The sequence below is a fragment of the Pleurodeles waltl genome, chromosome 7 (assembly GCF_031143425.1).
Source record: "Pleurodeles waltl isolate 20211129_DDA chromosome 7, aPleWal1.hap1.20221129, whole genome shotgun sequence".
In the NCBI taxonomy this organism is placed as follows: domain Eukaryota; kingdom Metazoa; phylum Chordata; class Amphibia; order Caudata; family Salamandridae; genus Pleurodeles; species Pleurodeles waltl.
Window position 1 is genome coordinate 1,419,876,796 of NC_090446.1, and position 72,089 is coordinate 1,419,948,884.

Consider the following 72,089-nt stretch of genomic DNA (forward strand, 5'->3'; position numbering starts at 1 on the left):
TTTTCGCCAGGAAAATCCTAGTAAAATCTTTTAGAGGAAAACAGCAAAATATGCCATAACCTCTGCTATAAACTCTGCCTTCCCATTGTATGGATCATTCTGCATAGCAAACCTTAACCAGAAGGAATTTACCACACTCTGTAATCACCTCACCTTGGCTAATTATATTTACCATGTGCGTACATACTACCCTCTGTTGTGTTCTGTTCATGATCAAGGCTTACCCTTTATGCCTGCAGGCTTTTGTATTAGTGTTTGGAAAAGGCGCAGGAAAATTATGTGGTCCAACGTGTGTCCTGGTGCCCATGCCAAAATCTACATATATACGGCGGCATGTACTGTTGTCCTCAAGCTCTCTAGAAATGGAACTAAGGGACCTGGATTAACACAGCCCATCCCGTTCAAAGGCCTGTCACTCAAAATTTGGGCAGAGCTCTAGCGATTCCAAATATGGCTGTAGTGGTCGGGGCAGCTCTAGGGAGATATATGCACAGAAGAAGTTACTCATTGAACGTTTTAAAACTTAGTGGTCTTGATGGGTAGCGTTGCCTTTGCTTTTCAATAACCAAGCTCTCAGTAGGATTATTGTCTACCACACTCAAAGATATTGAAACACTTATAAAAACAGTACAATCCATTGAGCCAACTTGCTTGTTTTAAGGTGGCTCATTACATAAACTGAGTTTGGTAATACATACATGTCTGGCAAAAGGGGCAAACTACTAGGGCCTTATTGTAACAACTTTTTCTCTGCCCAGTTGTGTTCTGAATTTCCAAGAATATGGAAAAAATATTTCTGAATGAATTCGACTCAGACACTTCAGCTGCTAAATCTCTTCCAAATTAAGGATTAATGGAAACCGAGATGTGCTCTTTTTTGTTATGAATCTATGATCTCATTAGTAATAATAAATAAATGTAGCATATTATGGTACATTGATTTTTTAATTTCTTTGAACCAGGGTCCTTGATGCAATTGAAGAAGAAAATGGATCTTTCTCACAAGCATTTCAGATACATTTGTAGTAAACGACACTAACAACACCAAGTGGGATCAGATTTATTTTATTCACTGAACTCCTCGCATGCCATCCGCCGCTCACAAAACCTCACCAACCAACATTCCAAGGTAAGCTCCCAGCCAGTCCATTCATCCCAGAGTCCTAAGGAGACTTGCGAGTGTACCAGTGGCTAAATATTAACAGCTAGGTTTGATTATTTGTTTTAAGATAACTTCTACTACAATAATAACATTTGTAAACATAAGGTTGCCTATGTACAAAAGGTGGGCTATTAAAAATTGTTTTCAGATCCAAATAATTTCCCATGTCATGTCCTTGTAACTTATCTCCCCTCCTTAATATGGGAAAACAAAGTCTTTGTGCCATGCTGGGCTTTTCCTGGTTCGGTTGTTGCTGCTCCGATGCAGCACGTCCGTTGGATTAGAGCCATCACTTCCTACTCCAGAATTTTCTCCCAGCTTGTTCTTTGTTTCTGGGTGACATACAATACAGTCCATACTCCAGATTTTACCATCCACTAATCTGACAACATTCTTGTAAACTTCTCTAATTCTAAGTGGATTGGAAAATTTGCTGCAACTATTCTGTGTGTGAAACTGAAGTTTGACCCTGACCCACTGCCCTACTTGCCATAGTCTGTCCTTGGTACCATTTTTTTATTGTACCATCTCCTGTATTTTTCCTGTTTTTGTCGGATACATTCAGCAACCGCTTCCCTTTGCTCACACACTTGCTCCCCTCCTTTCAACCAATTAGGGTTCAGCTTGGTTCCCGGTTGCCTTCCTTTTAAGGACTGGAATGGTGATAGCCCTGTAACTGCATTAGGAGTGGTATGGTACAACCATAACATTTGGTTAAGTGCTGATTCCCCTGACATGCCTGAAATCCTTGCCCTTTGAATGCACTCCTTAAACATTCTGTTCATTCTCTCAACTAAACCATTAGCCCGGGGGTTATACAAAGCAGTTCTGAAATGTTGAACACCCCAATTCTTGAGGAATTCCTTCATGAGTTCTGAAGTGAACTGCACACCGTTGTCAGTGACAAGTGTACTGGGAACCCCTTCCCTCATGAATGCTTCTGATAAAAAGTTAACAGCATCCATTGTCATTATTTGGTTCACGATCTTGAACATTGTCCAGTGCGAATGATAGTCAACTAGTACAAAGATATAACATCCCCTGCCACCCAGATGATTTACAGGTCCTAATATGTCTAGTCCTAGTTTATCCCAGGGTTTTGCAGGGACACTCATAGGTGACAGCGGAGTTTTGTGTGTTAGCTTAGTTTTATCACTCATGGCACATGCGATACAATCACTTACTGCACATTCCACAAACCAATCCATCTTTGGAAACCAATACCTGGCTCGCAATTTGTTCTTTGTAAGACTTCGTCCTAAACGTCCCTCGTGCGCTAGCCTCACTAATCTATCCCATAACTTACTAGGGGGTACAACTCTCTCACCTCTCATGATCACCTCATCAGAAATGTGAAGTTCTGACCTGATGTCCCAGTATACCTTCAGATCTTCTTCTACATCTTTTAGTTTATTTGGCCATCCTCTGATGATTTTTTTGTGGAGTAATTGTAATATCCGGTCATTCCTGGTCTCTTCCACCCATTCTTCCTTAGTAAGACTCGCTAGTTCCACTAATAACACTGGTTCAGATGTCTGTAATTCCAACCTACCATCCTGCACATTCATTTCTATGGAGCCACTCCTAGTTGACCTAGACAAGTAATCAGCTATAGTATTCTTGTTACCTGGGACATATATCACGTCATAATTGTAACCCTCAAGGCCCATCATCCACTTGGCTATGCGTGGAGTGGCGCGTTCTCTACCATGGGTAGTGAATATGTTAACAAGGGGTTTATGATCAGTCCTGATTGTGAAAGGTAAACCCCATAAAAATAATTTAAAGTGTGTTACGGCCCAAAAACATACTAGGGTTTTCCTTTCAATAGTGGAGTAGTTCCCTTCTGCTCCACTTAACGATCTCGATGCAAAGGCTACAATTCTTTCTTGTCCATTGACGCTTTGAGACAATGTCGTTCCCAACCCTTGGCCACTAGCATCTGTAGTCACCCACGTTTTTAGTTCTGAATCAAAATTCCCTAAATGTGAGGATTGAACAATGGCTTCCTTTACTTTATTGAATGCCGATTGGCACTCAGCATTCCATACAAACAGAACATCTTTTTTTAAGAGTACCCTCATGGGAGCTGTGACAATGGCAAAATTCTGTACACACTTGGCCATGTATTAAGCCAAACCCAAAAATGATTTTAGTTCCTGTTTACAACTGGGTGCAAGTGCTTCCTCCACAGCCTCTACCAAATCATGTTTGGGTTGGATACCTTCCTTTGTGATCTTGTGTCCTAGGTATTCTACCAATTCTGCGCAAATCTGACACTTTTCTCTTATTATCGTTATACCGGCCTGACTCAAAGCTTTGAATACCTCCCTTAAACTATCATCATGTTCATCTTTACTCTCACCATAAATCAACACATCGTCCTTGTTGGACCTGGCTTTTTGACAGAGACATCCCCAAACTTTTTGCCTCCTTCCTCCTATTTTTTCTGACCTGCTGTTGTTGGCTTTTGACCTCTGGGCACTTTACCACTGCTAACCAGTGCTAAAGTGCATATGCTCTCTGTGTAAATTGTACCATTGATTGGTTTATCCATGATTGACTATTTAATTTACTTGTAAGTCCCTAGTAAAGTGCACTACCTGTGCCTAGGGCATGTAGATTAAATGCTACTAGTGGGCCTGCACCACTGGTTGTGCCACCCACTTCAGTAGCCCCTTAACCTTGTCTCAGGCCTGCCATTCCAAGGCCTGTGTGTGCAGTTTCACTGCCACTTCGACTTGGCATTTAAAAGACTTGCCAAGCCTAGAACTCCCCTTTTTCTACATATAAGTCACCCCTAATGTGTGCCCTAGGTAACCCCTAGAGTAGGGTGCTGTGTGGGTAAAAGGCAGGACATGTACCTGGGTGGTTATATGTCCTAGTAGTGTAAAACTCCTAAATTCGTTTTTACACTACTGTGAGGCCTGCTCCCTTCATAGGCTAACATTGGGGCTGCCCTCATACATTGTTGAAGTGGCAGCTGCTGATCTGAAAGGAGCAGGAATGTCATATTTAGTATGGCCAGAATGGTAATATAAACTCCTGCTGACTGGTGAAGTCGGATTTAATATTGCTATTCTAGAAATGCCACTTTTAGAAAGTGGGCATTTCTTGCCCTAAAATCTTGTGCCCTTCAATCCACGTCTGGCTAGGTTTAGTTGACAGCTCCTTGTGCATTCACTCAGACACACCCCAAACACAGGGTTCTCAGCCTCACTTGCATACATCTGCATTTTGAATGGGTCTTCCTGGGTTGGGAGGGTGGAGGGCCTGCCCTCACACAAAGGACTGCCACACCCCCTGCTGGGACTCTGGCAGACAGGATTGAACTGAAAGGGGGCTTGGTGCATTTCTTAGACACTCTTTGAAGTCACCCCCACTTCAAAGTCACAACTTAGTATAAAACAGGGCCTCTGCCCTACCTCATCAGACACTTGCTGGAGAAGAAACCTGAACCAGAAACTACATCCTGCCAAGAAGAACTGCCTGGCTGCTCAAAGGACTCACCTGTCTGCTTTTCTACAAAGGACTGGGCCCATGGTGTTTAACATTTCATTAATCCTGGGCAAAGGAAACCTCTCTACCTAAATATTGGCGTTCAAGTCTCTTAAGTCGATGCACACGCGTATACCCTTACCCCCAGATTTCCTGGCTATCACAATGGGTGCCAGCCATAAGGTGCTCTCGATTGGTTCTATGACCCCCGACTGTTCCAAATTGTTTAGTTCTTGTCTGAAGGGTTCTCGCATAAGGAGTGGAACCGGTCTTACTTTGTGAGCTACTGGGGCTGCCCCTTCCTTTATGACAATTTTATGTTGGTAGTTTTTTAGTCAAACCAATTTATCTTCGAATACTTCGGGAAACTCCTTACATATTGTATATTCGCTACCTAAGGCTTCCAATAGTAGTACTGGTTCCTCCATGCTAGGGTCTAGGCGTATGCCCAGTTCTCGCTGATGTTCCCAGCCTAACAGATTGGATCCCTTGCTGGTAAAATATACTTTGCCTGTGGTTTGTCTGCCCTTAAATGTTATATGCATGCTTAACATCCCCTTCAATGGTATGGGATCGTTATTATACCCCCCCAGGGGAAATGTCCACTGGTTGCAGTTCATATCCTTTCTTCTTAAATTTGTTTTTATAGATGCCAATATTTATAAAAGTGAACAGGAAACATGAGTCTGCAAATACCCTTACACACTCACCATCCAGAGTAATGTCACAGGAAGGATATGCCTCATTTCTACTCTTGGTATCACTACCTCCTTTCACTTGTAGCACAAATTTGCCCTGGAGATCTTGGGAGTCTTCTATTCTATGCACTACTCTCCTTTCATTGTATTCAATCTTGTCACTTTTACATACTCTTGCGTACTGTCCCCTGGCTCCACATTTCCGGCATATACAACTTCTAGCGGGGCATGTCGGGTTGTTGGCTAGATGTCTGCTATTACCACACCTATAGCACTTACTTTTCATGCTCTCAGAAGTATTTTGTTTTTTTGCAAGACCTCATGGACTCTAACTTCCTCGTCAACTGTTGGTTCTCTGCTCTCCTGTCTAGAACTAACTTTAACCTCCCTTACTTCTTCCTCTATGGAAACACCTTTAATTAATTTCATGCACTCTGTAGTGTGCTCAATACTCTTGGCAACTTCAATAGCCTGTTTTAAGGTGGGGTTTAAAACTAATAGTTTTTCCTGTACTTTAATATTGTTGGTGCATCTTACCAATAGATCTCTAATTAAAGAATCCTCAAGATTGCCAAAATCACAGGTTGTAGCTAAACCTTTCAGGCTAGCAATGTAGCTTGAAACCTTTTCATCCTTGCCTTGCGTTCTGCTGAAGAACTTGTGTCTTTCCAGTACGACGTTAACTCTTAAACCAAAATGACATTCCAGTTTCTTGAGTGCTTTTTCATATTCGTCTAGCTCATCTCCCTCCTCCTCCTCTTCCTCAGGTAATGTTAAATTATCATAAACTTTCCGTCCTTGTATGCCCAAGTTATGAAGAAGGATGTGCTGTTTTCTCAGTGGTGAAAATTTTTCCCCTCCTATAGCTATCAGGTACGATTCAAATAACTTAATCCAGTCTTTCCAAAGTAGACTAGGTTCTCCTACCTCATTCAGAAATGGACGAGGTTGGGACATACTAGCAGCAGCCATGTTACACCAATTACTTGTATAGACAGTAGTTCAAGAAGATTACAAAACTATTTTGTCCAGCAATAACGGTTTCCTACTTTGCAGTCAACTGAAATTATGGTTTCCTAGCCTGAATTCCACAATAACGATCGTCTTTACTTGAATTTAAAAGTTTATACGGTACAAGCTTGTATACATGGAAATACTCATCCCTAAAACCTCAAGGTATCTCTTCCGATTCCCCGTTATATCCGCAGCCTAAACGCTGCTCGATGTCCTCACTACACGCAGCAGTCACTCGGCACTCAGCGTAGTATCTGGAAACAAAATAAAGGAAACGCTGTTCGTGTCGCGCTGGTGCTGTGGAAATATGCTTTTTCCACACGCCACGTTACTCTGCCCCTTAACTCCTCCACGTCTTAGCTCACTGACACCCGTCACTCCACCTCTGACTTCGCACGTCCACCACAATTAAGAGGAAAACTCCGGTTGGAGTCTTGTATCTGTAGACAGGTACTAACCAGAGGCAGGTGTTTTTTACAGCACAGACGTGAGCGTGCACCGGTGTCTTCAGGGACACACAAACTCCTTACAGTAGCTCCGTGGTGGTGCAAGGCCAACAACGCGACTCGGAACACCAACTACGGCATGAGGAAACAGGGGCGAGGAGTTCAACTGCCCCCTGCGCAGTATCCCACCCTCGTCACCAATTAGGAGTTGTAGTAAACAACACTAACAACACCAAGTGGGATCAGATTTCTTTTATTCACTGAACTCCTCGCATGCCATCCGCTGCTCACAAAACCTCACCAACCAACATTCCAAGGTAAGCTCCCGGCCAGTTCATTCATCTCAGAGTTCTAAGGAGACTTGGTAGTGTACCATTGGCTAAATATTAACAGCTAGGTTTGAATAGTTGTTTTAAAATAACTTCTCTTACAATAATAACATTTGTAAACATAAGGTTACCTATGTTCAAAAGATGGGCTATTAAAATTTTTTTTCAGATTCACATCATTTCCCATGTCATGTGCTTATAACAGCATTCCCTGAACATGGCGATCTACATCAAAACTGACAATACGTATTTCGTAATTTAAACTATACAGCAGGCCAGATATAAAGGATTTTGTGATGGTAAACCCTCTGATTTGCAAAATCACTTGTTTTTGTAAAATTCATTTTTGGCATTTAAAGTTTTCAAAAAGACAGAAAATGGGTTTTTTGACCCGTAACAAATTTGATAGTGGAGCAAACCAGAATGTAACTCAGCAAAAGTTTGCATGGACTTAACAATCACGGTGACAGCCTCAGGGCTAGCAGACCCTTCCTTTTTCTCCTGATGTTGTATCAAATGGAACTTTTCTTTTGTTTTAAAATAGATCAAGTTCCTAAGGAACATGGGCTGCTTTTATAAAAAATAAAGACTCCTTTGAGAAATGCAAACACTTGGAAGGTGGTTGTATGAATTTGGGTTATTGATGGGGGGGTGAAAACCCTATTCCGTGGAGATGGCAACCACAGCCCCCTCCAGACCAGTGGTGGGCAAAGTGCATGCCCTGGTGGTCTGGTCGAGTGCTGGATGGTGGAAGTGATACCTGAACAGGGGTGGCTCAGCCCAGCTAGTAGATTGTGCACAGTCCCAAGGGGCGACCCGTACCACAGCAGCAAACGGAAAAGGACAAGTAAAAGTCAGGACCCAATAGAAGCAAACAAATGGTAACGATCTCACAGGGAAGCAGGCAGGATAGGGCAGGCAGATCCTAGCTGCCATGATCCTCAGTCCTGTGATAGATGTGGCAGGATCGACTCCCGGGCCCCAGGCTAGACAGTCGACACATGGGGCAATGTCCCCAAAAGCAAACAGGCCCTCAAATGTTCTTCTGGCCTCAGGAATCACACCTGACTGGTGTTGTCTAGTGAGAGCAATTGTGGAGAGGGTGGCTACAGGTGGGGGGGCTGCACCCGTCGCAGCCCCACCAGGGCCCCAATAAAGGTGCCTGAAACATCCACGCCACCAAGGACACAGGATGTACAAGATATTTTGTATTAGTTCGAGTTTTTTCAATAGAACAACAGCAAATGAAAATTGTCAGAGCTAACATTTTATATCTGGTAACTTTTTCATTGGACCTATTTTTCTCACCTTATGTTTTAGCCAATCACTAGAGTTTAGTAACTTTAATATAATGTTGGAGAGAGGTTTGTCATTAGTTCATTACTTTCCAGAGACTTCACTTCGTATACCTGTTGTGATCTGTCATTTTGACATTTCATACTTTACCAGTTAGTCTACTGACATTCTGGTGTTTTATTATATTCTGAAATTACTATGCCTGTTCAATACTGAACTAATGTTACCTTGTTCCTGTTCTAATGCTGATGTTGCTGTCCCCACAGAAGGAGCTATAATCTGATTGCTGATTACCTGAAGGATAGGAAATATATAGATCTGTATATTGCATATAATATTTTTCTTTTGTTTTTCAGGTACCAACTGTTACTGTTATTAAATACTGCTGCGTATTTTTGATAGCGCCATTAGTTTGATGTTTTTCTAAATTTGTGTTGCTAAATCTTTTACATGAAGCCCAACATGTTAATGCTAATTAGTGGTTACTGAGGAGTTACTCTCTAACTCATGAATGATCATTGTGTCAAAAAGCTTAGTGGTGGCTAGCGCAATTTTTGAGCACCCTCAGGGCGTCATATTTATACCATGATGCAAGATGGCTCTAAAAATGGTTAGAGTCAATTTTTTTCACATTAACCATTGCGCCTTGTCGTAAAGCAAAATGACATTAACACAGCAAAAATGACTCTAGCCTGTTTTATGGCACGTACATTTGTCGCATAACGGAAATGTACCATTTTAACTACCTTAGCGTCAACTTTAGACGCTAATGCAGAAAACAGTGCAAAAGAGACCAAAATGGACCCAGAAAGCCAGGAGAGAACCCAGGGTGACCCCAATCAACCAGGAACCAGCCAGGATGACACACACAAGGCCCAGGGGAGGGAGAAGAGAAAGAGAAAGTGTTGTTTCAGTGCGGAGGAGCATGAAATACTGACTAGAGAGGTGATGGAGCATCAACATCAACTCTTTGTCACCTCAAAATTGCCAATTGGCAGATGAGAGGCAATCTGGGAGCAGATAGTAGACAAGATCAACAGTGTGGCAGAAGTGAGGAGAACCGTAACTGAGTGCAATAAATGCTGGCATGATTGCAAGCGAAGGACAAAGGAAATAATGCCAAGGAACAGGAAGGCAGCACTGCAAACTGAAGGTGGTAGTCCAGCACCACAAGAGGACCTGGACGAGACGGAGGAGCTGGTTGCAGCAGCCAACCCGGAGGAACTGGTCAATGGGATCACAGTGTTGAAGTAAGCCTCAGCAAGGCCTACTAGTGCAAGGGGTTCGCCCTTCTCTTCACAAAGTCCTCAGACCATATAGGAAGAAGTTGGCACAGAAACTGAAATAAAAGACAAAGTTTATTAAACCTCATGAGGTGGTACTACAGTTCAAACAGCACCCTTCGGTAATGTTTGAAGTAGCACACTGAACTAAGAGAGCATGGTCCTTTTATACCCACGCAGGGGCTAAAAGAAGGTGGTACAATTATAGAAGCAAGACTTACATACATGTAAGGTCATATGGAAATGCACAGTCGACAGGTAGGAGGGGCTAACAGTTTTAAGGCCTAGTTGACACATTACTGTCTGTTACTGATTACTAACATCTCCAGATCTTACTGGGCATGTGCGAAAGTGGGAGATGCTAAATACAACTTGTCACTAGACAGATTTTCAAGAGTAGTTAACAGAAAGGTAGGACAGAGCACATGGCGAGCACATGGCAGAGAAAATGGCTGCCATGAATACATAATGGATTCCGACAAATGTTCACAATAGGTGCTAAATACAAGATGTCTTTTGCTAATGCTTAATCTAATCGCAATTAAATTACAACAGATGACCCTTTCAGCATTAGCTGAAGACATTCGTCTTCCTGGGATAATCTAAATATTCATCTTGTATATTTATGCTCATCATTTCAGCTATTTCCTTATCTAACATGTGTTGTGCTTTCATTTCTGTAATATTTCTTTTGGTAGGCATACAAGCAGTAATACACATGGAACAGAACATTGGACCACACTGACTACAGATACAACGTGTGAAAAATATTGCAATCATTACACACAGGGTAGTCAGTAGTTTCCAGCCCCAAGCGGAAACAAGAGCCCAAAACCATCCAGAAAAAGTCCAAGTACCAGTCTCTGTGTGGATTTTTGCAGCAATTTTATGCAATTTAGATATTGCAGCATATACTGAAGGTGAGTGATCTGGAATAAAAACATAGCAACTACTACTGATGATGCGACATGCACCACCTCCATCAGCTAATATCACATTTAGTACCATACGATTTTGGAGCGCTACAATCCTTGCAATTTGGAGCTCCTCAGTAATATTCCCAAGTGCCAGAGCTGCCTGATTGGTAACAGCTTCCACAACCCTAGTCAATCGTCTCACTTTCCTACTGTTTAACGCAGCACCCACAAAGGAGAACAACCCTAAATTAAAATCAACATATTGTTGCAGGCTAGTGTCCGTTTGGTCTACCTCATTTGTACTTATTGTCCTTTTACATCTATTTTTAATGATGTCATTGAACAGTTTAAAATCTCGGTGATATGATGCAGGGGCCAAAAACACAGGGGGTAATAGAAAAGATACATAACACACACCTGACCACCCAACAGGTAGTTGGTAATATCCATAGTTACCACAAACAAAATATGTATTATGTGAAGCTGTAAAACTACTATTATTTACACCCTCAATAGTTAAAATCTAGGTACAATCGCTTATCCCTACTGGAATTCGCCCAATGCTACGTATACATAAATCTGCTTTCGTTTTTGTAACAGAAATCACAAATTGTTCTTTCTTGTAAGAGTCTCTTATATTTGTGAAGACATATGGTATTGAAACATTGTCCGGTTGATAATCTTCCCATTCCCATTTAGTTCCTTTGGCTTGGGGATACCCATCTTTGTCTTGGTAGCATACTTCATTAAGGCGAAAAAGAAGTCCGCCCTCTGTACGTTTTCCAGATGCAAACAAAAGCGTATACCAAGCTTGACAAGAACCATTGTATGAAAAAGGAAGAGGAATGAAAGGTGTTCCTCCTTTCTTTTGATGCGCAGGTATCATTCCACATACCCAACAGTTAGTAGTATTTGTAGCATGATGAGTATGATGCAACATCGGAATGAAAGTATTATTGAAGTATGATTGACAGTGCTTCTGCTCCTGATAGGGAAGCGTAAAGTAATAGTGATCCTCTGGTACTGGAGTAGTGGCAACAAAAAACTCACGAGCAGGAGCCTTCTTTTCAACAAACCAGGTGATTATTGCTATAACCACCAAAACAACAACAAACCCCATGGTACTAATGATCAGTTTGTTATTCATTTTAGCAACAGTGATAATCGACCATTTCAGAAATTAATTAAAAACAATAGTTGGAGCTCTTATCCCTGGGCAGCCGCTGATTTCTTCACCACGGGCCAAGACGGGTGTCACTACTCTAATGCATGCTGATCCCCCCCCCCTTGCCACATTGGCTCTCCGTTTCACTAACCCAGGGCGGTAGCTCAACCAGTTTTCTCCAGCACTACGGGGTCTTTCCTCGGTCACAAATTATATTGCGACACTCCAGAAATAGTATGGTCCGGGAAGAACTCCGCAGATTCATCAGGTGATATAGCACGGCCTTTCTCCGTAGTCAAAATCTCTTGATGATCGGTCAGCACAGCAGGTTCCACCAAGGTAGGTAGCACTCTCTTGCAGTGAGTACTATGGACCCAATTCTTTCGGTTCGTCACTCGAACTGCTGTCCTTGTCGCAAGGAGCACCTGTTCCGGGCCTCGCCACCTTGGTTCCAAGCTGCTTGATCTTTCAAAGGACTTAATCATCACCTGGTCACCAGGGCGGAGTTCATGGCCTTCACCTGTAGATCTGTCAGGAAGTGCTTCTCAAACCTGTTGATGAATAGAAACCAAATTGTCGGTTAACTGTGGCAAATAATCATTCATCAGGACACAAGGTACATCATATACAGAATTTGGCTTAGGAACTCCCCAAATGTTCATTGGCCTTCCAAACACTATTTCATAAGGAGTAAGGCTGATTAGAGAGTGTGGCACTGACCTAATAGACAATAATGCCAATGGTAATGCATCCGGCCAAGTTAAGGATGTGGAAGCCTGTATCTTCGCTAACTTCAGCTTCAAAGTAGCATTATACCTTTCCACCAACCCTGCTGATTGTGGGTGGAAAACTGCATGGAACTTCTGTTTGATCCCTAATCCTTTCAGGACATACTTAATAACTTCACCAACAAAATGAGGTCCGTTATCATTCCATAAAAGCCTGCAAACACCAAACCTAGGGAAAAATTCTTTCAAAAGCACCTTCGCTGTGGTAATGGCAGTATTATCCTTTGTGGGGTATGCCTCTATCCATTTACTGAAGGCACATACCACCACCAAGGCATACTTTAAATTTTTGCAGCGTTCAAGCTAAATATAATCCATTTGTAGAACTTCAAAAGGTGCAGTTGGTGTAGCAAACCCTCCCGCAGGAGTACGTGTCCCTTTTCCAGGATTGTATTGTAAACAGATCAAACAAGACTGTACTACTCTCTTAGCTGTACTGGATATTTCTGGATGCTCCCAAACTTGCCTAAGCATCTTCGTTATTGTTGAAGCTCCAACATGTGCCAGCCCATGTGCCATCTGAACTATAGGTTGTACAAAAGCTATAGGCAATTTCCATTTATCCATCTGCTTATTCCCCCAACAGCCCTCATCATCCAATTCTCCTTCTTCAGACCATTGCTCACGTTCTTTCACAGAAGCAGATTTCTGTATATCTAATACGTCTTGTCTAGCATTATGCCAACGTTCAGCTTGTAACTTCACTACATACATAGAAGTAGTACTTCTCTGCATTGCAGTCTCACGTGCTCCGCGGTCTGCAAGGGTATTACATTGCCCTATCTTATCGGTCACTTTCTTGTGTGCACTACATTTCACAATAGCTAGTTTCTTTGGATATGTCAATGCAGTCAAGAGGTTATGCACTAATTCTCCGTGCATTATCTGCATCCCGTGGGATGTGAGAAAGCCTCTCTCCTTCCAAAGCAAACCAAAATCATGAGCCACTCCAAAAGCATAGCGGCTGTCTGTATAAATGTCCACACATAAGTCAGTAGTAAGGTCACATGCTCGTGTCAAAGCTATTAGTTCACCTGCTTGAGCTGACTTCTATGGTATCTGAGCTGTCTCCACTACCTTGTGTATTGTGGTGATTGCATATGCAGCTGAGGTCGTACCGTCTGGCAACTTCAAACAAGACCCATCAACCCACAATTCCCCGTCTACATCTGGAAGGGGCGTATCTTGTAAATCAATACAACCCTTTGTCTGTTCTTCGGTAAGGAATATACAATCATGTGTTTCTTGTGACTGAGGCTGAGTCACCGGATATGGCAACAAAGTGGCTGGATTTAGTGTTGCACATCTCTTCAGTGTAATGTGAGGAGCCGGCAATGTCAATTCATATCCTGTCAGACGAGCGCTAGTTAAATGTTTTCTCTTTGTTTGATTTAAAATAGCATCAACCGCATGGGGTACTTACACCAACAGCTTATGTGACAAAACTATCCCTTCACTCTGATGTATTGACACAGCTGTTGCGGCAACTGAATGAAAACACCCAGGCAACGCTCGAGCGACAGGATCAAGTACTGTTGAAAAATATGCACAGGGACGCTGCTTATCGCCATGTGTCTGTACTAAAACTTACAATGCACATCCATCTTTCTCATGTACGTAAAGTGCAAAAGGCTTCACGTAATCTGGAGTACCTAACACTGGTGCTGAACAAAGGGCTTTTCGTAGTTGCCGGAAAGTAGTCTCACATTCATCTGTCCATGGAAGGGGCATTGGAGTATCTTTAGTCAAAAGTGCTAGCAAAGGTTTGACAATATGTGAAAACCCTAATATCCATTGCCTACAAAAAGAAGTAAGACCAAGGAATGCACAAACATCTTTCTGAGTAGAGGGTACTGGTGTGTCTAAAATTGCTTGAATACGATCTGATGTAAGTGCACGGTACTTCTTAGTCAAAAGGTGACCTAAATAGGTTACCTTTGGTCTACAATATTGCAATTTCTTTCGTGACACTTTATGATGGTGTGAAGCAAGAAAAGAAAGTAAGGACAAAGTGCACTTTTCACATTGCTCAGGGGTATCAGCTGCCAACAAAATATCATCAACATATTGTATGAGAGCCACACCTTCAGGCAAAACAAAAGAATCAAGTTGTCGTTTTAACGCTTGACTATAAATACTAGGACTCTCAGTATAGACTTGAGGAACTCTGCAAAATCTATATGATCATTTATTCAAAGTAAAACCAAACAAATAACGGCTATCAGGATGAATAGGGATCGAAAAGAAAGCATTCTTCAAGTCTATCACAGAGAACGTAGTTGTTGTCGGGGAAACCAAAGTAAGAAGTGTTGTGATGTCAGATACCACAGGATATTGGTATAGGTATGATATAGGTATCACAATATTATTGACTTTTTGTAAATCAATAATGAATCGGTAAATCATAGTATCAGTATCCTTTTTCAGAATAGGAAGAATCGGACTGTTACAAACATTATACAGAACTTCCTCAACAACTCCAACTGCAATGAGATCATGCACAATTCATGTGAGTGCTTCTTCGCCCTCCTGTGAAATTTTGTATTGAGGCAAACGTGGCAATACAGCTTCCTCCTTGACACTAATATGTACCAGTGGAATAATCATTTGTCCCACATTAGTTTCTGAAGTAGCCCACAAAGTACTAGGGAGTGAAGCTAATGCAATATCCTCTTTAACAAGACAAACTCTTTTCATCACAGGATGATTATCATTTAAAATAACACGCACCCCTTCAGGAGAGCATCGTATTGTAGCCCTGAAATACTTGAGCATATCAAGACCCACAATATTGTCTGGTGTATTTGGAGAAAGCAAAAATGGACATGGAGCAGTAAATTTATCAACATGGAATGCAAGTGGTTGTGACAATGGGCTAGGGGAAGGTGTTCCATCGAAACCTATCGATGTAATGGTTAAGCCAGACAGGGGAGCCCTTGTGTTAGACCTGACAGCCTTAGGGTAGTCACCCCTAACGGAACCAGAGCCACCGGTAGGTGACTCTCGCGATTGTCAGCAGAGCAGATAATGCCTAATACATTCCACCAGGTCAGAGTAGCTGACAATCGTGAGAGTCACCTACCGGTGGCTCTGGTTCCCTTTGAGTGGGGGGGGGTCTCTGGTACTCTGAAAGTAGCTGTGAGTCCTGCCATGCCTGTAGATTGTCTGTTAGGCAATGACCTTGAGCACACTGCTTGGAAAGAAGTGGAGCTCAGGTCTCACCTGGAGATGTTAGGGTTACCTGAGTGGGTCTGCATGACCACACGGTCCATGGCTGACCGAGAGGGAAGTCAAGGGCATCTGGAGCCTGGAACGATGGCCCAGAGAGCTGCCAGGAGGAGGGACCAGGGGTGCGGGAAACCGGCCCCCGCTGTTCCCACAGTGGCTGACGGGGCTCCTGAGGAGGAGGCTTCCGAGCCAACTGGGGAAGACATCGCCGCCCTAGGTGACTTACCTGAGCTTGCTGGTTGGCAAGTTGAGGGTGGACCCACCAGGGAGGACTTCTGCAAGGCGCAGAAAGAATGTCCCACTCTAGAAGGTTTGAGGAAACAAGCCTCAAACCAGGCAGCCGGCGACGCCTCTGGCGATCACCACCTATATTGGGAGAATGATCTCCTTTACAGTGAGCCTAAGGTTCCGGGCTTTGGGGCAGCACGTGTGCTGGTGGTCCCCCAATGTTACCGAACCTTCCTACTGGGTCTGGCTCACGACATTCCCCTGGCAGGACATTTGGGGCAGGGCAAGACCTTTAACAGGCTTGTCACCCACTTTTATTGGCCCAAAATGAGGACACACTCAGACAAGTTCTGCAGATCCTGTCCTACCTGCCAGGCCAGTGGTAAAGCAGGAAAAAGGGTTAAAACCCCCTGATTCCACTTCCTGTCGTTGGCACCCCCTTTGAAAGGGTGGGCATCGACATTGTTGGCCCCTTGGACCCCAAAACTGCCTTAGGCAACAGGTTCATCCTGGTTTTGGTGGACCATGCCACCCGTTACCCAGAGGCAATCCCTCTAAGGACAGTAACTGCACCGGTGGTGGCCAGAACCCTGATGGGGATATTTACCCGTGTGGGGTTCCCCAAGGAAATAGTGTCTGACAGAGGCACTAACTTCATGTCCGCATACATGAAGTCGCTGTGGGATGCGTGTGGTGTAACTTACAAGTTCACCACACCCTATCACCCCCAGACGAACGGTCTTGTGGAGAGATTCAACAAGACCCTGAAAGGCATGATTGGTGGCCTTCCTGAGGCCATGAGGCGTAAGTGGGACGTCCTCTTACCATGCCTTCTCTTTGCTTACAGAGAGGTCCCCCAGAGAGGGGTAGGGTTCAGTCCCTTTGAACTTCTCTATGGGTACCCTGTCAGGGGACCCTTAAGCATTGTCCAGGAGGGATTGGAGAAAGCTCCAAAGGCACCCCCTCAGGATGTGGTCAGCTATATGTTGGCCCTCCGCAACCAGATGACCCGCTTCTGGAAAGAAGCCCAAGATAACCTTGAGGCCAGTCAAGAGGTGATGAAACAATGGTATGACCAGAAGGCCACCCTGGTAGAGTTTCAACCTGGAGACAAAGTGTGGGTAATGGAGCCAGTAGAGCCCAGAGCTCTCCAGGACCGCTGGTCTGGCCCATTTGAAATAAAGGAGCGGAAAGGGGAGGCCACTTACCTAGTGGACCTCAAAACCCCTAGGAATCCCCTAAGGGTGCTCCATGTGAACCGACTAAAAGCTCATTGTGAAAGGTCGGAGATCAACATGCTTCTGGTCACAGATGAAGGAACGGAAGAGGAGAGTGAACCTCTCCCCGACCTCCTCTCTGCCCAAGAAGGTGATGGGTCAGTAAGCGGGGTCATTCTGTCTGGCACCCTGACTCTAAATCAGAAAGGAGACTGTTATGAGCTGTTGGAGCAGTTCTCCCCCCTGTTCTCCCTTACTCCTGGGCTGACCCACCTCTGTGTTCATGATATTGACACCGGTGACAGTCTCCCTGTGAAAAACAAAATTTACAGGTTGTCGGATAAGGTGAAGACCAGCATCAAGGAGGAGGTCTCCAAGATGTTGACTCTAGGGGTCATTGAGAAATCCAGTAGTCCCTGGGCCAGCCCAGTGGTATTGGTCCCTAAGGCTACTGCCCCAGGTGCGAAGCCAGAGCTCCGGTTCTGTGTGGACTACCGGGGTCTCAACTCAGTCACCCGGACTGATGCTCACCCCATCCCCCGAGCTGATGAGCTCGTGGACAGGCTAGGCGCTGCCAAGTTCCTGAGTACGTTTGATCTTACTTCAGGGTACTGGCAGATCGCCCTGACTGAGGGGGCTAAGGAAAGGTCCGCCTTTTCCACCCCTGACGGCCATTACCAGTTCCGAGTGATGCCGTTTGGATTAAAAAATGCCCCCGCTACCTTCCAACGGTTGGTTAACGGGGTCCTGGCTGGCAAGGATGCCTTCTGTGCAGCCTACCTGGATGACATAGCTGTCTACAGTTCCAGCTGGGAGGAACACCTGCTCCACCTCAAGGAGGTGCTTCAGGCCCTGCAACAGGCAGGCCTGACCATCAAGGCTAGTAAGTGCCAGATTGGGCAGGGTTCCGTGGTGTACTTGGGACACCTAGTAGGTGGTGGCAAGGTGCAGCCACTCCAGGCCAAGATCGAAACTATCAAGGCCTGGCAACCACCTCGAACCCAGACTGAGGTGAGAGCCTTTTTAGGCCTCACCGGATACTACCGCAGGTTTGTCAAGGGCTATGGTACCATTGTGTCCCCCTTGACAGAACTCACATCCAAGAAGCAACCTAGGTTGGTGAATTGGACAGAGGCTTGTCAGAAAGCCTTTGACGCCCTAAAGGAAGCCATGTGCACGGCCCCCGTGCTCAAGGCCCCTGACTACTCCCAGGAATTTATCGTGCAGACAGACGCTTCAGAGCATGGCATAGGGGCAGTCCTAGCACAGCTAAATGAGGAGGGCCAAGATCAACCGGTAGTCTTTATTAGCAGAAGGCTATTACCACGGGAACAGAGGTGGAGTGCTATTGAAAGAGAAGCTTTTGCTGTGGTCTGGGCCCTGAAGAAGCTGAGGCCCTACCTGTTTGGGACTCACTTCCTAGTTCAGACAGACCACAGACCCCTCAGATGGCTCATGCAGATGAGGGGTGAGAATCCAAAACTTCTGAGGTGGTCCATTTCCCTACAGGGGATGGACTTTACGGTGGAACATCGCCCAGGGGTTGACCACGCCAATGCTGATGGTCTCTCCAGGTACTTCCGCCTTAGCGATGAGAGCTCCCAGGAGGTCGGGTAGCTCTCCCCACTTTCAGCTGGGGGGGACACATGTTAGACCTGACAGCCTTAGGGTAGTCACCCCTAACTTTTTGCCTGCCTCCCTCCTCGTTTTGGATACTGTTTTGCTGGTTTTTAGACTCTGCGCACTTTACCACTGCTAACCAGTGATAAAGTGTATATGCTCTCTCTCTGTAAACATGGTAACTTTGGATCATACCTGATTGAACTATTTAATCTACTTATAAGTCCCCAGTCATGTGCACTCCAGGTGCCTAGGGCATATAGATTAAGTGCTACTAGTGGACCTGCAGCACGGATTGTGCCACCCACTTAAGTAGCCCCTTTTCCTTGTCTCAGGCCTACCATTGCTAGGCCTGGGTGTGCAGTTTCACTGCCACCTCGACTTGGCATTTAAAAGTACTTGCCAAGTCTAGAACTCCCCTTTTTCTGCATATAAGTCACCCTTAATGTGTGCCCTGGGTATCCCCTAGAGCAGGGTGCTGTGTAGGTAAAAGGCAGGACATGTACCTGTGTAGTTATATGTCCTGGTAGTGTAAAACTCCTAAATTCGTTTTTGCACTACTGGGAGACCTGCTCCCTTCATAGGCTAACATTGGGGCTGCCCTCATACACTGTTGAAGTGGCAGCTGCTGATCTGAAAGGAGCAGGGAGGTCATATTTAGTATGGCCAGAATGGTAATACAAAATCCTACTGACTGGTGAAGTCGGATTTAATATTACTATTCTAGAAATGCCACTTTTAGAAAGTGAGCATTTCTTTGCACTTAAATCCTTCTGTGCCTTACAATCCACGTCTGGCTAGGTTTAGTTGACAGCTCCTTGTGCATTCACTCAGACACACCCCAAACACAGGGTACTCAGCCTCACTTGCATACATCTGCATTTTGAATGGGTCTTCCTGGGCTGGGAGGGTGGAGGGCCTGCCCTCACACAAAGGACTGCCACACCCCCTACTGGGACCCTGGCAGACAGGATTGAACTGAAAGGGGACCTGGTGCACTTCTTAGCCTCTCTTTGAAGTCTCCCCCACTTCAAAGGCACATTTGGGTATAAAACAGGGCCTCTGCCCTACCTCATCAGACACTTGCTGGAGAAGAAACCGGAACCAGAAACTACATCCTGCCAAGAAGAACTGCCTGGCTGCTCAAAGGACTCACCTGTCTGCTTTCTACAAAGGACTGCTGTCTTGCTGTTGCCCTGCTGCCTTGCTGAACTCTTGTCTGGCTGTGAAAGTGCTCTCCAAGGGCTTGGATAGAGCTTGCCTCCTGTTCCTTGAAGTCTCAGGACCAAAAAGACTTCTTCCTTTCACTTGGACGCTCCGTGCGCCGAAAATTTCGACGCACAGCTTGTTTCGCGGCGAGAAAAACGCCGCACACCGACGCTGATCGACGCGACGCCCTCGGGACGATCGAGACTTCGACGCACAACCTCGCAAGGACAAAGCCGCTCGACTTTCCAGGAGAAATCGACGCGACGCCCACCGTGAGTGCGAAACTTTGACGCACGGCCTCGCAAGGACAACGCCGCCCGACTTCCAAGGAGAAATCGACGCGACGCCTGCCGGGAGACCAAACTTTCGACGCACGGCCTCGCAAGGACAACGCCGCCCGACTTCCAAGGAGAAATCGACGCGACGCCTACCGTGAGATCGAAACTTCGACGCGCAGCCCCGCAGAACGACGCACAGCCGGAAAACAAGCAGGAGAATCCACGCACAGACCCGGGACATCTGGTAATCCCCGCGATCCACAAAAAGAGACTGTCTGCGCGCCGGAAAACGACGCCCGACTTCCCCGCGTGGAAAAGACCGACGCAAGTCTGTGTGTGCTGAGGAGAAATCGACGCACACACCCCTTTTTCCACGCACCTCTTCTCCTGTGGCCCTCTGAGGAGATTTTCCACCAGAAACCAGGTACTTTGTGCTTGAAAGACACTGTATTGCATTCTAAAGACTTAAGACACTTTATATCACTTCCCTGTGATATTTCTACAATTTTCCATTGCAACTTTATTCTTTTTGACCTACAATTATCCTGATAAATATTATATATTTTTCTAAACACTGTGTGGTGTAGTTTTGTGGTGCTATATGGTGGTATTGTATGATTTATTGCACAAATACTTTACACATTGCCTTCTAAGTTAAGCCTGACTGCTCGTGCCAAGCTACCAGAGGGTGGGCACAGGATAATCTTGGATAGTGTGTGACTTACCCTGACTAGAGTGAGGGCTTTTGCTTGGACAGGAGGTAACCTGACTGCCAACCAAAAACCCCATTTCTAACACCTTGGAATCAATTGTTTAGACAAGGCGCTACGAGTAGCTCCTGTATCAACCAGAAACTGATCAGTAGAACCGAAAACATGTGCTGTAACATAGAGACCCCTCTGATCTACTGGAACTTCAACTGATTCCGTACCCCATCCTAGGCAATCCTATTCATAAGCAGAATCTTGGAAATCAGGCTGCACATAGTTAGACATCTGGTATTGGTTGCGTCTATCAAAAGTGTTAAACCCATCCTGCCCTCGTACATTAGCATCAACCCTAGCATGATCATTCGTGCTTCTTCTAGGCTCTGAATATCCTGAGCGATTTCTCATTTGTCCCCGACCACGTGAACACTGCTGAACACGTAGTGCTGGACAATTGGCAGCCCAATGCCCAAATTTCTTACAATACGCACACTGATCAACAGACAAATTCGAACGAGTGTAAGAAGAACCATAAGATCCACGTCCACCTCTATCACTACCTCTAAAAGGCAGACCATATGCTTGAGCCAACATAACCTTCGTCTTTCATTCTTTAATCTTTTTATCCTCGCTACCTTTTGCTTCTAATTCCTGACGTTCATAATACTGAGCCATAGTCAAAAGAGAAACCGGAGTAGAGGTAGTCCATGAACTTTCACTAGCTTTTAGATGACTAGCTATTCCTGGTAACAGATTTGCGACATATTTATTGACAAACAAATGTCTGCCCGTATCATCTGACAATAACTGGCCGCTAAAATCATGAAATGCTTCTTCAAAGCGTGTAAAGAAATCAGAGACCGATTCATCTGCCTTTTGCTTACAAGACGCTAAAACAGTCCAATCTATCTTTTAGGGGGAATAATCATTTTTAACTTAACTAATACGGCTGCGGGAAGCTCTAGAATCAACTGATATGGCTTTTTCGCAGGTTCCCTACCCCGTCCATCTGTTCTAATTCTTTCCATGGCGCCCCAAAAACTACACCATCATCAATTTTACGAACAGTTCTCCACATATCTGGCGGTAATATCAATCCGAAAAATAAATCAATGTCAGCCAAAGTCATAGTACAAGAACTAATTGCTCCCTCAAATTCCTCATAAAAGGCAGCTGGATTTTTCCACGGGTCAGGTAATGCTGTTTTAAGTGCCATTACATCTGCCCTAATCCAAGGAACATACACCCAATTATAAATAAAATAACCCTTAGCATCAACAGAAGTTTTATCATCACTTGTACCCAATCCTTTAGGAGGAACATACAAAGGCGCGGCCTCTCGCATTGGTTTCGCATGAACTATCATAGTCTTTTCTGTTCCGGAGATGGAAGCTTGCACCCCGTCGGTCTGAGATGTCCGTGCAACTACCTCCACAGCACTTTTCTCCTCTTGCAAACGGACTGCCACAACACATAATTTCACCAAACGCCTGACTGCAGCAGCCACCTGGGAGAAAACAAAAAGACCATCAAGCATTTGCTTATGATCAGCTGCTACATCATCGGGCTCTAACACATCAGAATATTTCCAATATAGTTCAATAACTTCTGTGCCAAATGCCTCAGTAAAATATAGCTGCTCCTTTTCCTTCCACCCTTTCATGTTGTCTAAAAGTTCAGAAGCAGAGACAACACTACGAATTGTTTTACGAGCAATAGATCTAAGCTCAGACGCACGGTCAGCAGGCAACATAGAGCGACTTTCTGGTATCTTCTGTTGCTCCGAACCGGAGACCTTAGCTAACTCATGAGGGGCAGAAGGAACGACATACGGAGGTGGAGGGCGATCTAGTAACAAAAATCATTGTGTGGTTTATTAAGGATAGGATAGAGAGGTTGCCTAACGGTGTATTGGCCAGTTACCAGTAATTTACATTCTTTCTCTTCTAGCTCCTTTAAGGGCCAGATGTAGGAAAGGATTTGCAACTCACAAACGGCAAAAACTGCCGTTTGCGAGTTGCAAATCGCATTTTCCTATGCAGAAATGCATTCTGCGAGTCGGACCGACTCGCAAAATGCATTTCAGAATCGCAAATAAGAAGGGGTGTTCCCTTCCTATTTGCGATTCCTAGTGGTATGCAATACCATTTGCGACCGCATATGCGGTCGCAAATGGTGTTGCAGTTACCATCCACTTCAAGTGGATGGTAACCCACTCGCAAATTGGGAGGGGTCCCCATGGGACCCCTTCCAGTTTGTGACTGGACCCAAAAACATTTTTTCAGGGCAGGGAGTGGTCCAAGGGACCACTCCCTGCCCTGAAAAAATACCGAAACTAAAGGTTTCGTTTTTTTTTTAAGTGCAGCTCGTTTTCCTTTAAGGAAAACGGGCTACACTTAAAAAAAAAAAACTGCTTTATTTAAAGCAGTCACGAACACGGAGGTCTGCTGACTACAGCAGGCCTCCATGTTTGCGAGTGCCCATAGTCGGTATGGGGCCGCAATTTGCGACCCACCTCATGAATATTCATGAGGTGGGTCATGCGACCCCATACCGACTCGCAGACGGTGTCTGAGACACCGTTCTGCATAACATTTTGCGAGTTGCAAATAGCGAGTCGCTATGACTCGCTATTTACAACTCGCAAAATGTTTCTTTGCTACATCTGGCCCCTAAGTCATTTATTTATTTCTTTCTCATTTCCAATGTTTTCACATATACATTCTTCTGCTGCTCTTTCTCAAGCAAGGCTTGCTCACGCTTCACTCGTCCACGCACTTCTTTCTCCCACATTCATACACAGTCAAACATATCTTGCCTAGACCTTCGCTTACACATATATTGTTCCACATACTCAATCTTTTGCAAATCAAAGGACCCATGCATAGGCCAACATAACTTAGGATCCGCACGAGTGTATTCATTCCATAATGTGCTGTACATTATAGAAGAAAGACCATGTTTAACACACAAATCTCTATTGGGCGTCCCCTCTGGGGGTGCCGGTTGCGATTCTTCCAGTCTCAAGTTGGTACCATTACAAAAGTAACACATCCTAGGAAGTGCGCTAAAAACAGGCATGCCAAAAATAGTGCAGAATATGCAATATTATAATCAAAGTAGCACTTAAGGTGCCATTAAAATCAAAATTAATTTGGAGAAAATTCTCCTCATTACCTGCCTATATAAATTGCAATTTATATATCAATTCAAAGGACACAAATTGACTAGTCACCCAAAACATGAGAGCCACAGTAAGTAGTGCTAAACTTCATTACCAACCAAAGGCATCAAAACCCACAGCAAGTGCCGTAAAACTGCTCTTACCAATCACAGGGTGTCCAGGTTCCAACTGCCAAGTTCTAAAATCGACCAAATGGTCACTGCATGACGAATGAACAAAAAGGATCTCAGTCGAGGACCAGCGCCACCTGGATGGTCAAATCAGAAAGAAGGGAAAAACGCCGTGGTTGCCACGACTCGGGTCTCCTCAGGCATTGATAATCCTCAGCGAGATACCAATCCTTTGTCGCAACCAATCCGTTGGGCGTCCGAGTCGCCGATGAGTCCCTGTTCGGGCACCAATTTGTTGAAGTAAGCCTCAGCAAGGCCTACTAGTGCAAGGGGTTCGCCCTTCTCTGCACAAAGTCCTCAGACCATATAGGAAGAAGTTGGCACAGAATCTGAAATAAAAGACAAAGGGGGTCATTCCAACCTCGGCGGTAAAAGGCGCTTACCGCCGTGCAGAAGACCGCCATAACACCGCCGCGGTAAACCGGCACGGTCATTCTGAACCACAACAGGCAAACCGCCAAAATACAGACATCCACAAAAGTCCCCCACACCAAAGGCCAGCGAGAAACTGGCGATGACCAAACCTCCACCGTCACGCCAACAGAAATACGCCCATGCCATTACGACCCACGAATCCACGTAGCGGTCTTTCAACCGCGGTATTCCATTGGCGGTACACACCGCCACGCTCAAAATACACACACACTTACAAAACACAGCCACATTGGACAATTCAAAATACACACACCTGATACACATACAAACAACACTCCCACACACCCAATACAATATAAAACACACACCCAAATCACCCATAAACCCCCACTCCTAGAGATTCGTGAACACGCACAGAGAAAAGAGATCCGAGCACCCAGACGCGCAATTCACTGTCACCCAGCAATATTACCACGCACTTCAAACAACACACCAATACACATCACCACACTTAGCACCACACAATCCACCCCACACATCACCCACACCACCCCATGGCACCGCAAAGACACCCCAGGTTTGCTGAGGATGAACTCAGGGTCATGGTGGAGGAAATTGTACGGGTAGAGCCACAGCTCTTCGGGACACAGGTGCAGCACACCACCATTGCCAGGAAGATGGAGCTATGGAGCAGAATAGTGGACAGGGTCAATGCTGTGGGACAGCACCCAAGAAATCGGGACGACATCAGGAAGCGGTGGAACGACCTACGGGGGAAGGTGCGTTCCATGGTATCCAGGCACAACATCGCGGTGTAGCAGACTGGCGGCGGACCCCCACCTCCTCCCCCAGAATTTACAACATGGGAGGAGCAGGTCTTGGCGATCCTGCATCCTGAGGGCCTCGCAGGAGTAGGCGGAGGAATGGACTCTGGTAAGTCAAATCTTAACTACTTCATCCCCCCCACCAGCATGCCAACTCATACCCCCACCCTCACCCCCACCCCCATCACACCTACTCCTTGCAAATGTCTCACCATCACAACCCACCCATCCCAACACCAAGCCCTGCATGCGACCACAAAGCATGGACACCCATCACCTAAGCATGCCCACTGCACATACCCATCCCCCCCCCCAAACCACCGTCACAACAGCCCCCACAAGGGAATGCCAGCACTGGGGTAAACAGGCACCCACTCATTGCATGCTATGGCACACACAGAAGCAATAACCATACTTTTATACCCCTGCAGGACCCGAACGCCACGTCACCGCGCAGGAGGGTCCACAAATGTCCACTCCACCCCCAGAAGAGGCCCACAGTGATGACAGCAGCTCTGTCTCCCTGGATCTAGATGACCAGCCCGGCCCATCGGGGACCTCGGGACAGTTGGTTCCCCTCAGACAGCCACAGGCCACAGCAGACCTTCCCCCCCTCTGGGAACACCAGCACAGCACCCACCCAGCGGGCCCATACCTCTGTCCCCAGGACACGTCAATCAGAGGTGTGTCCACCACTACAGGGCACCCAGGTTAACCCACCACCCCAACAACAACAGGGACCTGGGTACACGGTCCAAGGGACAGAGGCCCAGAGAAACAGGGGAACTGGGAGGGCTGCTGTGCGACAGGGGGGGACAGGCCCAGGGAACCCACTCTCCATGAGGCCCTCTCCTCCATCATGGGAGCCTACCACCACTCCCAGGAGACGATGGCGACGGTCCTGGGCAGGTTTCAGGAGATCCTGCTTCTGCAGGAGGAACAGTATATGGGGTTCAGGGAGGAACTAAGAAACATCAGTTCCGCCATGGGCACCATCGTAGTGGCTCTGAATCAGGTAGTCACCACATTGCGGGACACTGTGGCACCACAAAGGGCCCCTGTCACTAGCATGGACCAAGAACTGCCTACCACCTCCGCTGGCGCTAGTGGACAGGAGGCCCCGCCACAGGACCAACAGGCCACCAGCACCCCACCCCCTGCAGACGGAGAACCACCCCGCAAGCGGTCCCTGAGATCCAGGAAGAAGACAGAGTAAGATGCCAAGACCCCCGCCAGGAAAGGATACCTCCCTGATTGTCATCCCACTGTCCCACATTGACACCCTGTCCAACCTTAAACTGCGCCTGCTCCACTTTCCACAGGCATTTGGACAATGCACCTGTGATACTGATAGTCTGGACTCCGCCATGGACAATCCTCCACAATCACCCCTCACCGATTTGCAACCACCCACCTATTTAGAGCACTGTAATAAACACACTTATTGCACAAAACAATCTGGAGTCTGGCTGTGATTTTGAACAAATGTATTAGACATGACTGTGCCAAAATGCTTATTTACATTGTGATGACAACATACCACTGTCACACAGCTGTAGTCCATGGGGAAACAAAGCAGATGTCACGCAGTGGGGCCCCCACCTCTGAAATCGGAAGGGAAAGTCACAACTCAGTTACCATACACTGGGGGAAAAGGTCAGACAGTAGAGAGGTAGTAGTCTTTAAGTAAATGTAATATGCCGGTGTGGATTCTTACCTGTGTGTCATTGGAAATACTGCTGTATTACTGTTTTCCTGTTCTCTATGTCGTCCTCTTCGCCTTCCTCCTCTTCACTCTCCACAGGCTCCACAGCTGCTACAACACCACCATCTGGACCATCCTCCTGCAGAAAAGGCACTTGGCGTCGCAAAGCCAGGTTGTGAAGCATACAGCAGGCCACGATGATCTGGCACACCTTCTTTGGTGAGTACATTAGGGATCCACCTGTCATATGGAGGCACCTAAACCTGGCCTTCAGGAGGCCGAAGGTCCGCTCGATCACCCTCCTAGTACGCCCATGGGCCCCATTGTACCATTCCTCTGCCCTTGTCCTGGGATTCCTCACTGGGGTCAGTAGCCATGACAGGTTGGGGTAACCAGAGTCACCAATTAGCCACACACGGTGCCTCTGGAGTTGACCCATCACGTAAGGGATGCTGCTATTCCGCATGATGTACGCGTCATGCACTGACCCAGGGAACTTGGCATTAACATGGGAGATGTACTGGTCAGCCAAACAGACCATCTGGACATTCATGGAATGATAACTCTTCCTGTTCCTGTACACCTGTTCACTCCTGCTGGGGGGGACCAAAGCAACATGTGTCCCATCAATGGCACCAATGATGTTGGGAAGATGTCCAAGGGCATAGAAATCACCCTTCACTGTAGCCAAATCCCCCACCTCAGATAAAACGATGTAGCTCCGCATGCGTTTGAGCAGGGCAGACAACACTCTGGACAACACCTTGGAAAACATGGGCTGGGACATCCCTGATGATATGGCCACTGTTGTTTGAAATGACCCACTTGCTAAGAAATGGAGTACTGACAGACCCTGCACTAGAGGGGGGATCCCTGTGGGTTGGCGGATTGGTGACATCAGGTCTGGCTCCAGCTGGGCACACAGTTCATGAATACTGTATGTCAGTATGACATGTCTTTCCTCCATTGTCGACAGGTCCACCAGCGGTCTGTACACGGGAAGATTCCTCCATCTCCTCGCATGTCCCAGCGGACGGTGCCTATGAAGGACAACAGCGAGCACAGAGTCAATCAACCCACAGGTACGTTCCCACAGTTTGCACATGACACGATTCCCAGTGCATTGTATGGCTTGTATGAGTTTCGATGCAAGGCCTAGGTATGTGTGACGCAGTAGAAATTAAGCCATGTGGGCCCTTGAAATGGCGACTGCCTGACCTGTGAAGTGCGACAATGGGATGTGAGTTCAATGCGCTGGCGTGGCACACCGTGGCGGTAGGCGGTCGAAGACGGCGGCGCAAAGCAGAATTGGTTAACATAGAACCCTATGGGTCTCAGGAGCCAATGACGATGTGCGCCGGCGGTCGTGGTACGCACCGCCACTGTACGCACCGCCGTGGGCGTGACCGCCATTTTCTATCTGCTTAATCACTCAATACCTGATCTTCCACAGGAGAGGACCTACACTGCAAGTGCTGCTGTGACCTCGGTCTGGAAGAGACAATGGCTCATGCGACTGGGGAAAGGGCCCCTGCCTTCACTGCTCAGGAATTGGAGAAACTTGTGGATGGGGTCCTCCCCCAGTATGCGCTACTCTACGGTCCTCCAGACCAACAGGTAATTACACTGGGACCATGCATTGTGGGCAATGCCTGTGTTGAGTGGGGTGGATGAAAGATGGTGGGGAGGGGAGCGATTGAGGCATGCATCAAACAACAGATGAGAGCATGTGCCACATGGCAAGGGTGGGGATGGGGGGCCACTCACATCGAGCATGCAGAAGGTGATGATTATTCTTCTCTCCCTGTACATGTCACATAGGTCAGCGCCCACCAGAAAATCGATATTTGGCGTGCCATCGCCAAGGATGTCCGGACCCTGGGGGTCCACCACAGACGGGGCACCCACTGCCAGAAGAGATGGGAGGACATCTGCCGCTGGAGCAGGAAGACGGCGGAGGCTCAGCTGGCGATGGCCTCCCAACGTGGGAGGGGTGCCAGTCGGACTTTGACCCCCCCGATGTCCCGGATCCTGGCGGTGGCCTACCCCGATTTGGATGGGCGCCTGAGGACATCACAGCAGACACAAGGGGGTGAGTACACTCAAATCCTGGTAACTTTGCGTGCAATGGAGGTGTCTGGGTGGGGGAGGAGGGCTGTGGGTATCCCTAGGCCAGGGCGATAGCTGTAGGCTAGGCCCCTCCGTAAGGCATGGCCCTGTGCCCCCGCCCCCCACCTCTGTAGGGTGCCAAGTACAGCTATTCATTGCCCTGTGTCATCTATGTGTGCAGATGTCGCCCATAGGCTTCTAGGCCATGTCCCACGGAATGCGTAGTCGACCCCAAGTGCGCGGCGTAGTGCAGGGGGCTTCTGTGTCTGTCCTGTCCGCCAACGGTGTCGCCAATGCATGCACTCAACATTTCTTTATTCCCCCCCCCCTTTTTTGTTGTCTTCCTGTTCATGTGTGCATTAGCATCATCAGGCGGAGGAGAAGTGGCATCGGAGCACGAGGGAGCTGCATCTCACATGGCCATGGCGGGCCATGCAACGGAATCTGAATTCACCAGTGAGATGGAGGGCGAGGGGAGCTCCACAGCTGGGACTCGTGCGGATGTCAGTGACAGCGACTCGTCCTCTGAAGGGAGCTCCCTTGTGGTGGCGGCAACATCTGTGCCCCCCGCAACAACAGGTACAGCCGCCACCCAGCGCACCAGCACCGCCCTCCCAGCAGCCCCTCAGCATCTGCCCTGTGCCCGCTCACCCAGGAAGGTGGGCATCTCCTTCGCCCCAGGCACCTCAGGCCCTGCCCCTGTCACCCCTGCTGCCCTCAGTGAGGAGGTCATTGACCGCCTGAGGAAGCTCACTGTTGGGCAGTCTACCATTTTGAATGCCATCCAGGGTGTAGAAAGGAAGGTGCACCAGAGTAATGCATACCTGGAGGGCATTCATTCTGGTCCGGCTGCCCTTCAGTGATCGTTCAAAACTCTGGCCTCAGCACTGACGGCAGCCATTGTCCCTGTCTCTAGCCTCCCCCCTCCAACTTCCTCCACCCATACCCAAACCCCTGTACCTCTGCCTATCCCAGACACACCATCAGACCATCCTGCACACACCTCAACACCCAAGGGAAGCTCAGCCAGACATAAGCACCACACATCACACAGGCATTCACACAAGCAACATCCACATGCAGATATACCAACACCCACTGCCTCCACTGTGTCCCCCTCCTCCTCGTCTCCCTCCTCCCTCCCTGTGACGTCTCCACTCACACCTGCATGCACAACATCTTCAGCCACAACGTCCATCACCAGCACACCCACCACCACACCCCGCTCACGTGCAGTCACCACCCCCACTACCATTCACACGTCCCCTGTGTTCTCTCCCAGTGTGTCTGTCACCCCCTCTTCCAAGCTACACAAACGCAGGCAGCCACCCACCCAACAGCCATCCACCTCACGACAGCCTCCAGCCCAAGCACATGCACCCAAAGACACCAGACTTCATACTCCTACCATCACAACCTCTTCCTCCACTCCCATACCTACGACACCTACCCGTCCCTCTCTTCCTGAAATAATTTTCCTATCAAAACTTGACCTCTTTCCAACAACTCCCCCACCCCATCCATCTCATAGGACTCCAGTCAGCACCTCAGCCACCACAAAAGCGGGCCCTGTGAAGACAGTCTGCCATGGACTGTGGAGTCCCCCACCCTCAAGGGCAGCCAGTTCAGTAGGGAGCCAAGGCACGGCCGGCCCACCCCCGCAACATCATGCGAAGATTGTCAGTGGCCGGCGCGAGAGGCCTAAAACACCAGGGACCAAAATTCCTACCATGGCTCCGGCAGGAAGTGTGGTGCCAGCTGGCACACCGCCAAAGGTGGGGAAGGGCCACAGGCGAACAGGGAAGGCTGGGAAGGGCAGCACGCCGGACAAGACCGCCAGCAGCCCAGCTGTGCAGGAGGGCCCCGCAAGCCCCATCCCAGGTGGGCAGGAGGACACCAACAGGGCCCCTTGCCCAATGGCCATGCCCAGGGGACTTCTGTCCCCTGGGCATGGTCATTGGGCATAGTGGCATGTAGGGGGGCACAAATCAGGCCCCCCTATGCCACAAAAAATAAAAATAAAAATACTTACCTGAACTTACCTTAATGTCCATGGGATGGGTCCCTCCGTCCTTGGGTTTCCTCCTGGGGTGGGCAAGGGTGGCAGGGGGGGTCCCTGGGGGCAGGGGAGGGCACTCTGCCCACAGAATCAAGCTCCTTCCATCAAAGAAACCTGAGAAAAATGTTTTTTTTTTTACCAAAAATTTGAGGTGTGCAAGGGATTCTGGGTAAAAAAAACTTGCCAAAAGCCATGCACGTCAGCCCATTCTGGATACCGCTCAGTGTCTAGTTTTGAAAAATGTACAGGTTAGGTTTCCCTAGATGCCAGCTGAGCTAGAGTCCCAAATCTAGCTCAGCTACCCATATCGAAAAAGAGGGTCAGTTTTCGGTGGAAAAATGTGCTGCATCCATGTTGTGTTTTGGGCTGTTTCCTGTTGTGGGCACTAGAGCACAAGTGAGATATCATTTTTATTGAGAGACATGGAGGACGTTTGTGGCTCCCCCCAGAGTACAGAACTTTCCATCACAGAAACATGAGAAAATCAAGTTTATTTAGTTAAAGTTTAAGGTTTTTTGGGTGAACAACATGATGAAAGTCATGTAAGCCAGCCCATTTTGGATACCCCAAAGTGACTAGTTTTGAAACATGTACTGGTTGGTTAGGTTTCCCTAGGTGCCAGCTGAGCTAGGGTCCAAAACCTACAGCTAACCACATTGGAAATGAGAGGGTACGTTTTCGGTGGAAAAATGCAATACATCCATGTTGCATTTTGGGCCTTTTCCTGTCACAGGCACTACGCCTACTCAAACAAGTGAAGTACCATTTTTTTCGGGAGACAAGTGGAAGCATAGAGTCATAGAACATTTATTATTATCAATTGGATTTCACTGCAAATGTAAGCCAGTGTATAAGAAAGGTGACATTTTGAAAAATACCCTCCAAATCATACGCTAGTATGGGACCCACAAATTCAGAGATGTAGAGTAAGTAAATAAGAACTGGCTGTACTTGGTACTAAATGAAAAACAATTGTACAGTGCAGCTCAGTTGTTTGCTCTGGGTACCTTGGGTTCTTGGGGAACCTATAAACCCTATTTATCCCTGCGTCTGTCAGACTTAATGGTATGTGGCTTTTGTCAATTCCCATTGTGGCTAAAAGTTACAGATGAAAATGTTGTCACAAATGCCCATTTTTGCCTCCTCATTTTCAATATTTCTCTATTTCCTTGGGGTAATCGTGAGGGATATACACATATGACTGCTTGCTGAATTTGGATTTTTGTGGATGAAATGTAAAGATTTTCTGATTCACCCATGGGTTTCACACTGCTTTCTACCGCAAAACTGGAAGTAGGTTGAGAGCACAAAAAATAGGGAACATAGGCTACCTCTTAGAAAAATGCTAAAACTGTGGTGCACAATTAGTTTTTGTGATTCAGTCCTACAAGTTCCTGAGGCCTGGGAAGATGGTGACTTTAGTACAGCAAACCATTTGTGGATGCCATGTTAAGAGAAAAAACAGAGGCCCATATTTATACTTTTTGACGCTAAACTGCGCTAACGCAGTTTAGCGTCAAAAAATTTAGCGCCGTCTAACGCCATTCTGAAGCGCCATGCGGGCGCCGTATTTATGGAATGGCGTTAGCCGGCGCAAGCAGACCGGCGCTGCCTGGTTTGCGTGGAAAAAAACCACGTACACCAGACAGCGCCGGCGTAGGGGGAAAATGGCGTATGGGCGTCTTAAAATGGGGCAAGTCAGGTTACGTCGAAAAAATCGTCGTAACCCGACTTGCGCCATTTTTTTTCGACGCCCATCCCCCATCAACATGACTCCTATCATTGTAAACTGGCGCAGCCAGCCACAGGTCAGGTGGCGAATGACCTCCACGCCATGGGCGGATCCGCTGAACTGGGCACTCATCCGAAGCACCGCTGAACTGGGCACCGCCGTCTCAAGCACCGCTGAACTGGGCACCTCCGTCTCAAGCACCGCTGAACTGGGCCCTTCCTCTCAAGCACCGCTGAACTGGGCACCGCCGTCTCAAGCATCGCTGAACTGGGCACCGCCGTCTCAAGCACCGCTGAACTGGGCCCTTCATCTCAAGCACCGCTGAACTGGGCACCGCCGTCTCAAGGAGCGCTGAACTGGGCCCTTCATCTTAAGCACCGCTGAACTGGGCACCGCCGTCTCAAGGAGCGCTGAACTGGGCCCTTCATCTCAAGCACCGCTGAACTGGGCCCTTCATCTCAAGCACCGCTGAACTGGGCCCTTCTTCTCAAGCACCGCTGAACTGGGCACCGCCGTCTCAAGGACCGCTGAACTGGGCACCGCCGTCTCAAGCACCGCTGAACTGGGCCCTTCATCTCAAGCACCGCTGAACTGGGCACCGCCGTCTCAAGCACCGCTGAACTGGGCACCGCCGTCTCAAGCACCGCTGAACTGGGCCCTTCATCTCAAGCACCGCTGAACTGGGCACTGCCGTCTCGAGGACCGCTGAACTGGGCCCTTCATCTCAAGCACCGCTGAACTGGGCACCGCTGTCTCGAGGACCGCTGAACTGGTCCCTTCATCTCAAGCACTGCTGAACTGGGCCCTTCATCTCAAGCACCGCTGAACTGGGCACCGCCGTCTCAAGCACCGCTGAACTGGGCCCTTCATCTCAAGCACCGCTGAACTGGGCACCGCCGTCTCAAGGACCGCTGGCCCATTGGCGGAAGGGGCAGGCCCGCATCTGTGTCGGGCAGGGCTGCACGAAGCACTCTGGGCACCAGTCCCCCTCCAGTACCAATGGAGACTGTTATCCACTTGTGAGACTGTGGCTTTGCACTCCCCAGGATGGAACAGTGGGCAAGCCACCCACTGTATAGACTTGAGAGACTGTGGCTTTGCACTCCCCAGGATGGTACAGTGGGCAAGCCACCCACTGTATAGACTTGAGAGACTGTGGCTTTGCACTCCCCAGGATGGAACAGTGGGCAAGCCACCCACTGTAGAGACTTGAGAGACTGTGGCTTTGCACTCCCCAGGATTGAACAGTGGCCATGGAGGCCCCTCGTGGATCTGGCGTCGTGGACTCATCTGGCTGAGGTTCCCCCCCTTCCCTTCCCCCTGAGGTGCCTGTAGTTTTCCTATCTGATGCCCCTGCAGTGTTCTCTCCGTTAGAGTCAGGTATCCTGTGTGGGCTTTGCCCATGTGATTTGGGCCCAGTGGTCCACGGACTATGGCTGCAACAAATATCGGACTTGACAATTCATGTATATAAAACTTTTAGATGTGTGATATATTTTTAAGCCAGTTATACAATATATTCCAATGTTTACAATCATTTCCTTTTGTCTTTGCATTCTTCCGAGGGGGTTGGGGGGGTAACTGTGATGTATTGCTATGCATTGATGTGTGTGTTGTATTGGGTGAGGGTGGGGGTGGGTGTGTCGCGTATGTGTGTCCCCGTAAATTTTTCCCTCCCCCCTCCCCTGTGTCGTAGGTGCAGTACTCACCGTTGTCTTCTGCACCGGCGTTCGTGCTCCTGGTAGAGGAGCAGGAAGACAATCGCTGGGAGGATGTGGAGTTCGGGTTCCATGCTGTCCAGATTTCTCGTGGGGTGTATGGAGGGGAGCGTTTTCTGTTCGATATGGCTGTTTCCGCCGTGTTTTTATCGGCGGGGCTACCACCCCGGAAAAGGTGGCGGATTGGTGGGTTGTGATAGGGTGGGCGGTACATTGACTCCCGCCTGTCTGTTGGCGGTGACCGCCGCGCTGCTTGTTTCTCCCGCCGTGGCGGGCGGTGTGTTGAAGTGGCGGTCTCTGTTGGCGGTTTCCGCCAGATTCGGAATTACATTTTTTTTACCGCCAGACTGTTGGCGGTTTTGCCACCGCTTTAACACCGACCGCCAGGGTTGGAATGACCACCAAAGTTTATTAAACCTCATGAGGTGGTACTACAGTTCAAACAGCACCCTTCGGTAATGTTTGAAGTAGCACACTGAACTAAGAGAGCATGGTCCTTTTATACCCACACAGGGGCTAAAAGAAGGTGGTATAATTATAGAAGCAAGACTTACATACATGTAAGGTCATATGAAAATGCACATTCGACAGGTAGGAGGGGCTAACAGTTTCAAGGACTAGTTGATACATTACTGTCTGTTACTGATTACTAACAGCTGCAGATTTTACTGGGCATGTGCGAAAGTGGGAGATGCTAAATATAACTTGTCACTAGACAAATTTTCAAGAGTAGTTAACAGAAAGGTAGGACAGAGCACATGGCGAGCACATGGCAGAGAAAATGGATGCCATGAAAACAAAATGGATTCCGCCAAATGTTCACAATAGTTGCTAAATACAAGATGTCTTCTGCTAATGCTTAATCTAATCGCTATTAAATTACAACAAAAGGACAGCGCAGGCTACCAGGAAACACCACAAATGCAGGATAAATTGCACGGGGGAAATTACTGCTAAATTGTCAAGCGCAAGAAGGAGGAGGTACATAGGACACACACAACTAATGTCAAAGGAGCGCAGAGGGACACATTGCACTTGAAGCACGTTGCACCATGTAGATGTAAGCTACACATGTATCTATGCCTTGGTAGAGCCATGCACCACAACACATACACAACCTGGACATATGTCAATCACAAGGGCTGAATACCTACATGTTCATATGCAGCACATGGGATGGATGGCATGTCTAATGACTGTGCCTCTGTTTGTGTCATCACAACATCCCTTGAATACAGTCAAATTAACCCTACCAACAAGACCAACCCATCAGAGACTAGGAAGTCAGTCAGCACCATTCCTGGGGTTACGTCATGGTGGTGCCCCTTGCAGTAACACTTTGCAACTGTCTTACCTCATTGCCCAAACACATGTGTGCTGCATCTTACAGTACACAATTCATTTCAACTGTCCCAACAGTACCCAGACATGTGCCGGTAGCACCACCACCCCACACATTAACAACACATCCACATAAGGCAGCCACCACTTCATCATGCAGTGCGGGGAATAACAGAGTGGTCCTGTATCCCTGGAAACACAACACTACCCAGAGCAACTAAACTGGTGTAGTGTGGAACCACACATCTTGATGCTGATCAGAAATATGTCACTACAGAAAATATGTGCCACAGATAGCAAACTGTAGGTCTCAACAGATACAGGCTGAGCCCACTACTACTCTGACACACCATGTGAGTCAAATAGGAATGGGTAAATAACCCCCACATACAACACATGGTGTATGACTGTGAACATAATGGTGTATAATTTCCCATTGACGGGTGGCGGATGGTGGATGGGCAAGTCTAGTGTTGGTAAGACTTCCAATGCAGTGTACCCTTTGCGGTTGGCAATATGAGTCACACGTTGTGATGGCAGGTTGAAATCTGTCTGCTCATGGTAGGTCTTACAACAGCATTGTTGATGGATCAAATAGAGTCATTAACAGTCTTGAGGTGTATTGGGTGTGACAGGACACACTGCTCAACATCACCACCAACCTTTGCATGAGGGTTTCACCGCCATGCAAAGGCTGGTGGAAAAGCGGGAACATAGCTGGAGGGTAGCGTTGATCTTAATACTGGTCTGGTGTCACAAGACAGGTGGCAATGCCAGTCTGTAAGCTGCTGGAAACCTGCCAGTGCCGGGCCATTGGCCCATGGGGCATTCCCCATTTGTAAATGTGCCACTACCACCTGTGCTGTTGGGGGAGGTCATGTAGAGAATGGCAGTCAGGTGGTCATAGGATTGCCACACTTGTAATGAAGGACCAGTATGACTACCTGCAGAATCACCATCAAACTAGCACAAGGCCCTGACCTAAGTTCGACTCCAGTTAACTGGCTATGTCATAAACTAATTTACCAACAGGCACTGACATATACAAAATGATGTACACAGCAAAAAATGATACCCACGCATACCATCCCTGTGTCCACCCCTGTGTCAATTTAACTGCACTGCCACTATGCTGCATTTCTTGCATCATAGTGCAAGGATGGCTGCATTGAGGAGGACATCATAGTTGTGTAGGTAGGCTCACCTTCGAACACAGACAGAAGATGAAATGTAAATCTGCTAGGTCCATGTGTGCTGTGCAATCTAGCACACATACACATACATCAACATGAGGAGCTATCAAAGGAAACAACAGCATAGTGTCTTGGCAATGCCATCCCTGGGGTGGTGTAAGGTTTCAGTACCGCATGGTTATATGTGAAACATGTAAGACTGGGACAGGGGCATATTGTTGTGTGTGTTGTTGTGGCTTAACCACTGCAACACCCATTGCAAGGCCCTACCATACAAATGGATGCATAGGGAGGGTAGACAATTACAAGATGGTGTCAAGCCACAAAAAGAATATGTGTTACACCTAGTAGATATAACGCAGCCAATTGCGCCACCTAAGCTTCCCCTTGTGTGACACTCAGGTGAGGCAAAGGGCTGATAGACAGCAACCAGAATGTACAGAAACAATGTTTGGGAAGTAAGACGACAATGAGCTTTCAATAGCAAGTCATTGACGTGACATGTCAAATGCCACAACACAGAAAGACTGATTTTACACCATCTCATTGCCTGTCCTGGAGATCCCAGATGTCCTGGATGTACAGCTGACAACCATCTGCCAAGAGACCCTCCAAGAAGTCCTGGTATCCCTCCAGACACCACCTCCAGTCACATGGAGGACAAATAATGTGACAGCCATCCCAGATGCCCCACCCAACACCCCAATAGTACGGCCTGCCCGCACAACACAGCAGAGGACTCTGAGTACCCAGGGCCCAGCTTTGAGAGGACAGTGGTAGGAGTACAGTGGGAGCTGGCCAAGGAGGTGGGGGTGGGGATTGAGACTATGGCAGCTAGTCTAAAGAGTATGCGCACGTGCCTCATTACAGCCAATGAACATACTGCAGCCAATGAACATACTGCAGCCAAACAAGGCACTAACTCCCACTGCATGGAGTCAAGCAGTGTCTGAGGGACATAGCTGCTGTCATTAGGGTGAGACCACATCAACTACCCTCCCAAACTGGCAGCAGTGTGATTGAGATTGGACTCCATGCACTGGGAAGTGGCCTCCCTAAGGGCAGATATGGCTGCCTACCACTGGGATGTTACTTCTATCCTCAAAAATCATCAGCTCCTCCTTGCTGCACTGATGCCATATGTTGTTCCACAGATGGCAGCTGTCGGGAATTGGGATTCCACATCTCCAACCACTTAAGTGTGTGTGCCTCCCTCTACCTACCACCACCACCATCAAGGTCAGAGGAGACACCACACACATCGGAGGATGAAGATGTGGAACAGATCATCTTCACTCGTAAGAGTTCCTAGTAGCACCAGCCAAAGCCACATGGGCAGTGTTTTCCTTTGTCTTGTTCTTGAGATTATGCCAGTGTTAGCACAGTTCGATATGTGCACTCTTCACCAACACACTGTTGACCTGTCTGCTAGGGACTGTCATTGTCTCTCATTTACCAATTGGCAATTCTTGTCCCTCCGCACTTAATAACACTTCACCTAAGCATGTCCCATGACATGTCACTCAACCCTGGACTTGTTTTGTGTCACAATTGAATGGATTTCACAAATGGGGTGACTGACCTGGACATTGTAAATATTGCATTACACTTGTAAATAAACACCTCCTACACAAACAGCATGTCTTTGTGTATTGTAACACATCTACTATGCTTAGGAATTGTGATGTGTGTAACCATGCCATTAGTCACAGAATGTCAGTACAAGAGTGCAGGGAAATGGGGCACAAACCTACACACAAGGTTTCAACATGACAAATGTCATTGCTGATCTCACCAGTTACAAACAATTCACTGAGTAAGTAAAAAATGAAGTACAAATGTATGCAGGATAAAGTTCAAATGTAGGCTGTTGTCAGATGTGCAACAGTTCCCAACATTCCTACACAGGACCCCAACACTTACATCTGAATTACCACATCTACCTGTCCAATACATAGTAAACATGGTCACCTTGAGTGGTGGGTACACTGGATGGCAGATGCAAGGACAAGTAGATGTGTGTAGTTTTCAATAGGTGATGCACTTGTCAAGAGAGGGATATGGAGGCAGGACGAAATCCCTAGGCCAACACACAATTTGCACTGTGCACTCATGGAAGACCCTGAGACTCTAGCATATAACACAAAATGTATATGAGAATGCAAAAATGTGTATTAAGTAATCAACTGAAATAAAAAAATAATTAAATCTATCCTATCCTAAAGTAACTTAATCTAAATATACTTAACCAACAACCAAATCTAACTACCTTATGCTAAACTTAACTAACACATTTAATCCCTCGGGCCTTGAACGTAACATTTACGTCCTGGGCAGCACCACTCGGGCGCCCAGGACGTAACCGTTACATCCTGCTACCAGCCCTCAGAGGAAGCGTTAGCGTTCCCCCCGAGGGCCTGGCACCCCCCTCCCCTGGGCCGGGATGGAAGGGTAATCACTCCCCCTTCCGCCCTCTGACCCCCGTGGTATCTGATGACATCAGTGCACGACCTCATCAGACACAGGGGATTTTTTGTTTTATGTATTTTTAGATGGATGGATTTTTTTTTTGTGGGCAATTTCACACAAGGGGAGCAACCCCTTAGGCAAGGGTCATTCCCCTGGGGGGAATTTGTAATTAGGTCGATCTGCCCCCAGGGGGGGCAAAAACCACTAGGCACCAGGGATCATTTTTTTGTTTTTATATGTAGGGAGCAACCTCTTAGGCAAGGGTCGCTCCCCTGGTGGACAATTTTATTTTAGCCCATTTCTACCCCCTTGGGGGGAGATCAGCCTATTTTTTACCATTAGACACCTTTTTTTGGATGTAGGGAGCAACCCCTTAGGCAAGGGTCGCTCTCCTGGGGGAAAATATTATTGGGCCATTTCTGCCCGCCCCCCTTGGGGGCAGAAACCACCAGACACTAGGGTTTTTGGTCAATTTCACACAAGGGGAGTGATCCCTTAAGCAAGGGCCATTCCCCTGGGGGACAAATTTATTTTAGGCCATTTCTGGCCCACTTGGGTGCAGATCGGCCTATTTTTATTAGCTCGATCTGCCCACAAGGGGGGCAGAAACCACTAGGCACCAGAGAGGGTTTTTGTGCACCAATTTCACACAAGGGGAGCGACCCCTCAAGCAAGGGTCACTCCTCTTGGGGGGCAAATTTATTTTGGGCCATTTTGATTGGCCTATTTCTATTAGGCCAATCTGCCCCCGGGCAGGAACTACTTAGGTACCAGGGATGTGTGTGAGTGTGTGTATGTGTGCGTTTTGTTTGAGGGTCGTTCCCCATGGGGGCACATTACTGTTAGCTATATCTGCCCCCAGTGGGGGAGATCAGCCTATTTTTGGAAGGCCCATCTGCACCCAAGGGGAGCAAAAAGCCCACCAGAAAACAGGGAAGATTTTCTTTTTTTTAAAATAGGGTGTGGGTATGGCCATACCCCTGCCCCAAATAAATGGGGCCAAAGTTGTTCTGCCCTCCAGTGAGCATCTGGGGCAATTAACCCCGATCCACTCCCAGGGGTGGGGGGCAGAAAGCCTTCTAGATGCCAGGGATTAAAAAAATAAATAGTGGGGTGGTGGCTATCAACCAGAATGGGCATCGTTAAGCACCCACCCCAGCTGAAGGGGGTAACAGTCTTTCAGCTCTCCTCCGCACACTAAGACTACTTACCACATGGCAAGCAAGAGGACATTTCATTATTTTGGGTTTTGGTTTCACATTTGGGCCATGAGAGCTTGTCTATCTCTCAATATCGTCCTACTTGGAATGGTGAGGGCTGTACTTTTTTAACTTTAGGACGCTGACATGTAGAAAAACACACAAGATCTAGGCACATTTGAAAACTAAACATCCAGGTGAGTCTAGGGTGGTGTACTTCACATGCACCTGCACCATTTTCTTACCCACAATGCCCTGCAAACCTCCAACTTTTTTATGATGGAACATTCCGGAATCTGCAGGAATTCACAAAATTCCTACCACCCAGCTTTGTCGCATCTATATTGATAAAAATTCTGCCCCACTTGTCAGCCTAAACATGTTTTTTTTCAAACTGCCCTTTTGGACCCGCTTTGCTTCCCCTTCAATTTCGACATGTTTTTGGCTCTTTCCTGTCACAGGCACTTGGCCCACCTACACAAGTGAGGTATCATTTTTACAGACTGAGGGGAATGTTGGGTGATAGGAAATCTGTCCCTGTGCGGTGATCCCACACAGAAATGTGGGAAAAATGTGATTTGTTTGCTAAATCTGAGGTTCTGAGTAGGAAAACACTGGGGGATCCACGCAAGTCACACCTCCCTGCACTCCCTCGGGTGTCTAGTTTTCAGAAATGTTTGGGTTTGGTAGGTTTCCCTATATGGCTGCTGAGCTCAGGACCAAAAATGCAGGTGCCCACCCTTAAAAACAGGTTGTTTTGTATTTGATAATTTTGATATGTCCACATAGTGTTTTGGGGCATATTCTTTCGCAGGCACTAGGCCTACCCACACAAGTGAGGTACCATTTTTTATCGGGAGACTTGGGAGAATGCTGGGTGGAAGGAAATGTGTGGCTCCTTTTAGATTCCAGAACTTTCTGTCACCGAAATGTGAGAAAAAGGTGGTTTTTGGGCCAAATGTTGAGGTTTGCAAAGGATTCTGGGTAACAGAACCTGGTGAGAACCCCACAAGTCACCCCATCATAAAGTCCCCTCGGTGTCTAGTTTAAAAAAAATGCACAGGGTTGGTAGGTTTTCCTAGGTCCTGGCTGAGCTAGAGGCCAAAATCCACTGCTATGCACTTTGTAAAAACACATCAGATTTCAATATAAAAATGTGATGTGTCCATGTTGCATTCCCTGTCTCAGGCACTAGGCTTACCCACACAAGTGAGGTACCATTTTTATCGGGAGACCTAGAGGGACACCGAATATGTAAAAAGACATCTATTTGAGAAATGCACTGTAATGCACATGCTTATATGGGGACCCCAGAATTCAGAGATGTGCAAATAAACACTGCTCCTCAACGCCTTATCTCATGCCCATTTTGGAAATACAAAGGTTTCCTTGATACTTATTTTTCACTCTTTATATTTCAACAAATTAATTGCTGTATAGCCAGTATACAATGAAAACCCATTTCAAGGTGCAGCTCATTTATTGCCTCTGGGTATCTAGGGTTCTTGATGAACCTACAAGCCCTATATATCCCTGCAACCAGGAAAGTCCAGCAGGTGTAATAGTATATTGCTTTAAAAATTCTGACATCGCAGGAAAACGTTACAGAGTAAAACATGGAGAAAAATGGCTGGTTTTTTTTCAATTTCAATATCTTGTAATTTCAGCTGTTATTTTCTGTAGGAAAACCTTGTAGTATCTACACAAATGACCCCTTGCTGAATTCAGAATGTTGCCTACTTGTCAGAAATGGTTAGCTTTCTGGGATTTAGCATTGGTTTCACACCCATTTCTGTCACTAACCGGTAAAAGGCTAAAAGCACAAAAAATAGTAGAAATGGGGTATGCCCCAGTAAAATGCCAAAATTGTGCTGAAAAATATGATTTTCTGATACAAGTCTGCCTGTTGCTGAGAGCTGGGAGGATGGTGATTTTATCACCATAAATCATTTGTTGATGCCCTTTTTAGGGAAAAAAACACAAGCCTTCTTCTGCAACCCTTTTTTCCCATTTTGTTTGATAAAAAAACAGTATTTCGCTGTATTTTGGCTAATTTCTTTGTCTCCTCCAGGGGAACCCACAAACTCTGGTTAGCTCTAGAATCCCTAGGATGTTGGAAAAAAAGGACGCAAATTTGGCGTGGGTATCTTACGTGGACAAAAAGTTATGACGGCCTAAGCATGAACTGCCCCAAATAGCCAAAAAAAGTCCTGGCACCCGAGGGGGAAAAGGCCTGACAGCGAAGGGCTAAACATTGCCCTCACCCTTAAGTTACAAGACACATGCAGGATAACATATATTAATACTACACATATACTAACTAAATCTAAACAATACAATTTTTTTTTAAACAAATATATACCTCAACATGACCCCCCCATATTAACACATAATAAGTAAAAGTCCGACCCCCCCAATCCACTTATCCTAACTAAACTGCATACCTACACTAACCTAACACTAACCCCTCCCCAAGACCCACAATAAAACATAAATGAAAATCAGAGGGAAGGGGACAGAACTTATAGGTGGCAGTTCAGATGTTACTCAGATATTCTTCAGTTTAAAAAAAAAAAAAAAATAAGCCTCTTGGTGTTGGCGGCCACCTCCTTCTCCAAACTGTCCAAACATTTCCAGACCCTCTGCAGATCCTGCAGCAATTGCGTGTCCATGGCAGCAGGTGGTGTGGGCTGTTGCACTCTTGTTGTTGTAGCAGTTGCAGCCGATGTTGTGGGAGTGGTGCCATCTGTGCTCCCTGCACTGCTGAGGTGCAAGGTGTTTGTGGTACCTTCTTTACCACTGTGGGGACCCCTTGTGGGAATGTCTACCATTTCCCCGTTGCCCTCTCTGCATGGTAGCAGCAAGCCATTCTTCGGAACCCAGATTCCACTGCCAGGATATAGCGGTACCTCCCTGCCCTCTTTTGAAATGCGCTTAGCACACATTTGGCCTTGACCAGCATGCAAGCCAATTACATTCCACATAAGTGTAACATACATGGAGTGCAAAAGACGGAGTGCCATGCTTGGGCACAATTGCCAGCCCAGCCCCCCATCTTCAGGACAATACAGTGATACACAAAATTGGGGTCAATGCAGTGCATCCTTGTGTTGTGAGAATGATGAAGTGCACAACTACCAATATTCTCACAGCGTTGAACTCTGTTATTCTTAGTCACATATGGCCCTACATGCGGCTTGTGACCAGCTTGTGTACACAATGCTGGCTATTGTGCACCACAAGCCTCACACGATGTGCCCCTCTGGTGATGCATGGAGATCGTTTAAATGGGCCATAATGTCAGCATCAAGCCAACTTTGATTTCTGATCATTTGACAGCTTATCATGTCTGGCACTGTTTTCAACATACATGACTTACTCACACCAAACCCTAGATTACTGCACATGACCCACATTATCACACTTTCTGGATACATCTGGGTCCTCAAATCGTGCAACTTCACCACTCATGTAGGTGGCAGGTCCCCCTGTAAGACATGAATGGAAAACCATGCTTAGTGTCATATCACAGTCACTGCGAGCATACGACCAATTTCAGTGTGAACTAGTTGAGAGGAGTGAGCTAGTTATCCTAGTGGAAAACAGTGCAAACAACACACCACTACGATCACACATTGACACAGACACTCAGGTGCGTTAGAGCCACACATCTGAACACTAACACTGGACCAGAGACTCCTGTAGTGCTACACCCTGCAACAGCCATATGTGGGCCATCTATAGAAGACGGAAAAACATGGTAAAAGGGGGAATTGTGTAAAAAAAAAATGAAACCACCCTGGCGCTTTGAAAGACACTCAAACCTGTCTTGCAAGGCACCCAGAGGTGCTTTGTGATAGACATGCTGCTCAATTTTAAGTCTGCAATGATCATGCGTTGATTAATCCATGACTGATGTGGCAAAGTTGTCTAATGGTATTAAATGCCCCATATACATTGCCCCATAAGGCGGGTAAGCCCCCTTTGCTAACAGCGGCAGGGGTCATGTGCGTGAAATGATGACAAAGTTGCGCTATACATGCATTGCCCAACTTTGTTGACACAATCCATGGAAACTATGGTAGGCTTGGCATTTCATACATGACACTATGCCGGGGCACAGGTGTCGCCATAACCTCTGAAATGTGTGCCTACGTGATGGTTGTGCAGGACTCACCAGACATTTGACCTGCATTGGTATCATGGTTGGACATGTGAACTCCAGGCCTAGACTGATGCAGATACACTCCATTCTGGTTGCATACAACCTGTCCACACGCATTACATGCAGCACTCCAATCTCATCTGCTACTGCCGTTCAAGAGCAGTGAACAGTAAATAATATGCCAATGGGATACTCACCAACAGGTCCTCTGATCTCAACACCAAGGTGATCGAGCAGATCCTGCTTCCTGGCCAACAGATCTACCCAGCAATGCTTGAGCTGGTGCTCATTTCTGGTGCTCCTGTACACTCTCTTCAGGTGGTGGAGCACCTCTCCTCACCGCAGCCTCCTGGCCTCGGTCCGGTATCCCTGCACTATACCATGCTTGAAGACAGGATTTCCTATTACATCACTTTCTGTCCCTGGCATCTCATTTTTCAGTTATGCGTGTATTTATTCGACACATTTGACATTTGCATAGGTTTTTATAGATGCATAATGCACATACGTTGGTTATGTATATGCATGACTGGTATGCATCAATTTCACTGAAGGCAGCATTGAGTGGAGTGCAAAGGTGGAATTCACGCTAAGGGCCCATGTGTCATTTACTTTGCGTTCGCGGATGTTTTAGATGCATTTGCATCATATTTTTTTACTCAAATCCTGATTGCATGTGTTTTTTGCATTGTCCTTAGATGCACCCTGAATCAACATACATATGACATGGGCTGTGCTACAGAGTGGCATATTGGGTATAGCCACATGTGGTAGTCCATGAAACAATGTGATTGGTCTGTTCCACCAATGTGTGTGTTACAGAGTCAACAGCATGCAAAGTGTTGCACTTTGTGCATATACATGCATGTGGGACAACAGTGTATTCACATATGTTTGGCATTCAGTACAATGCAATAGTTCTGATTTGTGATTGTGTTTTTGTCTGTGATGTGTGATGTCATACAGGGCATAGGCCCTCATTCCGAGCTTGGCGGGCGGCGGGCGCCGCCCGCCAAGCGGAAACCGCCACTTGGCCGCTCCACGGTCAAAAGACCGAGGAGGCCATTCTGGCTTTCCCGCTGGGCCGGCGGGCGCCCGCCAAAGGAGAGCCCGCCGGCCCAGCGGGAAAGGCCCTGAAACAATGAAGCCAGCTCCGAATGGAGCCGGCGGAGTTGCAGGGGTGCAACGGGTGCAGTTGCACCCGTCGCGATTTTCACTGTCTGCAATGCCGATAGTGAAAATATTTATGGGGCCCTGTTAGGGGGCCCCTGCACTGCCCATGTCAGTGGCATGGGCAGTGCAGGGGCCCCCAGTGGCCCCACAACACCGTACCCGCCATCCTGTTCCTGGCGGTAAAAACCGCCAGGAACAGGATGGCGGGAAGGGAATCGGAATCTCTATGGCGGCGCTGCTTGCAGCGCCGCCATGGAGATTCAGCCCATGCAGGGGAAATCCGGCGGGAAACCGCCGGATTCCTTTTTCTGACCGCGCCTTTAACGCCGCGGTCAGAATGGGCTGGGAAGCACAGCCAGCCTGTTGGCGGTGCTTCCATGGTCCCCGGCCCTGGCTGTTTTTACCGCCAGGGTCGGAATGACCCACATAATGTTTAAAGCTACATACACAGGTCAGGCATTGTTGATGATGCGTGAACCATTGCTACCTAGGAAATATTACCCAACAACTGTCTCTGTTTGTAGATTTTTCTTGTGTGAAGCCTGCATATTTGTCTGATATGTGCACATCTTTGGTACATAGTGTGTATGATACGCTCTACCCGGAATAAATCACAAAAGTTTGATTAAACTTATTGCAGTTACCAATGGTTGTTGATTTTGTGTGGTGGACTAGCAGCCCTAGCTGCATATGGTCTCAGCCATACTGATGTGCATGCCACAGATGTGTCTGTGCAATGTATGAGGTCATGTGTACCCTGTGTCAGGATCCTATCACATGGCAGTGGCAGGACAGATTCTGCGCAGGCCCAACTTCTACCATTGGTTGTTATACCTGGGCAAATCATGATGACCATAGTTACTAATGATGTTCCCCGTTGTCACTTATGTTCCATGCAGCCATTGCAACTCTCACACTAAGCTGTGACAGTGTTCAGTTCCAACATGACTTAATTCCTATTTTTTAACATCCACCACCTCATGTGTGGGCCCCTTGCATACAACGTATTTGGGCATGATGTAGTTGTGTCTGATGACCTATTGACTAACAAGTTGGCAACATGGATGTACAAAATATGTAGCAGTCCATAGATTGTGTCCTTCAGTTGTAACATACCAGTGATGAGGCTGTTAGTGATGTGTGTGATGGTGGCAGTACTATCTTACATATCACATATGATGTTGCAACTGTACTTGTCAGATTCCAATTTGTCACATGATCCCTGAACTTTGACTCACATTCCTATGCTATGTGTAGTGGAGATTTAAGAGACCAATGCAGGATTGGTTGTATTAGTGAAGTGTTTATTTCCAAATTGTCAAGATGAATTCAGTGGTAAAAGTTGTCAACTATGTGCTGGCTCTGGTGTATTTCAGCAGCTGTGTTGTAAAGTTCCCCCTCCATATCATCACCACCATCCTCCTCCTCCTCAGGCAAGTCATCTACCTGGTCATACATCGGAACATTCATCTGCATATATTGAGCAGGTTAGCACATGTCAGGATAATTTTGCACACAATGGGCCTGATTCTAACTTTGGAGGACGGTGTTAAACCGTCCCAAAAGTGGCGGATATACCACCTACCGTATTACGAGTTCCATAGGATATAATGGACTCGTAATACGGTAGGTGGTATATCCGCCACTTTTGGGACGGTTTAACACCGTCCTCCAAAGTTAGAATCAGGCCCAATGTGTGGGGCATGTAGAAGGCTGCCTCTTGTAAGGTCTAGGCACCTGAATCTTGTTTTCAGTATGCCAAATGTCCTTTCCACAATATTGCATGTCTTACCATGTCCCTCATTGTATGCATGCTCTGCTGCCATGCTTGGGTTTGCAAATGGGGTCATCATCCACTGCTGTATGCCTTTACCCTGATCCCCTGCAAAAAATAACATGTGTAAGTTGTCATTTAGGCTTGCAACAGGTTTGTCATGTAGCATGGCAGTTGTTATTTTAAGTTGGTTGTAACTCAGACGTGTTTGTGGTATGGTGTGAGTTCCTGGCCTTGGCAAAGTTTTTTTAGCACTGTGTTGTTGAGCATGACAATCTTGGGTATTGGCTCAAGGACCTGGGACATATATTTTGGAATCATAACTGATGCTCAGTATGTATGTACCATGTGTTGTGTAGTGCACCTTTGTATCAGTGTGCTCTCACTAGATGGGCACATGACATATCTTCACAACACAATGGGATCATATAATGTGATAACATGGTAGCCCTATAGAGCCTGGAGATCCCAGTTATTTTTACATGTGCCTTTACAGATGAAGTGCAACACTAAAGCCCATTTTAATGAGTAAGTAAAAATGCACAACATAGCTCCAACATTGGCAGCACTGTGCTGCACGATTTTCACTATGCAGGAATTCACCATGTGTGACATGTTACTAGGCAACACTTTGTTGTCTCCCGCGCCGGCACCTCGTATGCAGCCATGCAACAAGACTACCAACCTTGCACCAGGTGCTTAGCTAGCTGCCCTGTGGAGGTGGATGTATCTATGCAGGAAGGCCCACCTTCCTATGTATATACATTTTAGATGGACAATTGGTTCTTTCTATGTGTGCAGCAGTATGCAACATGCGTAGGTGGCACATTCATATGAGGTCAATTCACAGTCTATTTCCTTATTGCTACCTGCAAAAGGAACCCCTGGGGTGGTGCTTGATGTTGGCACTGTCTCAGGTTTTAGGTGATACCTACTTCTGTGTCAGCATCATAATGCTATATATCTTGTTGTGACAGACCTGCAGCTGCACACATTGCAAGCCCCTTCCACGCTAAGTGCTGGGAGGAGGTTGGTCGATTTCCAATGGGGCCTCAAGTCACAAAAGAGTGGTCCTCCACAAACTTGTACATACAGTGCAGGCCATGACAATGGCACTGGGGGCTCTTACATAGGTCGCTTAGTGATCCTGAGTGGCAGCTGATGTTTGTGCCAGCCATCTGATGTCCAAGGGTGTGTATCCCATTGTTTCAGGATGATCAACATCACTACCAGTGTCTCTCCTATCTTCCAAAACATGAATCAGAATTTACACTGTCCACACAAGCACAGTGCTGGCTATGGGATGGAACTCAGCTACTTAGCACATGTGTCCCTTAGCACATTGCATGTGAGGTCAGTGATGTCCATTATACTCCTACATGGTCCCACTATAGAATCCATGACACCCATGATCTGTACTGTCTAACAGTGACTCTGCCCCATGGTGGGCCAGTTATTGTTTACAATACAGATACAATACAACACCATACCCCATCCTTTGGCCCAGTAACACCAGGCCCTTGCACTGTATACCACATATGCTGTCAAAATTGCTGTCATATTCAAGAATGTCTCAGCCATATTAAACCAGGCTAGATATGCCAAATTATGATCCCCAGACCACAGAAGAAAAGTCTTTGTCAGACCTTGTCCCGTAGGATAGGCTAATAGATTATTGGATGTTGTCACTAGCTTGAGCTTTATCACATACAAAAACCAGGTCTGCCAACATTACATGAGCATTGGCACAGACAGAGGACAGTGCAACAGTCCCTTACAATGACAAAGCATCTGGGGGTATGATACAACCTATGTCAGTGCTGAGGCACAGGCACCCTGGCCTGCAATGAGGAAAAAAATCTACAGCTACAAGCATGTCATACAGGATCATTGTCAACATAATATAAAAGGAGAATGCATGGATTGCACTTGATTGGAACATATCTCTAGGCCGTATGATCACACACATGTGACAACTGGACCAACATGCCACCTCAAACCAGTTATCCTGCAGTTCAGATTTCCATCCATGCACTGACCGAGCTGCCTTGGCACAGGACTTGGCACAGGACTCATACACCCTAGATATGTGACCAACATTACCTGGATCAATCCATGTCCTCCTCCAAGTCAGAGAAGCATTAGATACCAGCCAGTGTCACAACTCTGAAATGCACACATGAGGATGGCATGGTGAAGGTACCTGGATAATGAATAATACAAGGAATGTAGCTTTGGAATTTATACCTATGACCACAATCTCATATCAAACATCAGTGTATACACTTGCTTTTCAATGAGAATGACACAAACCCTGCATTTAAACAAGGTAGTGAAATGTTCAAGTCTGGCTTAGCAAGCAAGCTTTGATATATACTGTAAAGCATTACATCCACAATCTGTAAGAAAAAACCCCTAGTCCACACATCCTGACAAACACAGTTCCTCATACAGTCACAGTGATAACATAACAATAATTACTTACACTGAGGTGAAGTAGTGATTGATAAGATCTGCCCTCAAATTTTCACCTTCACTCTCATCACTGTCATTCTCACTTAGCATTCCAGGATTTTCACTGGTGGCACTGCTGGCTCCCCACATCTGGAATGTATGGGCTATTCCTCCACAGGGCAGTGCAGCATGCAGCAGGTCACAATGATCATACACACTTCATGTGAGAAAAAGGAGGGCTCCACCTGTCTTGTCCAAACACCTTAATCTGGCCTTCAGGAGCCTAAAAGCCCTCACCACAACACTCCATGCTCTTTCACGGACATGCAGAGTCCCCTGTTATGGAATGGAACATATGCGCAACTTGAGTCCCTCTAATTGAATTTGTTGCAGCAGAAATTGCACATACACAAACAGGACAGATTTAACGTACCAAGCAGCCAGGCCCTCACTGGGTACAATCATAACATCAATTGGGGGATTGCGCTGTTCCGCTTAAAAAAGGCATCATGGACTGAACCCGGATAATGGGCACAGACTTGTAAAATGTAGAGATCCCCAAACAACCTGATTAGACATTGATGGAATTGTAGCTCTCTTGTTCATTGCCACACAGTGGGACCAAGGCAAAATGTGTACCATCGATGGCTCTTACCCCATGTGAGATGTGTGCCAAACTATAGAAGTCAGCTTTCACATGGGTCAAATCCTCACGTTGAGGAAAGTGGATATTGTTCTCCAGGTGTTTCAACATTGGTGAGAGTACATCCTTTAAAACCAGACTGTATTCTGGAAGGACCCTGTGGCCGGGAAGTGCAAAACTGTCATAACATTTGCAATGGGTGGTATGCTATTTGGATGACGAATGGCAGGAATCAGATCTGGCTCCATCTGATGACATAGGTCCAGAATTGTTAGCCGATTCAGACGGTAGATCTGGATGATGATGCGTTCATCCATGGTATGAAGGTCTGGCTGTGGACAGAGGTTGTCTGATCCTTTCCCTCCATGGGTACCTAGGTAAGACAAGACATGAGTATTGCCATTATTTGTTGGATCCCTTGCAACATACAGGATACATGTCAATGTTAAAATGTGACAAGGCATGTATTGAGGTTTGGACATAATACACAGTACCTATCACAACTGATAATCACACACCAGTCACATGTCACCTTGCTTTTGCATACATGTGTACACATTATGTGAATGGTCAATTGTGCAACAATATATGCCTGTGACTTGACATCCAAAGCATTAAAAAGACCTTTGTCTCGGGGGGGCTGTGCCCCATGCAAATCGCCATATATGCCTGACAATGAACAACAATGGTGTCTGAGTAGTGGGAGCTACATGGCTGAAAAAGACAAACAGTTAATGATGTCAAACCCAGCAATTTCTGAGGTGTGACACATTTGTCAGAGTCATATAACACATTTGAGGCCTCTAAAGGGGTAGATGCCTGACCTACTCCACAGGACTCTGGGAACCGCCTGCAACTGCTGCCGGAAGTTGTCCTGGTGGTTGAAACTGCGGCGGACACAGCCATAGGTTAACATTGCATGCCAGTGGTGGTCGTAGGCCAATGGCTGTGTCTTCTCCGCCAGCAAACACGTCTTCTTCAGCCACGCCTCCGCCCTACACTGGACCGACCACAGCTGCATCCACTTCACATTCCGACGTGAGACCCGCCAACTCCGCACTCAACCCATCCCTCGTCGACAGTGGAACAAGATCCCTGAAGAGCAACTCTTCTCCGCACTCGCCGCCAACCAACCCACCCTCACCAGCAACCCCAACGACGCAGCCCTCAACCTCACAAACTGGATCTCCAACTGCGCAGACAACCTTGCTCCCCTCAAACGCACGCATCGACAGACCAACACCAAAAAACCTCTCTGGTTCTCTGACACCCTCAAAGAATCAAAGAAAACTTGTCGCGCCCTTGAGAAAGCCTGGCGCAAGGACCACACCGCTGACAACATGACCGCCCTCAAGAATGCTACCCGCGAATACCACCACCTGATCCGCAATGCCAAAAGGAACTTTTTCACCTACAGACTGGACAAAAACAGACACAACAGCAGAGAACTCTTCAGCATCGTCAAGGAGTTCTCCAACCCCAGCGCCAACGCCAACGCCGTCACGCCCTCACAGGATTTGTGCGAATCCCTCGCCACTTTCTTCCATCGCAAGATCAGCGACCTCCACGACAGCTTCGGACACCAGACCCAACCAAACACCACCGAACCCGCATCCCCGGCCATCTCCCTCAACAACTGGACCCACATCAACACGGAAGAAACCAAATCCATCATGAACTCTACCCACTCCGGCGCCCCTTCGGACCCCTGCCCGCACTTCATCTTCAACAAAGCCGACGACATCATCGCCCCGCACCTCCAGACCATCATCAACTCTTCTTTTTCTTCTGCCACCTTCCCCGAATGCTGGAAACACGCCGAAGTCAACGCCCTACTAAAGAAACCTACGGCTGACCCGAGCGACCTGAAAAACTTCCGCCCCATCTCTCTTCTGCCTTTCCCAGCCAAAGTAATAGAGAAGACCGTCAACAAACAGCTGACCACCTTCCTGGAAGACAACAACCTGCTCGACCCCTCACAAACCGGATTCCGAACCAACCACAGCACTGAAACCGCCCTCATCTCAGTCACAGACGACATCAGAAACCTGATGGACAACGATGAAACAGTCGCCCTCCTCCTCCTCGACCTCTCGGCTGCCTTCGACACCGTCTGTCACCGCACCCTAATCACTCGCCTCCGCTCCACCGGGATCCAAGGCCAGGCCCTGGACTGGATCGCCTCCTTCCTCGCAAACCGTTCCCAAAGAGTCTACCTCCCTCTGTTTCGCTCAGAACCCACCGAGATCATCTGCGGCGTACCCCAAGGCTCATCACTCAGCCCGACACTCTTCAATGTCTACATGAGCCCCCTCGCCAACATCGTACGCAAGCACGACATCATCATCACCTCCTACGCCGACGACACCCAACTCATACTCTCCCTCACCAAGGACCCCGCCAGCGCCAAGACCAACCTAGAAGAGGGTATGAAGGACGTCGCAGATTGGATGAGGCTCAGCCGCCTTAAGCTGAACTCTGAAAAAACGGAAGTCCTCATCCTCGGCAACACCCCGTCCGCCTGGGACGACTCCTGGTGGCCCACGGCCCTCGGCACCGCACCGACCCCCACAGACCACGCCTGCAACCTCGGCTTCATCTTGGACCCTCTTCTCACCATGACCAAGCAAGTCAACGCCGTGTACTCCGCCTGCTTGCTCACCCTCCGCATGCTCCGCAAGATCTTCCGCTGGATCCCCGCCGACACCAGAAAAACTGTGACCCACGCCCTCGTCACGACCCGCCTGGACTACGGCAACACCCTCTACGCCGGGACCACAGCCAAACTCCAAAATCGCCTGCAACGCATTCAAAACGCCTCGGCCCGCCTCATCCTCGACATACCCTGCAGCAGCCACATCTCCGCACACCTGAGACACCTGCATTGGGTCCCAGTCAGCAAAAGGATCACCTTCCGACTTCTCACCCACGCACACAAAGCCCTCCACGACAAGGGACCGGAATACCTCAACAGACGCCTCAGCTTCTACGTCCCCACCCGCCTCTTCCGCTCCTCTAGCCTCGCACTCGCTACTGTCCCTCGCATCCGCCGCTCCACGGCGGGTGGGAGATCTTTCTCCTTCCTGGCGGCCAAGACCTGGAACTCCCTCCCCACCAGCCTCAGGACCACCCAGGACCACTCCGCCTTCCGGAGACTCCTAAAGACCTGGCTGTTCGAGCAGCGATAACCCCCCCCTTTTTCCCCTAGCGCCTTGAGACCCGCACGGGTGAGTAGCGCGCTTTATAAATGTTAATGATTCCAGCAGGAATGGCCGCTTATGTGGCAGAAGTGACCACCATACTCCACAAAATCCCTCACTTGACTCCTGACACTGCGGCCAGCAAGACCTACACTACCTGAGCTGCTTTGTACCGCCTCTGGGAGCAATCATGCCATGTCCAGCAGGTGATAGGACCCCAGCCTTCTCACCAGAGGAGCTGGAGAAGCTGGTATCTGAGGACCTATCCATGTAGGACTAGCTTTATGATGCACCAGAGGAGAAGGTAAGTGCCTCATGTGCACAGTTTTATATGTACTTCGACATATAATTCCTCCTCACCAGCTAGAATGTGACCATATTTGGCAGAATGTGAACTCTAAACCCTGTAGTTGAAGTCAGTGTGCATTCATTTGTGTTCAGTACCAGGTGTTGAGTTCTGATACATTGTGGTGTGTGCATATTGAGTGTACCCTGATCAATCTTGTGTTGGAGGCACATAACTTGGTGAGGTGACATAACAGCCATCCCCAGACATCTCTTACTCCATGGATGTCATCAATGGGAGGGTACATGTACTTGAGTGACAGCACAAGAAGTGTATGCATGTTGTATGTGTCAGTTGTCTGTCATGTGAGCTATGTGTATTGCGCCACAGAAATTTCTAACCACATCTGCCCTTGCTAAACTATTGTTTGGAAGGCATGTCCTGACTTACTCTGCCTCTCAGGTTGGCACAAAAACACCACATGCCAATTGACAGTTGGCTACCTGATGCACTCACACATGGAATTGTTGGGAATTGAGTTTCATGTAGGTCTGTCTGTTCAACTTGCAGAGATCGGCATCTGCCAAATGTATCTCACTGTATTTGTCTAAGTCTGGGACGGTGTTGAATCACTTTTGTTATCCAACTGTGGCACTGTGCCTACTCCCTGTATCCCAGCACAACTTGCTATAGGGACAAATCTTGCCTCAGTGCTAATATGCCATGTATTGAGGCTCTATCCTCAGATAAGAATGTACATGGTATTAGGGGAGAGCTGATGATCTGTGACTGATTTGTACTTGGAATATTTGCCAATGTGTGTTTCAGAACCTTGCCAGGTCCCTTGATCCCACAGCCCCATTGTCACCTTCATACAGGTCACATGTGTCCTGTGCAGGCTCATTGCATTTCTGATATTACATAGTGCAAACTATGTGTTGTGTACTGATAACCCATGATATGTGATTCAGTAGTCTGGTCACATTGCAGAAAATGTGAAATTAATGCCTATGTTATTCTGAAGGTGATCTATGTATTATATACACATATGACAAAAAGTGTGTTTTGTGTTGATGATGAGCCAAACAGACCCCCACCCCCTAAAGTGGCATGAGTCTGCATCTGTATTTGGACATGTCCACACATGAACAGGCTAGACTCTTTTTGTGCCCATCATGCCAATCCCTTCACTGTTACCCATGTGTGATTTTAGAGTTTGTACCCTGGCAGTAGCCTGTAGGGACTGAATGCAGAGGATCATTCTCACAGATTGTGAGTGTTTTGATGCATTCTTGGATGGGGAGTTTACCTCCCAGAACATAGATAGGTGTTATGTGTCTAATAGTGTTTCTGATCTCTGTCAGATTGCTAGATCATGTCCCACAAGCTGCCAATTGACCTACCTAGTGAGTGTAGGGCACAAGCTGGGTGGTGGGTAGAGCTGCATAATAGGAAGTATTTATAGTCATCTCCCTGTATTCGATGACTGCTATGTGCCACACTTGGGCATTATTGGCAAGACAGGAGGTTCTTATCTTGGTATGCTAAAATTTGGATGGGACTTTGTGACATAATTTCTTGTCCTGTCTTTTCCACCCATGCAGGTCAATGCCCATCAGAAGAAAGGGGATTGGAGTGGCATCGCCAAGAAGGTGCAGACCCTAGAGGTACACAGCTGGTGGAGCACCCCCTATTGCAAGTGGTGGGAGGACCTGAGATGCTCGGCCTGGTGGATCGTGGAGGCCCGGCTGAGGGTGTCCTCCCAACGTGGGCGGGATGCCAGTTGGACCATGACCCCCCCCAATGGCCTGCATTCTGGCAGTGGCCTACCCAGAGCTGGATGGGTGTTTGATGGCAGCACAGCAGCCACAAAGGGGTGAGTACACGGCAAATTCCTGCCTGTCCCATTGCCATGTGATTGAGTGAAGTACTGACTGCTCGCCCTGTCAATGAGGAATGAGCTGTGTGCCACATAGTAGATAGTAGATTCTTTGTGTTGACGTGTCATGTGTACTGTTAGAAATGGGGTCTTTGGTTGACAGTCAGGTTACCCCGTGTTCAAGCAAGGACCCTCAGTCTAGTCAGGGTAAAAGAGAATCACCCTCAGCTAACCCCTGCTTACCCCCTTGGTAGCTTGGCAGAGCAGTAGGCTTAACTTCAGAGTGCTAGGTGTAAAGTATTTGTACCAACACCCACAGTAACTTAATGAAAACACTACAAAATGACACAACACCAGTTTAGAAAAATAGGAAATATTTATCTAAACAAAACAAGACCAAAACGACAAAAATCCGACATACACAAGTCAAGGTATGAATTTTTAAAGATTAAACTCAAAAATAGTGCTTAGAAACAAAAATGCTTCGATGAGATGTTAACACGGCATCGTGACGGAGTCCTTCCCAACAAGCCGACTCTAGTGGCGCAAGACACGGAGTCGTGTAGACCCCCAAGTACAGTACCTTTGGTGAAGAGTGAAAACAAGCCGATGTGCGAAGTCGGGGATCGCGGCGTCTGTGCGAAACGTTGAATCCGCGTACTTCGAGCGGCGTCGGTCACGACGTTGTGCAGTGACTTCCATGGAGTCGTGGACTTCAGCAGGGCTGCTGCGGCATCGGGCCTGCGAAGAGCGTCACGTTCCAGCGAAGGCCACGGCGTCAGGTGCAGGCGGCGTTACCGGATTCAGCAGGGGTGTCGGTCCGAAGTCGTCCGAAGTCGATTTCCTTGGATTCCACCAGCTTTCCTTTCAAGGGCCCAGGGACTGGATAGGGCACCACTTGTTGGGGCAGGAGTCTCTCCAGAGACTCCAGGTGCTGGCAGAGAGAAGTCTTTGCTGTCCCTGAGGCTTCAAACAACAGGAGGCAAGCTCTAACTCAAGCCCTTGGAGATTTCTTAACAAGATGGAAGGCACACAAAGTCCAGTCTTTGCCCTCTTACTCTGGCAGAAGCAGCACTGCAGGAAAGCTACACAAAGCACAGTCACAGGCAGGGCGGCACTTCTTCCTCAGCTATCAGCTCTTCTCCAGGCAGAGGTTCCTCTTGGTTCCAGAAGTGTTTCTAAAGTCTGTAGATTTGTGTGCTCTTCTTATACCCATTTTAGTCTTTGAAGTCACCTTTCTTCAAAGGGGACTCACACCTACTTGTGAAATCCTGCCTTGCCCAGGCAAGGCCTCAGACACACACCAGGGGGTTGGAGCCGGCATTGTCAGAGGCAGGCACAGTCCTTTCAGATGAGAGTGACCACTCCACCCCTCCCTCCTAGCAGAGATGGCTAATCAGGAAATGCAGGTTACACCCCAGCCCCCTTTGTGTCACTGTCTAGTGCGAGGTGAAAAACAACCCAACTGTCAAACTGACCCAGACAGGGAATCCACAAACAAGGCAGAGTCACAGAATGGTTTAAGCAAGAAAACTTCACATGTCCATCTACTCTCTAGGGGAATCTACACTTTAATCATATTTAAAGTGAGAGAGACAGGCCTTGCAACAGTGAAAAACAAATTTGGCAGTATTTCACTGTCAGGATATATAATTCACATTACTATATGTCCTACCTTATCCATACACTGCACCCTGTCCTTGGGGCTACCTAGGGCCTACCTTAGGGGTGCCTTACATGTAAGAAAAGGGAAGGTTTAGGCCTGGCAAGTGGGTACACTTGCCAAGTCAAATTTACAGTGTAAAAATACACACACAGACCCTGCAGTGGCAGGTCTGAGACATGATTACAGAGCTACTTATGTGGATGGCACAACCAGTGCTGCAGGCCCACTAGTAGCATTTGATTTACAGGCCCTGGCACCTCTAGTGCACCTTACTAGGGACTTACTAGTAAATCAAATAGGCCAATCATGGATAAACCAATTACATACAATTTACACAGAGAGCATATGCACTTTAGCACTGGTTAGCAGTGGGAAAGTGCTCAGAGTTCAAAAGCCAACAGCGACAGGTCAGAAAAAAATTGGAGGCAGTAGGCAAAAAGATTCAGGATGACCCTGCATAAGCAAAAGTCCAACACGACCCCCTACCAGCCTAAAGCCAGGGGAGAACAATCAATACCTTGATGTCCTTCCCTGATTGGGGCGATAGAACAAGGACCCAGGCCCACAACAGCAGGGGCATGTTTCAGTTCTACGCCTTCCTGACTCCAGTTGGATCCCTCTGTCCATACTCTCAGGGCCCACTAAGCTAACCCATGGGGAACCCTTCTCCACATCTGAAGACACCATCTGTGCTGCGCCTAACTTTACTTTGCTCACAGATGTATTGCAATGGGCAGATAGTACCACCAGGGCCAACACAGTGGTGTTGCCCACTCCACCCCTGGGGTGTGACTCTCGTTCCCCCCCCAGGGGCAGCTCTGTCCACCAGGACAGCAAGCCACAATGACCCCTGACAACTGTCGGGGATGAGAGCCTGACCTCAGGCCTCTCCAACCACTGTGACTGTGGAGAGTGGGGGGCGGTAGCCCCAGGTGCCTGACACCCTTTGACCACTCTACCTTCCACCAGGTCAGAGAAGATAACCTGACCCTGGTCCTCCCCTCTGGGGCTCTGTACCCTCCCTCCAGGAGCAGCACCCCCAGAGTAAAAAGTGTCAGGGTGCTTGTAGAAGCAGTCCTGCACAATTCTTCCACCAGTGCAGGGATGTTAACCTGCAAGTGATCCTCCAACCTGGGGTCTGTACCTTCAGGTTGGAACAGGGCCAGGGGTGAGGCTTCCCTCACCCTGCCCTCTCTTCTGGGGTCCTGAACCATCCAACTAGGAGTGGCCCCCCCAGAAGACAACATGGTAGGGGCACTGTTAGCGGTAGCCCCTTCCTCCAGGTCAGGGGGGACACCCTGAACCTGGCCTTCCAATCCAGGGTCTGTACCCTTAGATTGCTCTAGGGTCAGGGGTGAGTCTTTCTCTCCCCTTCCCCTACTCTCAGGGTTCTGCACCCACCCCTCAGGGAGAGTACCCCTTGAAATCACACCAGGGGGGGTGATTGGGCAAACCACCCCCCCTTCAGGTTAGGGTTTATACCCTGCACCTGATCCTCCAGTCCAGGGTCTGTACCCACAGACTGGACCACTGCCTGGCAACCCAGGAATTCCTGGGGGGCACACCTAACCCCCACCAGGTCAGAGTTTACCCTCTGAACCTGGTCATCCAGCCCAGGGTCACCACCCTGCATTTGAACCACTGCCTGGCGCACCAGGACTTCCTTGGGAGCACACTTACCCCCCATCAGGTCAGAGTTTACCCCCTGAACCTGATCATTCAACCCAGAGTCACCACCCTGCGGTTGAACCATTGCCTGGCACACCAGGACTTCCAGGGGGGCACACGTACCCCCCTCAAGGGCCACACAAGAGTCTGGCTGGCGCAGATCTCCTGACCTCTGCCCATCTGACAGAGGCTGGATTCCCCCCAACCCAGAAATGGTCTCACCAAGGTCATTCATGGGGGGCTCTGCTCTCAGAGCTGACCCCTGACCCTCCAGGTTCTCCACTGGGGTCCGCAACCCCCTCTCAACCCTCTGTCTGGACTTCTGCACCCCCTCACTAGGAGTGGTACTGCCAGACACCAGAACTGGTGGGACGCTGGCTACAGCCGCCCCCCCCCAAGTTCTCCTGACACTGTGGGATCTCCCTCAACAGATGGCCCTATGGTACAGGCTAGGCTCCCCTACTGACTGGTGTTCCCTCATGGAACCCTCCAGGACCTGGGACCGGATCTCGGGCACCTTGGACCTCAGCCCATCCCCATTCCCTCTCCTCAGAGACTGGACATTGGGTCCCTCACCCATCCCACTACACTGGGACCTACCTGGGACACTACAATCCTTCCCTACCTCACCTGGTTGGGAAATACCTAGACCACTCCTCTCAGGAGCCCCCCCAAATGCCTCTTCAGACTCTCTGGTACTCACCAAGAGGTCTGCCTCCATTGTAAGCTCACTGGGGTCAGAGAACTCACACTCGACCTGGTGTTGGCGTAGCTCTGGAAAATAAGGGCTAGACATATGCTCTCCAGCAATTACATCACTCAGCCCCTTACATTAATTAACCAAAGTACCCTTCACCCAACCATCCAGTGCCTCTGCTTTGAAAAAGAACCCCACATCACCCTCCTGAGACTGGTGAGACAGTACCCGACTGTCCCTGACACTCAACCCACACTCTTCTGGGATGTCTTCACACTCCATAACCAGGACTCCTACCTGGGGGAACCCCTCTCCCTGTCACTCTCACCTAGAGTCAGTAGAGTGTCCCTCCCACCATTAGGAATATGACTCCCCATGCCAGTTCCCCAATCCACCTCAAGGACCCTGTGCATCACTGGAGCTACCTCATACCCCTGAACCTCCTGGCGTGTGTTAACTCCCTCCCTCAAGTAGGGCACCACATCTCTGGGCATGTGCACTTCTTCAGCAGTACTGGATACAAGATTTTTGCTGCCACCATCTAAACTGGACTCAGCCCTCATGGCCTCCAGCTTCAGCTCTTCACAGCTCAGCTCTTGAGCTGTAATCCTTTCTTTTTCCAGGACTAAGGCTCTCTTCTCCTCAGCCCTCTCAAGCTCTGCATCTAGCTCTTCCAGACTCCGGATTCGAGCTAGGAGCCAATCATCTCTTTCTGTTCCCTCCTCAGGGCCACTGCCCTCCTCCTCAGAGTAGTCCTCTTCCTCAGAGTAGTTATCCTCCTCAGACTCATTTGGTGGTGTTGCCTGACAACGTTTCAATTCATACTGAAAACAGGGCTGACTCAAGATCCTCCCTTCTGCATTTCTTGTTCACAGCCAGTCCCCTTTCCATGCAGAATGCTTTAAGCTGCCACTTTTTATACATAAATAGGTGCCAGAAATTGACTTCCATTCTGCAAAGGCTTCACAACCAAAAACCAAAGCCCAAAAATATTAGCAATACTTCCAGGAGGACATCAGAGAACAAAAAGCAGAATCACAAGACAAGTAGTATGTGGTCACGTAGTGGTCTGAACTCAAAGCAGTAGTGTACACTTAATCATTGTATGTCAAGTACAAATACAAGTCCAAATCCCAACCGCTGATCACCAATGTTAGAAATGGGGTCTTTGGTTGACAGTCAGGTTACCCCCTGTGATAGCAAGGACCCTCACTCTAGTCAGGGTAAAAGAGAATCACCCTCAGCTAACCCCTGCTTACCCCCTTGATAGCTTGGCAGAGCAGTAGGCTTAACTTCAGAGTGCTAGGTGTAAAGTATTTGTACCAACACCCACAGTAACTTAATGAAAACACTACAAAATGACACAACACCGGTTTAGAAAAATAGCAAATATTTATCTAAACAAAACAAGACCAAAACGACAAACATCCGACATACACAAGTCAAGGTATGAATTTTTAAAGATTAAACTCAAAAATAGTGCTTAGAAACAAAAATGCTTCGATGAGATGTTAACACGGCATTGTGACGGAGTCGTTCCCAACAAGCCGACACCAGCGGCGCCGGACACAGAGTCGTGTAGACCCCGAAGTACAGTACCTTTGGTGAAGAGTGAAAACAAGCTGATGCGCGAAGTCGGTGATCGCGGTGTCTGTGTGAAACGTTGAATCTGCGTACTTCGAGTGGCGTCGGTCACGACGTGTTGCGGCGACTTCCACGGAGTCGCGGACTTCAGCGGGGCTGCTGCGGCATCGGGCCTGCGAAGAGCGTCGCGTTCCAGCGAAGGTCACAGCGTCAGGTGCAGGCGGCGTTACCGGATTCAGCAGCGGCGGCGGTCCGAAGTCGTCCAAAGTAAATTTCCTTGGATTCCACCAGCTTTCCTTTCAAGGGCCCAGGGACTGGATAGGGCACCACTTGTCGGGGCAGGAGTCTCTCCAGAGACTCCAGGTGCTGGCAGAGAGAAGTCTTTCCTGTCCCTGACACTTCAAACAACAGGAGGCAAGCTCTAACTCAAGCCCTTGGAGATTTCTTCACAAGATGGAAGGCACACAAAGTCCAGTCTTTGCCTTCTTACTCTGGCAGAAGCAGCACTGCAGGAAAGCTCCATAAAGCACAGTCACAGGCAGGGCAGCACTTCTTCCTCAGTTATCAGCTCTTCTCCAGGCAGAGGTTCCTCTTGGTTCCAGAAGTGTTTCTAAAGTCTGTAGATTTGGGTGCCCTTCTTATACCCATTTTAGTCTTTGAAGTCACCTTTCTTCAACGGGGACTCACACCTACTTGTGAAATCCTGCCTTGCCCAGGCAAGGCCTCAGACATACACCAGGGGGTTGGAGCCGGCATTGTCAGAGGCAGGCACAGTCCTTTCTAATGAGAGTGACCACTCCACCCCTCCCTCCTAGCAGAGATGGCTAATCAGGAAATGCAGGTTACACCCCAGCCCCCTTTGTGTCACTGTGTAGTGCGAGGTGAAAAACAACCCAACTGTCAAACTGACCCAGACAGGGAATCCACAAACAAGGCAGAGTCACAGAATGGTTTAAGCAAGAAAATGCTGACTTTCTAAAAGTGGCATTTTCAAATGCACAATCTTAAAATCAACTTTACTAAAAGATGTATTTTTAAATTGTGAGTTCAGGGACCCCAAACTCCACATGCCCATCTACTCTCTAGGGGAATCTACACTTTAATCATATTTAAAGGTAGCCCCAATATTATCCTATGAGAGAGACAGGCCTTGCAACAGTGAAAAACGAAGTTGGCAGTATTTGACTGTCAGGACATATAAATCACATTACTATATGTCCTACCTTATCCATACACTGCACCCTGTCCTTGGGGCTACCTAGGGCCTACCTTAGGGGTGCCTTACATGTAAGAAAGGGGAAGGTTTAAGCCTGGCAAGTGGGTACACTTGCCAAGTCGAATTTACAGTGTAAAAATACACATACAGACACTGCAGTGGCAGGTCTGAGACATGATTACAGAGCTACTTATGTGGGTGGCACAACCAGTGCTGCAGGCCCACTAGTAGCAGTTGATTTACAGGCCCTGGCACCTCTAGTGCACCTTACTAGGGACTTACTAGTAAATCAAATAGGCCAATCATGGATAAACCAATTACATACAATTTACACGGAGAGCATATGCACTTTAGCACTGGTTGGCAGTGGGAAAGTGCTCAGAGTTCAAAAGCCAACAGCGACAGGTCAGAAAAAAATAGGAGGCAGGAGGCAAAAAGATTCAGGATGACCCTGCATAAGCAAAAGACCAACATGTACCAAACTGATGTTCCTTGCCTTTTGGAAAATTTGAAAATTGGGGGTAAACATTAGACCATTTGCTCAGCAGAGACCACAAATGGCTGTGTACAGTGATCATTCATTTACTGATTATTGTTCTAGTGGGTCTATCCAACAGATCACTCTACCTCAATGTCAAAGACCAAAGGTAAGTAGGTTGTGGATCAATGTACTCTGCCATCTGTCTGGGTATATGTGTATGTAGACATGTTATCTTCTGTGTATGATGGGTGATGGTGATGTGTAGGTGTTCATCATACATATGACATGGTTTACATAGCTAATTGTTTGCACCTGTAGCAGTCTATTGACATGAATGATGTGTCATCACTGTTGCCAACATTCCTTGTGCCTACATGTCTACCTATGTTGATGGGATGATGACTTTGTTCTCTCACATATATGTACATGGGAAACTGTTAGTGGTATAGTAAATCTACAATGGACGCCCATTTCATGCGGTGCCACAGACAGGAGTGTGTTACCATTATTCATTGTCTAACATATAGTTTCATGCTTCATAGTATGTCATTTGGCCTGTAGAACTGCAGTAACTATGAGGGAGATGACAAGTAGGCCCACAGTGATGAACCACTTTGTGTTTATCTATGCCCTTAATGTTGAATCATGTGCATAAGTGTACTGTACATGTGTAATGATTGAGGATTGTTCCCTGTGTGCTGCCCAAAGGGGGCATATAGTGACTGCGTGCGTGTCTATGTTGACATATGTTTGTGGGTGTGGTTCAAGGTGTGTACCTGCTGCCTATGGCATGCCCCCCATGATGTGTAAGCAGGCTCAATATGCTGTTTTTAAGGTTAATGATACAGCTAGGTGTGTCTACTTACATTTGTCTGTGTCCACAGTGGCATGGATTTCATTGTCTTTGGGTGATCAGGAGCAGTAGCATGACATTTGTGAAGAACTCCATGGCGGCACCGAACATGTAAGTCTGACTGAAGGTTAGTGTCCTCCTTAATACTGTCCATTTTCTTTCTTCGATACATGGAGGTTGGACTGCCATGGTCGCAATGGTGGTATACAACTCATAATGAGTCCAGTAGCGACACAGGCTCCAGAGAACTGTATGTGCTTCCTCGTGAATGCGGCAGTCTGTCCTACCTGGTGGTGCCGGTGGACCACTGGCAGTGTTCTGTGTGACTGCCATACTCATAATACGACGGTCAGACTGCCAGATCGATGGTGGTTGGCCCACCACTGCTGCCATGATGGTCTGCAGACAACCAAACTCATAATCAGGCCCACAAAGTTGAAAAGACGACTTCTGCAGGTAGGTTTAATGCTTCAAACTTTAAATTTTGATTTTTAAAGATACCAATTTAATACATTTAGGGCCAGATTTACAAGGAACTGGAGCAGGGTGGTGCTGTGCCAAAATCAGCAGTGCTGCGCTGCAACAGTTTTGATATGCATGGCTGGGCCGTATTTACAAGAATATGGCAAAAGCCCTCTGTTTCCCCCTGCGCTTGCACTAAATTAAGCTCCCTGCATCAACGCAGGCATCCTTGTCTGCGTTGAGGGAGTGATTGTTTATGTGCAGGAAGGTATCCCTTCCTACACAAGAATCTACAATTGTGATTTGCCACTTCCAAACTACCAAAGCGTCTTTCTTGCATTAATCTTGTGCAGAATGCAGCACACGTAGAAAAAGCAAAAAACTGAATAGGAATAAAAGCATTCCTCCTCCTTTTCCATGCTAACGCCACCCCTGGCACTGCCGCAGATTTACGATTCCTTGTAAATCTGGGGCAGCATCAAAATCAATGGGTGTTGCAGTGGAACTCCCACTGCAACACGCATTGCACACCCCTCTGACACAGAAAACTGCATCAGAGAGCCCCAATATATACAGGGAGGCATAAAGCTACAAAATATGGAGCAGTGGTTAGCGCCACCAGAACATAGTAAAAAGTGACACTCTGTTGGAGATAGGGCTGTATAAATCTGGCCCTTAGAGTGTAAAAACAGGGGAGTAATCACCATAAGTTGTTTTTAGTTTTGAAAGTGTAGAATGAACACAAGATTGCCCAGGTACTCTGAAACACCGATCAAGGAAAATACGTTTCTAAAATTAATTGACCACTAAGGTTAAGGTAAGAGGGATGGAGAGCTGCGTTAGGTAAGAAGAATCTAATTTACTTCTTTAAACATATAGGCTAGTACCTATATTGTGAGGAGAGACAGAGAAAGATTTTGATTCCGCAAAAAAAGTGTGTATTAAGTTGTTTTTTTAACCAGTGTAACATCCACATACAGGTTGTTTTTGCATGCACACACCAGGACTGTAGTTTTATATTTATATAATATAGTTTTGAAAAATAAAATTAAAGCTGATGTTTCTTTTTTAAAACCTATTTTTTAAAAATATAAACATTTTTCAAAACATTGTCAGATTGTTTTTTCATAAACTTTTCTCGATTGGAGGAACTAAGAAGTAATTCTGTGCAAAAAGAAGAACATTTTAAAAAAGATGTACAATATTACAAAGTACTTTTTTGTAACTAATAACAGGCCTTTTCCAGATTTTGTTGTCCTTTACAGATTGCAAACAATGAAAAGCAGGGGGATGGAATTTTTTATGTGTTTTCCCCAAAAAAGATACATTTTTGATTTGTGTTTTGGATTGTTCTCTTGATTTCATTGGATTAATTGTCAATTTTACTGAGTGGAGTTAAGGACGTTCACAAAAAAATAAAAAGAAGACTTCTGCAGGTAGGGTTTATACTTCAAACTTTAAAAAAAATAATTTTGAAAAATGCCATTTTAATAAATTTAGAGCCTGGTTTAAGAAACGTGTTGCTGCACCTAGTGCAGTGCCACTTTTCTTGTGCCACTTAGTACCCCCCTAATGCCACCATGTGTCCGCCGTATCTAGGATACCATGCACCATGGCTGTAGTTAGGTAACCAGAGTCAACATTTTTTATTTTTAACGCTAACTTGGAGCTTTGCAGGATTAGCTTCTACATTTTTTACGCTAATCTTGCAAAGCCCATTGAGCCCCATTATGACTAATGGTGTGCCTCCTTTTAATGCCTGCTGTAAGCAGGCATTAAAAGGGCCAAAAAAAATGACGCAAAGAAATCTCTTGGGGCCATTTTTTCGGCACCCCTAATAGGGGAAGGCCTCCTTTGCATACATTATACATGTGACAAGCATAATGTAGCGCAAAGGGTTACACAGTGGTGTAATGCATACAATATGACACTTTTTAAATTTGGCATGGCGAGTTTGACATAGTTGGGCCACAATAGTGTAAAAAAATGACACTAATGTAATGCAAGGAGGCGCTAAAGGCTCTTAAATCTGCCCCTTAAAAACAGCGGGTTAATAAACATAGGTTCTTTTTAGTTTTAAAAGTATAGAATGTACTTGAGACTACCCAGGTACTCTGAAGCACCTATCACAGAAAATTTGTTTTTACAATTGGTGGTGCACTGAGGTTAAGATCAGAGTGATGGAAGGGCTGCGCTCAGGTAAGAAAAATCTAATTTACTTTATTAAACATATAGAATAGTACCTTTTTTGTGAGGAGTTAATATTTTGAAAGTTTGTGTTATGTTGTTTTTTAAACCAGTGTTTCATCCACATAAGGTTGTTTTCGTATGCACACATCCGGACTGTTGTTTTATTTTCATAATATAGGTTTAAAAAAGAAAATAAAAGCTATTTTTTTTAAATATCAACATTTTCCAAGAAAGTTTCACATAGTGTTTTCATAAACTTTTCACGATTCCAGGAACTAAGAGGTAATTCTGTGCTAAAAGGAGAAAAGAAGAATAGGATCAAATGTAGAACTTGTTTTTTAAATTTTAAGACAGATGTACAATTTTACAAAGTACATTTTTATAACTAATTACAGGCCTTTTTTCAAATTTTGGTGTCCTCTACAGTTGGCAAACAATGAAAACTAGGGGATACTTGTACTTTATACTGAGTGGAGTTAAGAAACTTCACTAAACGTTGAAAAGATGACTTCTGCAGGTAGATTTTATACTTCAAAATACATTAAAATGCCATAAATTTAGAGTGTAAAAGGAGGAGAGTAATCACCATAGGTTGTTTTTAGTTTTGAAAGTGTAGATTGTTCACAAGACTGTCCAGGTACTATGATCCAGCCATCAAGGAACATTTTAGACTTCAGGGCAATATTCTCTTTGACATGTCTTTACTTTTTTTTAGAATCTCGGGGAGTGTCTGACAATGATTGTGCCATTCTTATTTCTTGAAACTGTGTTCTTTTTTTAATTTCCAGGAAATGCTATAGGTTATAGTGGGTTTTACCTATACTGCTGCTAAAAGAATTATGCCATACTTCAGTTGAATTGTTGGATTTTGAACCTCCTTCTAAACAGGCTTAGTAACTGTTCCACCACTGAGTTGCAAATTGTGTTTTCCTTCTGTGACACAACCTGCTTACATGGTCTATCCATATATCTTCAAAGTAATTTAAAAGTGGTGTGATTGAGGTGTAGAATTCATCCACATATCAGTAGGTACAGCACTTTTGTTTGTAGGCAACTAAGCCAATCCTACAGCAAGTCGCAACTATCAGCCCAACCATCCCGGCTCACAAGCTGTACCTCACCAAAAACCCAAAAAGTAAAAGGTGATTTCTGGAAGCCTTTACACATGGACTCAAGAGACTTGTCAGGGGAGTTGTGGTTAAACAGAGATTACTCTTTTCTCACATGGGCAATACGTCTCATTTACACACTGACAATGAAGGAGATCCAGTAGTTTTCAATAGGTATGCAATGCTGCAAGGATTAGGATAATGAACAATGCAAGAAACAGAATTGTATAAATGAGAGCTGTGAACACAAAGACCCCCACCACCTTGCAATAACAAGAAATGTAAAAGATCACTGAAGCCCTAGAATGAGAACCTAAGCTCTTACCCATTACCATGGTGGATGCGTGTGGTGTGGGCCAGGGTGAGGGTGTTTGAACAGAGTTCTCTGGTCAGTTGGTGGAACGAGAGGTGGTTGTTGAAGTAGGTGGGTTCAGTGTTGGGAGGGCCTAGTATAAATGCGTGAGGAAATCAAAGAGGCATCTTTGCTATATGGGGAGCCAGTTGAGGGTCCTGAGGTGGGGAGTGACGCTTCTTCTTCTGGGGAGGTTGGGGATGAGTCTAGCTGTGATGTTTTGGATGCACTACTTTCCCATGGTAACATTTGGTGGTAAAGGAATAGTAAACTTGCACAAAGCTTGTACCCAGATGTTTGATTTCGGTCCAGGGAGGATGTGGCCTAGCAGTTTGGTCTTGACTGTTCCCATGGGGAGCAGAGGCTGGACTGAGTTGCATATGAGTCCAAACTGGAATGGCCGGACAAGAAAAAAAAAAAGATGGATTTAGGCCCAGATCTGTGACTGAGGGTGAATGTTTAACATTGTTCAGCATTCCATTCATCATCTGTTCTTTTTGCATCTCCCGAGTCTGTGGCGCTCATCGCCAAATAGAGGTTAATCTGGTAGAGGGTGAGAAATGACTGAAAGCACTACAATGCAGTGTTCTGGGTTACAATAGGGGTAACTTTACAAGACAGGATTTATGGCAGTAGTTGCACCTGCAAGGTGATGGTATGAGACAGCTTCTGGTCTGGTTGGCAACTAAAAAAGAACCACCCTCTGATATAGGGCCTCACTTCACCTGAGGGAGTGAAGGCATGAAAGCAGGGGAGTGTCAACACCTGGCTTCATTAGCACCTAACAACCATTTAATGAGACTCTACACCTATGATCCTGGTGGGTATTGATGGGTTTCTGAACCAGGTGGAGGTACCCAGTTTAACGGGGAACAGTGCAAGCCATTGGAGGCAGGGGGAGCTGGAGGAAGATTTGGGGAACATGCCCAGGTGCATGGTCCCAGGTTCAGATGGCCTCCTGACCAACAATACAAGGCACATCTAGTCCCTAAATTGCTGTAGACTCTTCAGGAGGAGAACCGCATGGGAAGTCTTCCTCAATCGAAGTGGGACACCCTGATAGTGATGCTCCCAAACCCAAACAGTTAATCTAGAGACCCATTGTTGATGATAAATGTTGACACCAAGATCTTCACTAAGGCTCTGGCTACTAGACTGGAGATATGGTGGTCTATTTGGTTCAGCCCCTAGCGCTTCCTTGCAGCAAATTAGCATCATTTTTTTGTACGCTTTTGTGGCCCAACAAGGCATTGTGCAATGCATGCAGGTATAATGTATGCAAAGGGGCAGTTAGGGGAGTTGGAAAAGATTTATTTGCATCATTGTTTTCTAGACTTTTAACTTCTGCTCAGAACAGGTATTAAAAGGAGGCATGCCATTGTTTTCAATGGGCCTCAATGGGCTTTGCCGCATTAGCATCAAAATGTTTAAGCTAGTCCTGCAAACGTCCGAACTAGCGTAAAAAAATTTGACGCTGATGCGCCGTATCTAAGATATGGTTGTGGTTGGGAGGCAATAAAGTGGGCAAGGGTGCAGCACTACTTACCTTAAATCAGGCCCTAACTCTCCAAGGAAGGGAAACAGAAAAGTTAACTACTTTCCTAAAAATATCCTCACCCACCACGGTTACTACTTGGCACCATGCTTCATCTTTGGGTTCTTTCCGTTCCATTATGGAACGGGGCATGCTACAACCAAGAAACTACATGGGAGCACTTGTTATAACGTTAACTATAATGAAAAGTGAATAAGATTGGAGGCGGTTCCAAAAAGAAGGTTACAAAAACCTGGCACTTGGTAGAACCTTTGTTAAATACTTATTCGTGTGTGGCGGTATGATTAAAAGTGGGGTAAATAGAAAGGATACGGTTATACTATGAACCTGCCTTTTAAATTGCGGTCCACATGTTTCAAGCCTACCGCTAGGCTTTTCGTCCGGACCAGATACACCTTCTATGTGTCACTCCTTACAAGTAACTGTTGGAAAATGGGTTATTGGTAAGGGCAAGTAGGTACCTACACTTATCAATAGGCCACTAACCTCCACTTAGGTCCAGTTAGGTCTCAGTAAATTAAACCAAGCTCAACCCTTGGTAGCTTGGCAACGAGCGTCAAGGCTTAACTTAGGAGACAGAGTGTAAAGCATTCAAATATCACAAAACAGTAATTAAATAAAACACAGGAAACATTTTAAAAATCCCAAACCAATTTATATTTTAGACTATATTTTTATTTTTAAAATGACACCAAAACGAATAAAATCGGATAAGGGGAACCGGAGATATGAATTTTTAAAGAATTGGTTTTTTTTTTAGCGCCTAGAAACAAAAAGCACCAATCGGGTCATCTGGTTGCACCTCGACCGGGGCAAAGTCAAAGTTTCAAGCCGACCGCTTAAAAAATAAACAAAAGGGGCCAGGGTACGAAGACCCTGACCCCTTAGCTCTGGTGGTGGGCTTCCAAAGGGACCCCCCAGGGCTAAAAAGCATTTTTAGAATTTTACATCTGGAGTCGATGTGGGTCCGCTGCAAAATAAATAAATAAATAAAATAAAGCGCAGACTCCTGCGCTTAGTTTTGTTAAGCCCCCTGGTGTGCCAAGTCCCAGGGGCCTTTTTTTTTGGAGTGCGAGAGGGCCACCTGAACCCCCAAGCCCTGAGGTTCACCAAATCCCAAGGGCTAAATCAAACTGATGTACTGGCGTGGCGGAAGCCCGTCGGTCTCCCCGACAGCCCCGGGGACCACCCCTCATGGCAAAAATGGATTGTAACATGGGGACGGCCCGATGGCCTCCCCACAGCCATGGGTACCAGCACTTCTCGGAGGCTTCATTTTATTGGCTTGTGGGAAGTCCCTGCAGCCCCGGGGATTACCACCTCCCTAGGGCTTAATTAGTGTAATTACTTTCACCAGGGGGATTGACATGTTATTCCTAAAAAAACTGAATTCTGAGCACCCATCACTAATAAGGTACTCCTTTACCCGTGCATAATTACCAACAGAACTGCAACCTAATAGAGGTATCACACTGACCAATCTGGATACAAAAAGGTACATGTTTTAAAACCCAAATTTTA